This window comes from Lutjanus erythropterus, chromosome 14 (assembly GCF_056507025.1).
Source record: "Lutjanus erythropterus isolate fLutEry1 chromosome 14, fLutEry1.hap2, whole genome shotgun sequence".
Classification (NCBI taxonomy): Eukaryota; Metazoa; Chordata; class Actinopteri; order Lutjaniformes; family Lutjanidae; genus Lutjanus; species Lutjanus erythropterus.
The window spans coordinates 29,747,502-29,811,601 of record NC_139330.1 but is presented as its reverse complement, the minus strand read 5'-3'; the positions used below and the strand labels follow the sequence as shown (position 1 = coordinate 29,811,601).

General features: G+C 36.2%; 3 protein-coding genes across 3 annotated transcripts; 1 reads left to right on the top strand and 2 right to left on the bottom strand.

Moving 5' to 3' along the window:
• Positions 1-1,633: 1,633 nt before the first annotated feature.
• LOC146315722 (gap junction alpha-5 protein-like) lies at positions 1,634-20,336 on the bottom strand. Its single transcript, XM_084735491.1, has 7 exons — positions 19,901-20,336; positions 13,749-13,893; positions 10,522-10,686; positions 9,272-9,565; positions 6,985-7,050; positions 6,745-6,893; positions 1,634-2,178 (listed from the first exon to the last, which is right to left on the bottom strand). The coding sequence occupies exons 2-7, from the start codon at positions 13,815-13,817 to the stop codon at positions 1,692-1,694; spliced, it is 1,230 nt and encodes a 409-aa protein (XP_084591617.1). The 5' UTR covers positions 13,818-13,893; positions 19,901-20,336; the 3' UTR covers positions 1,634-1,691.
• Positions 20,337-32,686: 12,350 nt separating this feature from the next.
• On the top strand, positions 32,687-42,740 carry LOC146315721 (follistatin-related protein 1-like). Its single transcript, XM_084735728.1, has 11 exons — positions 32,687-33,043; positions 33,234-33,308; positions 38,899-38,988; positions 40,315-40,444; positions 40,578-40,607; positions 40,761-40,891; positions 40,977-41,095; positions 41,497-41,609; positions 41,816-41,926; positions 42,049-42,186; positions 42,442-42,740. The coding sequence occupies exons 1-10, from the start codon at positions 33,041-33,043 to the stop codon at positions 42,165-42,167; spliced, it is 921 nt and encodes a 306-aa protein (XP_084591854.1). The 5' UTR covers positions 32,687-33,040; the 3' UTR covers positions 42,168-42,186; positions 42,442-42,740.
• Positions 42,741-43,348: 608 nt separating this feature from the next.
• Positions 43,349-45,943, bottom strand: runx2a (RUNX family transcription factor 2a; the record flags this gene model as incomplete). The annotated part of the gene is made up of 5 exons (XM_084736563.1): positions 43,349-43,916; positions 44,852-44,917; positions 45,005-45,109; positions 45,422-45,581; positions 45,743-45,943. Coding segments are annotated over 5 exons (879 nt in total), but the record flags the coding sequence as incomplete, so codon positions are not given.
• Between the last annotated feature and the right edge of the window lie 18,157 nt (positions 45,944-64,100).

Here is a 64,100-nt window from a genome sequence, read left to right as displayed (position 1 = left end):
ACCTGTGAAGTTCCTGTTTCTTCAGTGAAGAATTCAGCACAGTCTGACAATAGTCACTTTCAGCCAGTAAACAAATCAGTTATATTAGGCTCAATCCAAAGGTAAAACTGTAAAATCCCAGTGTTACAACTTCCACAGATTCGAGGCTCAGTCTTCAGTGTCCTGGGTGGATTCAAGGGCTGTAAATCAGTCAGATCTGAGGAGTGTCTGTGGTACAAACAGAATATGAACAGTTACGTTTATCCCATCAGGTTCCCTAAAAAGCCCCCAGAAGAAGAAACTTTTGTCATAAATCATCCTTTGAAGAGAAATTTGCGTTAAGTTGCAGCAACAGTCCTTCAGGGTGATCAGCAACCACTGTCCCCAGCTGTCAGTTAACAGATCATAGTGCAGCCAGTCCAGGTTTACCATCAGACTGAGTGGAACATCCAACCGTAGCACTGAAAGGTTGAGTGCATTGTGATTGAGCACAGTTTTCATCTTTACCTCAGGCTTGTAGATCAGACTGCAGCAACAAATGGATGGAAGATTTCTGTTCCTCCAAGGTTCAAAACGCTGCAAACTGGATGGTTTAATAAAATCACTATACTAGCTGTTTTAAAGGATTGACTCCACAAAGATGATAATATTCATGTGAATGCACATTGACTCTTTATGTACTGTTGTGTATTTTGATATGAAAACACACTTTATCTGCAATCTGAACACCTCATTTATTGTCAGTCAAGAATTTAGTGCAGTCTTCCATCTGAGAGCAAAAGAAGCGGAAGTCATTGACCGAAATGCAATATTGGAACTGACTGGCTAGTATGTAATGATTTAGCTTTTTATTAGCTTTTTAAAAATGTATCAACATTCATCATTCATCATCATCATCATCATCGTCATCTCAGTTTTGCTAATCAGACTGTAACCAATAATGGTGCACAGAAGAGAAGTGTTGGCCTAGATATTTGTTATCTACATAGCCGCTGGCTACACCATTCCAGGTCCCAAAATATTAGCAGTTTTTTAATTGTGGTCAGATGATAGCCGATAGGTTCCAAGATTGCACTTAAAGCAATAGTTCACGAAAAAATGAATTTCACTCAATATCAACTCATCCCTATGAGGATGGGTGAAGATCTCCAGTTCACAAAACACTCCCAGAGCTTCAGCAGAAAACAGTGTTGAAAATTCATTTTTGGGTGAACTATCACTTTAATAAAAAACAGAAACAGATAACAAAAACAGAGTTTAAAAAAAATAATTCCTCTGGAGAGTTTCCGCTGTCGTGTCAGTTGTATTGATGTACTGAGTGCTTTCTTTAACAATTTAGTTTAATGATTGGAGAGGCTGCCTTTAGTAAGTAACGTAGGAACGTTTCCATGTGCACAGTAATGTCACAGCATTAAATTTATTAAATACACCTTTGTGCCTTGCACCTTTCTTTGCACCCAGACTATACGCCATTTAAGTAGCGAAGTGGAGTTGGACACACCCTAATTGTGCTTGCATGCTGCACTTTAGATCATGCACTATAGATTGTCTAAAGAGGACCCTTAGTGTTCATGCTAAATAGGTCAGCTTTGATTCCTCCAGTTGTCTTAGGTGCTAGGCCATGTGCATTATATGAATGTGTTCAGAGAATCAAATATGTCTTGTTTATTTAGAAGGTGTGCAAGTGAATCCGCCTGTTTTCTACTTTCTTTCTAAACAGAGAGGTCGTCTGCTCTCGTTCGACTGCTTGTTCCGCTGGTTTTGCTGAATCGTCGTTTGTCTTTCTGACAGAGCCCTTCATTTGGGCATAGCAACAGCCCATCTGGGCCATCGGTTTGGATCTGAGGGCAGCTGATCTCCCTCTTCCCAGGGCTGTAGCAGTTAGTGTCGGTCCTCAAGTATCCGCCATCTTGGATCTGACTGTTACTAGTCTCCTGCCATCTGGTTGAGTAGCAGCTCATCTGGAGGAGGTTTGCCTCCCCCACGGCGGTGGCCATTTTGTGTTTCTCTGTGACCATGTTCTCCGAGTTTTGTTGGTTAGCCAGCCGGTGGTTGGAAAAAGGGAGGGGCAGGAAATGCGAGGAGCCAATCACACACTGGTTGAAGTCAGGAGGTGGGGTTGACGGTGGTGGAGGAGACAGAGAGAGCTGCCGTGCCAGTGAGGCATTGGCAGGAGGAGCATCCTTGAAGAAAAACCGCCTGCAACAGATTTTTAGCCAGTTAACACATGTGATACAATCTCACCATGAAGAATTAGATTAGTATACATATTATTTGACTGTACTATGACCTCCACTCAGAGGTTGTGACACAATGGCATGACTGATACTGGTATGACTTATAAACTACTTAATGTAGGCTACTTGAAGTTGGCTAATCATTCCCAGAGGGAGTGGGCTGCCACATTTCAGGCCTCCAGGGTTTTTCTCATACAGTTTGTGCTTTATGTTTCATTCCAAGAAGTGAAAGTTGAATCACCGGTGACTCAAAATAACTGCAGGACTGTTGATGTGGGAAATTTACTTCAAATGCTGGTTTTCTCACATCCAATTCTAACAGACTAAATAAATAAATAGATTTCTATCCACATATACCACACTGCATACACACACATTTCTATTTTTCAATCCATATGAATTAGAGTCCACATGGCATTTTTTTCTGAGCACCTGTATCTTTTTTCAATTGTTCTCAATTAGGAGAGAGTGTCTGAATCTCTGAACTTGTCACTGTCATATTCTTCACGCAACCAATCATATATTAAATGGGTACTTGTCACCCTGGTAACCACATAAATGAAAGAGTTTGCCTTTCTAGTATTTTTTTCTGATATGTACTGCAAAGCCAAGACTCAACTCCTGTCTGTGCAGGAAAGCAGAGACAAAGAGGTTTCTGTGAGTTCAGCTCTCAGTACTTTTGTAGCTTCTAACTGAATCTCTGGTTTGAAATTTAGTTTCTCTCCTGCATCACTGCTTGTACTTATGTGTATCTGCTTTATTTTACTGTTCACATTTGCTTCCAGCTGGATAGGAATTGTTAAGTTACTGATGAAAACACAACTTCCTGGTTTTGCTGCTTCATAATAAAAGCTTTTAGATGCCAAACTATCACTAGACTTTGATTGTAAAGAATTTATGGTAAATGAAATATAGTTAACCAGTGTTTTACAGTTTCTCCACTCAAAAGAAGCACCAATCAAGCCAGACCTTGAAGCGGGTAGCTCAGATGCAAATTCCTGCCATGCTGAGCTGATGAACTGAGTCAAACCAAGCAAGTACATGGTTGATATATCTATATCAAAAATTCATTACTCCCAAATAATGGTATCCACCCCCGAAATTAATCAGCCTCTTATATGAATACCTTTCACCATTGATGAATAACCCAAAGCCACAATATCACAACATAACAAGTTGCAAGCGACGAACAAACAAGTCAGAATTGCCTCTTCATGAAAATGCCCTCATGCAATGGTGCAGATTTGGGTAGGGAAAGTAAGGACATGTCCTTACCACGAGCCAGGGATTATGGAATTATCCCTTGCAATCATTTTGGTCAAAAAATTAAAATATAACCCCTCAGTGTCTGATCAGTGTTAGTTAATGAGAATCATTCCATTGCCTACCTATTTATAGTCTTTACTGACATTTTTTTCAATATATTAATTTAAGCAACTAGCAATAAATCTATCTATCTATCAACCTTCAGGCCTCCTCTGGCAACAGCACAGTTTCTCTGTCTCCCCTTGAAATGTGCACTGGAGGCTGATAGCTTTTTACCATGCTTATGGGGACACACTGTGTCTCTAGCACTCTAAACCTTTGTGACAACGGGCAAGGACATGTTTATTTTCCCCACCAGTCGTGGAATGAAATATCTGCCCTTGTCTGCAGGCTAGGATTACATGAGCAGCATTTCATCTTTTAGCCTGTTAAAATGATCCAACAATTTTGTTCATTAAGTTGAGAGACCCACAATACGTGTTACCAGTGCAAATATGGTTAGAACTGATGCAGCTGATACTGAGACAACCTGAAGTCCACTCCCTTGTATGGTTCATACTGCAAAACTTCTGCGTCCTCCATGAATGCAACTAACTGTATGTTTTCATTCGCCTGGTAAATGGCCCATGTCTTTCCAACCCTGAGTGCCACATGCTTTCTGTTGGTCTCCAGACCAGAATCCAAGACGACCCTGATAACATCGTCAGATTTATTTTCTCAGTTTTTACAAAGCTCCACCACTACCACAAAAATTATACAACTGTTTTCCCAAGAAAAGTCCCTCTCATAAGTAAACTGACATTTATGGCATGTTCATTAAGATAAGAAAAGATGTACTTTATTGATCCCACAGTGGGGAAATTCACACATTACAGCAGCTCAAACAGTATGGGTACAAAAGATCAAGTAAAAAAATGCACTAAAAATATAAAGAATAAAAATATAAAAATATAGATTCTATATTTGAGAATAAACTATACACACAGGCTATATACACTATATATAACTCACACCTACACAAGGGATAATTGCACAGGGACACAGAGTAACTTTCAAGATTTATTTCATCCTTTTTAGAGGCAGCTTAGGTTTTCATTTATTAGGGACAGTTCTCTACAAAATCAGAAATGCATATTTTTACATTATTTTCTTAATACAAACTAGTATAAACAATATACAGACAAGATAAAAACAAGTAATCTCTGTAATTAAATCCTCAATATAATTGATCTTCATGTCCTCAAGATCCAGGGTGGGTGGGAGGGGAGGGATTTGGAAGTGGGTGGGGAAGTGGGTTTTTATTTTTGTTTGTTTTGTTTTTTGTTGTTCTTTCTTTTCTTGCAGTTGCTTGTCAGTTTCGTACTGATTAATTTGTGGACATTTGTGATTATATTATTTTACTTCAGTGGTGAGCTATCATCTTGTAACCCCACCCTAAATAATTACATTTAAATACCGATAAAGACAGGAAGTCACATGGATTGCGTGGCCCTAAACAACAGAAGCATCCAGCTCTGAATAAATCTGTTAAGTTTAAATATTTAGATAAAGTCTTTTGAATCTGTAATTATTCTGTAAACCTGTAATTATTTGTCCCCTAATAGACTTGTGATGCTCTGCTCCCTTCCCATACCACCCTGTTCTTCAATCTTTCTCTCACTATTACTAACTGATCAGTACAACCGGTAGGGACAACTGAGTGAGATTAAAGTTTTCATTCTATATAGTGCATTACAACAAAATGTTTTAAATACATAAAAATGTTTAAATTAATAAATCTGGACATATCACCTTGTTTATTGTTTCCATATTAAAATTTATACCGTTAAATGAGCCCAAGATGCTTGGTTACACTACCATTACACTATTCTGTGCATCATAAACAAAGCTTACAAAAAAAAACTCTGCTGGTTGCATCTGGCAGTTGTGGTGGCATTGATGTTGATGCTTTACTGTATGTTCCTCGGCAGAGATTTTCACTCTCATGAGTTCTAACATACCTTCACCTGAAACCGCACCTTAGCTTGATTGGTTGGTTGGCTTTTGTTCGGTACAAAAGAAGTTCTTCATTGGGTAGCTTCATTGGTTTGGAGTATGGCAGCCTACTGTGTGTTGTTTGTTTTTTACTAACCAATGTTTGTGCTTGAATTTCTCCAGACCTAGCCCTTATTCTCTGGGGCATTTCACAATGTACAGAGTGCATTTTGATATCACCTGCGGTGATGTTGGCTATAGTCAGTTTGATTACAGAAGACCCATTGTGCTCATTCCCAGCTCGATATTCCCATTCTGGTGTTCCACTAGAGTAGCTTTGCATGATTCACAGATCAAAAACATCCTTTTTTTTATCTTATACTGGCCCTTTATGTAGTTCCTCTATTCACACTCTGTCTGAAACAAGCTGTTTTAGCTCCTGCCCCCTCCTCCCTGAAAGCCTTTCTTCCTTTCTTCTGATTGGCCAGCTTCTCAGAAGCCAGCTAAGGGGCGTGACCCCTGTGCATTTTTTTCCCCCCAGGATGGTGAAGACTCATTGTCTTCATTGGATTGGGTTAGTTTGGCATGAGGATAGTGATTGGTTAGGGTTAAGGTAAGACCATCAGGGTAAGTCAGTCAGGCAGAGTAAGACAGGTCATGTGTTTGGTATTCTGGGAAAAAAATATTACAACAAGTCAAGGAAGTCAGTTTGTTATAAAATTGTTGAGGCATACAACTATGAAGGTAGGTATTATTAGAAAGACTAAAGACAGAGGTTGAGTAAGTGATGTCATGACTTTTTGGGCAATTTTTGCCCCCAAGGTTTCTGATTAACAGACAGAATTATACATTATTAGGGGCTACTTTAGCTGCTAGCTGGCTAGTTAGCTCAGAGATTGGTCTGGATGTACAGAAGTACAGCACCCTGAGTGCTTCTGGGCACCATCTAAGTATGGAAAATAGTTGATATGACAAACCAAATGTTCTTAATTTACCGTTTTTGAGACCACATATGAGACAAGGATTAGGTTGGAAAAATGATAGAGGCAGCCAGAGCAGAGTGTTTAGATAATTTTACTCGCAGGGATTAGTTCTGCATATGTTTCTCATTATTTGACACTTGGGCCATGTTTAATATGAACATCCAACATTTTAACATTATAAATATGTCAGAAAATGAGGAAAAGCATAATAGGTCCTATTCAGAACATGCAAAACCACCATTATGCGCTTATAAATTCAAGTTTCTCTCGCAAATATGTTCAAGAATAACACACAGATTTCCTACCTGCAGCAGTGTTTCCATGCCAGGTGATGCAGTTCGAGCACACTGAGGCCCAGAGAGACAGCAGACACAGCCAACATGAACACTATGAAGACATTTTTCTCTGTTGGTCTGGAGACATAACAGTTCACTGGATGTGGACACGGCCAGGCCTGAATGAGAGAGACAGAACGTGACTGAAGGCCTGAATACTGTGATTTATTTGTAGAATGAGTACAAACTGATTCAGATTTCTGGTTTTACCTTGCAGACAAACAGAGGATTGAGGAAGATTCCATACAGGAAGTACTGGAGACACAGAAACACCACCTGTGTGGAGGTGCAATCACAGAAAAAAAATAAATATATGCTATATTCAAAAACATGTTATAAAAATGTGTAAATAATAATAAAAAAAAATAATAATGTATTTATATGATGTTTCACTGTGAATTATTGCACAAAAAAGTGTTTTTTTTTGGCTTATGTGCCAGGTGAGCAACTCTCATTGTACTGAATGGGCAACAACTTTGCATTCACTATCTGGTTCCGTGGAATATTTTCCATCATTATATTTTTAGTGTTCGTTTATGTCTAAAGACGGTGGCTCAACACACTAACAGCAGGCTGACCAAAGTTAACAGCTAACCTATAGTAGCAAAAAAATAGTATATCCAGTCAAATGTATGTTTTCTGGAGTCTTCCCTAATCACTAATGTAATACGCAGTAAGTAGCCGTTAGCTCCGGTCGGCATGTTGTCGTGTCTAACCTGCCGAAAACAGGCCCAGCAGATCCAAAAGTAATGCAAAACTGCAGATTGGTTGTTGGTCAGTTGTTCACCTTTAGTAAAATCACAGCATCGGTAAAGTTAGATGATGCTCACTGGCTGCTGTGACTGTTGACTCAACTGACAGTTCAAGAGGTTTGGTTTAAGAGGCAGATGAATGTCATTTACAAACACACAAACACACATACAGAGACATAAACCTTTAAAAGAGCATTAAAACTAAAAGTGAATGAAAGAGCGTTATCAAGCAACAACAGTCAAGCAACAACCAGCCTCAAGGGATTTGTAAGGGTCATGGTGTGACGAATCAGGGAATGACACCTCATGACTGATAAGCCCCTATCAGGAAGGCCAGAGTTTTAATGCTGAAATGAGGTCAGCAGTGTTTCCAAACAACGTGCCTGGAAATAAGCTGTTGTGGGAGTGTGCCCTGTGAGCGGTGATGCTCTTTGGCATGTGGCGTCGGTCTGTGAGGAAGCTCTGTGCTCTCCTCCTGCAGCGTTGTGTGTACAGCACACCCGTGGAGGGGAGGTCAGAGCTGCTGAATGTCTCTGCAGTTTTTAATGAAGAGATTTCCTGTCAGCCTCGGTGGTGTTTTCAAACCACACAGTGATGCTGCTGCTGAGGATGCTCTCAGTGAGTTCTGTGTAGGCCTGTGTGAGGGGCTAACAGCTGAGCTGGAAAGCTGAAGGAAAGCTGGACTTGCTTGGGTTCTTGAAGATGTTTCGCCTCTTATCTCAAGGACCATCCCACAAGCCATATACAATGCAGTCCTAAAATCACTCCCCAGGCAGATTAATACCTTTCTACACTCGTGTGATGCTCACAACTCACATGATGGCAGGGTAAGTCAATGACTCACAAATGACACCCACTCACACCTCTACTCAGGTGACCCTGACGGTTCACTTGATGGAGTAGTGGGTCTATGAGTCACATACCTCTCAAAGTGTCAAAGACCCCATGAGGTTAAACTCCCCACTAGTCTGTTAGAGGTGAAGAAGCCTCTTGTGGCCCTTTTCATACACAGAGCTGGTCTGATACACCACCCGCTTGAGGGTGCGTCTTTTAACTGAAGATGAGCTCAAGGAGGCTCGAGCTAAGCAGCTGTTAAACGGTGGACAAACCTTTCATACACATCTCTGGGATAAACACTGTTTCCTTAAATTCTTCACAATAAAAGTCCCCCGTTGTTTCCATATTTAAATGCAGATCGAGCATTCATATATTAGTTTTTGGATTGGAGAACCAGCTTTTCATGGCACTACATGACAACTGGCATAAGTGCCACTGGCCTGAAGTCATTCATTGCGGATGTATTTGTTTTTTTAGGAACCAGTACTATGACAGAAGACTCGAGGGACCGTGGGACTGCTTCCCCTGTGAGAGATAAGTTAAAAATGCTGTGCTTAGATGTCTCTGCTCAGTTTGTCTAAGCTGGCATAGAAACTGATGAGGTTGTCCGGTTGGGTGGCGCCTCAGGTCTTGGTCCTGTTCCTGTTTCTTCTGTAGTTAGTGACAGATTGGATTTCTTGCGACATGCTATATGTGTTGTTACATTTTTGCAGCTCAATCAGCCCCCTTTTCAACAGCTAGTTGTCTGGTGTTTGGTGTTGGTGTACCAGAGCTACTTCACTGAAAGCAGCTTCTGTAGCTGGAAGCAGGTTCTGACACTGAATCATAGGGTTAATGCCACAAAAACCAAAACAATTTGCTGAAAGAGGCTTAAAAGAGCTAAGAATAGCAGTAATAGTAGTATGTACCTCCATGATGCTTCGTATCAGTATACTCAGTACGTAGGTCTGTAGCAGAGCTCCCCTCAGACGGACTCGACCCGCTGATAGACCTTTTTCCTTTCCGTCATCCTTCTCTCCTCTCCTCCCCTGTTTCTCTTCTTGTCCTCCTCTGCCTTCACCTCCTCCTGGGTCCTCCTCTCTCCCTCCCCCCTCCCCTTCCTCTTCTTCCCTGCTCCTGTTCTTCTCCTCTCTGCGGACAGTGTGCATGGCATGGCCCATGTAGATCAGACTGGGAGTCGACACAAACACGATCTGGAGCACCTGGTGGAAATTTAGATTTAAAAACAGTTAAATTAAAGGTTAGTGACACTTAAAATTGAACGACTAAACCAATAATTTTGCATGGTGTAGGGATGTGACTACAAATTTAAACTACTTTACATATCTGCTAACCATTTCTAAAAACACACCATAAATATTTAGATTTGTATACTTACTGCACTAAGATTCAGCTATCACATTTGTTTTGTTTTATGTAAGGTAACAAAAATCAGAGGTCCTATTCAAATTTTAGATCATTTTAGAATACATAGATACCATAACAAACAATTTAATGCAGTTCATAGGATATAAAATATTTGGTTTATTTTATTTGAACAAATATAGTAGCATACAACATAATGTAATATGTATAACCATACAATATTTCCTGCAGGTGTCAATGGATTTTGGTCTTCTTACATTCTCTCCAACCTTGACACTGCCCCTGTTTTGGGGTATGCAACTGCAGTGGTTGCGTCTGCTGCTATTTGTTATTTCTGTCATTTTTGTGTATTTTTTATTGTGCAAAAAATTAAACAAAAAAACTTGGAAACATTGCAACTTGTAATTAGTAAGGGTACTTTTTGTGTCAGTATGTCACTGAATTGTTGTGTTAGAGCTCTCAAATATTGACAAAAAGTGTTCCAGTTGTCCCTGGTCTCCTCTACTTTATGTTCCTCAAATTCTTCAGTATTCTATTGATTAGAATAATTTAGCTGAATAAGCTAATTTAGGTAAATTAGTGGAACTTGCATGCAAAGTTTTCTTGAAAGTGACAGTAATAGTTGCTAAGCAATCATGATAAATTTCTGACCTCACAAAAAAGTAACAATATATCCTCTGTGATGTCTATGCTTATGACCAAAATGGGTAAAAATGATCACATCTTCTTTTGTGCAATTTATATCAAATATATTCCCCATATTTCTCAGGTGATTTAAGGATGTGTATATTACCCAGTATCGTATATGTGCTATAGGGAAGGCTCGATCATAACAGACGTTCTCACAGCCCGGCTGTGCAGTGTCACAGTCAAAATCTTCCTGTTCGTCTCCCCACGATGACTCAGCGGCCGTCCCGAGCACCAGGATACGGAAGATAAACAGGATGGTCAGCCACACCTGTGGAGCCAAAACAAGATGTATCAGACCCTCAAAAACAATAACATGAAACTATAGAAATTTCTATATGGAAATAATGACATCATGAGGAGTTTTGTAAAACAGCATCTGTTACAAATTTGAAAAGTCCATAAAATGTGTGTAGATGTGCAGGAAAACTGTCTACTTGTTTGAGTGATTGTTTATTGCACAAGGGTTTTAATTTATTCATGTCTCACTGATTTCATATTTTAATTTTTTTGTCTCACCTGCAGATGTTGCTCTTGTATTTTGTTTCAATAGTTGGGGATTATAACTTTGAAATCAATGGCTTATTATTATATTTTTAATGGTCTTAAAAATCTAATAATACATGAGGACAAATAATTTAAGGGACAATTACTTCTTGAATCTACCCTTGTAAAAATATGAATTTAAGATAACATGAATGGAACTTTAGTCTAGAAGGGGGTTCTTGGACCTATGCCAATCACACTTTTGATAATAGTATTTTTGTACACAGTCTTGTAGTAGTAGTTGTAGTTGCTGATGTTGTAGTCCACACAAATGTTCAAAACTGTCAAAATAACATAAAAACTTTATCTACCCTTTATGCAAACACTCATCTCTAGTAAGAGATGGCAATATTTTAAAAAAAAAGTATTTAAAATACATATTAAATTACTTTTAGGTGTTTTGTAATTCGCTGTAAGCTTACCAAATGACTTTAAAAGCCTCCCGCCTTCAAAGCATCCTGATTGGTCAATTAAAATCTATGATGTGGGAAATTATCGGCCTATCTTTTCAGTGTCGGGTGAGCCCCAGGAAGAGTGCTGAGCCTTAAAGCCGGTTCGACATAGTGGCCAGACCGTGTAATGACAACATCATGTGATCCAGTGTGGCCCAAAAAGACTTTTTTGCATAGACCTACATTGTGAAAGAAGTGGCTGTAAAACCATGTATGAATATTTTTTTAGCATCACAACCTCCGTGAAATGACCCATTCCACCATCAACATTTGTTCCATTTAGTCCGATAACATTTGGAAAGCCTAGAAGAGCCATGTGATTAAATCTTTTTATCCCCATACCGCCATTCAAGATAGTGGCAGGCTAACATGGAAGTTAACTGGTCAGCCAGCGGCAGTCTGCAGCTTCAGCCAATAGTGAATGCGCAGTACATATTCATCTGGGTACTTAACAGTGAGAAGTGGCTTTTTTGGACTCAGGCACAGTGGTGGAAAGAGTACTGAAAAATAATACTCAAGTCCAAGTACTGTTATATTACTAAAATATTGCTCAGTTACAAGTAAAAGTAGTGGTGTTAGACCAATACTTAAGTGAAAGTAGTAAGTTTTAACTCTTGGTGTTTAATGCATTTCAATAGCAGTTATTCTTTTTGCCCAAATTTTCACTTTAACTTTGTTCCAATCATCACTTCTCCAAACTAGGGTTGTAAATTTTGTGCATTTTCCTTAACAAGTAGTTAAAAAAGATAACAATCAATTACTCATTTATAATTTAAAAAATACATTATGTATACGTTATTTTTTTTCTCATTTTCATTTTTTTTCCTGTTTCGTTTTTTTTTTTTTTTTTTTTTCTCATTTAAAGTTTAAGTTAATGGCTACCAGACAAAATGAGATGCCATCTCTAGACTATTGATTAAATACCCAGGTTTTTAATTGATCAAGTACTCAACGGCAATTAATCAATTAGTGATTAATCATTAACATCCTTACTCCAAACTTGTGCTGCTGCAGTATTTAGTTCTTCATCAACGTGTCATTGTTTTCCTTGGCCTGTTTGTGATCAGATCACCTTACTGGATACACAAAAGATGAAAGGTCTGGATGTTAATTCAACTTGGGCTCAGAACTAAATTGATGATTTCAAAAGTAGCTAAGTAGATTCCATAGTATAATGCATACTTAAGTAGGAGTAAAAGTACAGAGCTGAAAATCTACACATAAAAGTACAGGTATCCAGGTACAGAAACTTGAGTATTTTTAACTTCCACCACTGCTCGGGTGCCACCGAGCAACTTTCATAGGAATAAACTGAGTCCCACTGCCACCATAAAGTGTTGGAGATGTAGCTCCATCATTGTATCCAGTTTTTATTATACATAAATGATGTTGGGGTTAAAGTCAGACCTTTATTGAGACTATTAAATGCCTAAAATGTAATAATATTAGCTTGTATAGAATACTTTTTTCATATTTTCAAATTATAAATTACTTATATTTTACTTAAAGGGGACCATTATGCTCATTTACAGATCTATATTTTATACCATGGTTCCACTAGAGTGCCTTGGCATGATTCACAGTTCAAAAATATCCTCTGTTCACGCTCTGTCTGAAACCAGCCCTTTTGGCTCCCGTCTTTTTAAGGCCCCCCATCCCTAAAGGCACAGCAGAGCCGAGTGTTGGCTGCCAGCACTGCAGATTATTGCACTAAACACAACTTCATTCACTGATCCTAGAGAAAGTGGATTTTATTTCATGGAGGAAATATTTTCTGGTCTTCCCTGTGATGTCCTCCGGCACAGCTTTATAACTTTAGTCACCGATTTTGGTGGAACTAGATTAGATTTTATGGGGAGAATATTTTATGGTTTTCTCTCTGATGTCCCCCAGCTGCTCTGCCTCAACTTTCCATGAGTTTCATGATGGACAAAATTTTACTTATTATTAGTGCTTAGCTACTTTAGTGGCTAACTGCTAGTTAACAAGCATCAGATACAGCTGCCAAAGAGTCCCTTGTCCCAAGAGCTGCTAACTAATGGTCGGTATGTGACAAATTGGGATGAGAACAGGTTGTTTCTTCAAAGATTGCACAATATACACAAACAGACTATACAGACTGAAACTTTCTGCTTATTATTCGAGGAAACCATAGGTCTGGATGCACAAAATAAACAGGATGATTTGGAAATGTATTAATGTTTTATTTTGAGTGTGTTTATGTCTGTTTACGTTTTTCAAGCATGTGAAAAGGAAGTCGGACTGGTGCCAAGCTGGCTGGCATGCAATGTGTGCAGTGTGTGTGTGTGTGTTTGAGTATGTGTTTGTGTCATACCTTGCCAACAGAGGTAGAATGCTCCTGTACTTCCTCCAGGAAGTTTCCCAGTAGGCTCCAGTCTGCCATGACGGATTATAGACTCGGCACAGAGTTGTCAAGTCGCTCAGTGGTTATCGCTCAGCTCTGCAGGTACAGGAATCACCTGAGGAGCAGAGAACACACACGTTTCATGTCTGCAGCAGCAGAGTTAAGTGTCATTCTTTGCGTTTAGGCTTTTCATAATCTCATTCATGGTTTATTTTAACAAAAGACAAAGTGGCATGTATGAGGTGGTAATGACCATGAATGTTTGTGATTTGTCCAAGTCTTGGCCCTAAAATCTTGTTCAGGGCCTCCAAAATCCGAGGACAGGCCCTGTCACGAATCATTAAATATTCAATAGGGGATGGAAATGCACAAACAATAAAATAAAATAAATATGCATTAAATTTGGACAAAACAGTTTGCACTGATGTTACTGTAACCTGACTGGTATGTGATTGTGGTTAGTAAGTGTGTGTATGTGCATTATCTTGACCCGGTGAGCCTCTCTCCACCCCAGCCCTGACCCCATTAATAAAAATGTCTGTGCCCATGTCTTAGTTTAGCTTCACTGTCGGTTCCCACACTCCCCTCCGTCTGTCTCTGGGGAAGGAAAACTAGAAATCTACTGTAAACACACAGTCTGTCCCATCCCGCTCTGTCACTGTGGACATGTTATGGGTACAACTGTTTTTTTCTAAAACATGAACAAGACTAGAAGTCCAGCAATATGAAAGTTTTGATCAGAAAATAAATGACTCTTTTTAGATTATTGGAACCAAGAGTTAAATAGGCTAATGCTCAGTAAATGGTAATCTGAGTAATCTGATAGTGATCTAAATCACTGTGCAGCATCTATCCTTAACGGCAAAATAGTCAGCTATGTAATATTGACACATACTGGCCAATTAGCTGTCTTATTATCTCAAGTGCACACTTTTGTGAGCCACAATGGATTGTTTTGTAACTTCACAAGCAAGAGACTCTGGGTGTTTTCACACTAGGTATAACGCTATAATGCTTTGTACTGTTCCCGAGTAGATTTGCCCAACCTCTCCACTCCCCGCTGGGCAGTTTTAACATTAGTAACATTGTTCTGTATCTGAATAGGTTTGCATCATTATCATAACATTTGTTGCTATGGTGTAGATAAATGTGCCAATCACAAGATCCTAATCGCAGTCAACTTTTTTGTTTTGGCACAGTTAAATTACATGGAAAATGCGGAACGTACTCGAGCCTGGGGCACGGATCAATGAGTGTCCAAGTATGGTACGCAGTGTTCACACAAATCAAACTAAGTGGACTCTGGGGTCGAGTGGACTTGGATTTAGAACCGGGTACCTTCCACCTTCACCTCAGCAGCAAAAGCGCAGAGGGTGAGGGTATTAACATTAGCCATTCTGCGGACATAGCTACAGGTAAGTGCAAATTAGAGAGGACCTGAAATTACTCGCTGCAATGTAAATTATGTAGTAGGGGTCCATGGCCTGAAAAATGTTGGAAGACTCCTATATTTACCGAATTTGTTTGACTAAAAGTTTAATTGTATTGAGATAAGATGCAGGGTATGTCTTGTAGCTGCATTGCATTCTGTTATCTATTATATATCTATTATATATTGTGTGCTACTGAATCAACCAGAGATGTTATAGCCTAAGGGGTAGAATGACATGGTCCCAACATTGTCCCACACAAATATACTTTGTCCCACATTTGGTTTGTTGGGATCTGGTCACTTTATCGACAGTTAGCAGTGATTTGTGTAGCCTAGTTTAATAACAAGTAAATACAGGCTGGCCTTTTAACATTTATTAACATCTTCATGAGAAGTCTAAATGGTACCGCTGTTGTTGAAAAAGCATTTTTATTCTAAGTGTAATAACACTTAGTTATGTCTTTATAACAACTCCAAAGTGTATCACACTAGTTTAGATCGAGGGAAATATTCATGACACAATTATAATGGTCTAATGATGGTCAGTGTCAAAACCAACCACCTATGACAGTTTAATGTAATGTTAAAACAAAAAGCTAAAACGTTTCTTTAAGTTTAATGTCAAATTGTCATAACAAAGACACCTCAAACAATGTCAGCTTGACATTAAAAGTGACAATGGACTGAATGACGCTTAATAACAACAGTCGCAAACGTTCATAAAGACGCCTTCATGTCCATGATAGGTGTCATGACATAGCTAGCTGCACAGCTAACTAAGCTAACTAGCAGGAGCTATTAGCAGTTAGCCTACTTGAACAACAAGTAAATCTAGCTCAGGAAACTCTGTAAATCGCATTGGTTCTGTATTCTAGTGTCAGACTGTGCTTATAACATTTAATGATAACTTTCTGACAAGTCTAATTGGTACTACTATAGTTGAGGTCAACAGAATTATTCATGACACCATTATAAAAGCATTTGACAGTGTAATAAGACTTAATTACCTCTTTACGACAAAATATATCACTGTAGTTGAGATCAAGGAAAGCTTAATACTTTAAGTTTGATAATTAGGCATGCTATGGCATGTTTAAGACAGTTTAGCTTGTCAAACAAAGACATCTCAAACAATGTCAACAACTGACCAAATGACACTTAATGACAGCAGTCATAAACATTCATAAGGACTACCTCATGTTCACGACAGTTGTGTTGTCATGATTATGAAGGTGTCATGTCAGTCTTATGCACACTCGACCTGGAAAAGTTTTTAAAGTAGGTGTAATCCCTGTTTATGTTTTAGACAGGTAATTATAATTATTTAATATCTTCAATCTGATTAACCTTTATCAAAACAGGAAGTCTGTTGAGATACGTTATCTCTTTGGGAAGAGATGGCAGTGTAAATGTTTTTAGTGGAGGGAGCAAGTATAATGACACACTGTATATTTCTATAGATTATAGATATCTTTTCCATTTGCATGTCACTTATTAATAGCTTTAATTTGTACTTGTACTTGTGCTGTACTTACTACAGCATTTAGTGTTTAAAGTCTGTTTCAGAAGAGACATTGTCCAGAAATTGTCTTCCTGCGGGGAAAAGACTAAACTACATCTTGAGAGAATTGATGAGATTAAAATCAGATGTGAGATTTTTTTTTTGATAAGTCTCTTATTAATGTCCCTTAAATTCCCCTCCCTTCCTGTTTTTTTCTGAAACCCGAAGACTTTGAACAAACCGTGTGTGTATTTATGTCTTTCACAAGTGCTCTCAGCATCATTAATAACAATATTACTTCCTTGTATAGACTTTCGCCTGACCTTTGCGTGCATGTGTATGTGTGTGTGCCCATTATCCAGCACCCAGCATTGTTCTGCATCCTGTCTTGATAACGGGCACGCACACACACACACGCACACACACACACACACAGAGACACACACACACACACACACACACAGACAGAAAGGACCTCTGTCTCTTTCCTCTGCTGGATTATAATAATAGATGATGAACCGCTGATATCACTCAGACCTGAGGATGTTTTTATTCCGATAATTAATGTTATATATAACCTATAAATAAAGTTTCTATTCTTATTTAGAACTGCTGAACAGCACAGTTGAAGGTATTAATAGGTCAAAATGATAAAAATATGATCCATGAATCAAAACCATGGGTGTTTCTTTATAGAAGCCAAACATTATAATTTGATAATGGGATTTTTTTTTGTTTGAAGCTATGGAAACTGAAAGTGATGATTCATTTTAGAGAATAATTTGAACAGTTTGAAGATGATTAGACATCATTTGCCAAAGCTGAGCTTTGTTAAACTTATTGGATCTTGTGAGAATCTGTCTACCTGCCTTTCACAGTCCTGAGGAAAAAATATTTTTAAAAACATGAGATATTAGATGTGTGCTTTCTTTATGACAGTGGCTTCCTCTTAACCAAAGATGCCTGTCTAACCTGGGATGGTTCTCTGTCTTGGAGTACAAAACCATTTTTTGCAGTTAAAACTGAGTTTTATTGGAAGGTTTGCTGTTTCCCGTGGTTGAAAAAGCCTTCAGATCCCTTACTTAAAGTGACAGTTCACTACAAAAAATCGAAAAGCCCCTCCCCCCTGGCCTGCAGTACTAGCTATCCATCTACAGTCTTTTTTTTTTTTATGTGAGTTACAGAGTTTTGGAGATACTTGCCGTTCATCAATGAATAAAAACAAGATGAAAATGTTAAAGAGGGGCGAGCAGAATCCAATATGACTCTGGGAGGGTTCTGACTCTGCCCAATCTCACTCCCAACTTGTTAGATACAGGAAAAATGTCACCACCCCTCAACAACTCACAGTCGTGCACAGATGTGCCGCTGAATGCTACAGGCTTTTCAACTGACTTCCACGTAAACCCACTGGCTGTAAAAAATGGCTGAAACAAACACCTGACCTTTCACCCAAGAGACCAGGATTCATTCTCCGTGTGAAACCAAAACGTTATCAAAAATTGTAAGGAGAATAACGTGTCACGACTTTTGTGTCACGAGTCACTTCAGTGACATGTGACGAAAGCCTCGTGACTTTTGCAGTCATTGTGAAACATCAGACCAAACATGGTCTTATCCTAAACTCAACCAAGCCGCAAAGCATTAATTATGTATTTAAAGGCTGTTTCACTGTTTTAATCATGTGTTAAAAACAGCTTTCTGACCACGTGAGATACAGCAGCCTAAAGGTACCTTCTGTGTCAGTATCAGACGCAGTCAGATGGTGACAGGGTTGTGACATTTCATTGGTCTATGATGAGCTGGGATGAGAACACGTTGCTCCTCCAGAATTACCCATAGCTCGGCAGCTGACTGCAGCTGTGGCTCTGTCCCTTCGCTCCATTCCAGTCCTCCAGACCTTTCGCAGAATATTTTCAACTTGTGCCTTCAACATGCGCTCAATACAGTGTCACCAGCAACATTGTATTAAGCTAAATTTACTTTGTGGGCAGCTTAACAACAACAACTAGCACTACCTACATTTTACTGATGAAGTAAAGTGTAGTGTCGTGTCTGTTGGTAAAATCATGGTTTGTAGTTTTGGAACTATTCACATGGCCATTGTGCAGAGTGGGTCTATAATACATAACATACTAACATGTGACACAATAAATATAACCACAGATTAGCATTTCACCTCATCTGTATTAGACAAATATGTAAAAACTACATTATACATTGTTGACTACATCAACACTATAACAGGTTGAGACAACTCAAAACTTACTGAAATAGATTTTAGTTTTGAGACCAACTCAAACTCTTAAGTTTTGCTGACCAATAATCTTTCATGGAGATAATTTAACTCTCTTCTTTAGATAAATATGAATATTTGAGTTTTAGAAAAAAAAAAGGTATTTCAAAAATTGTTCACAGTCAGCCGTGAACTGTATTTGTCATTATTTGGCTGCCTGAATATTACATTTTTTAAGTTGAAAATATTGACTTTTTCAAAACTTAAAGGAACAGTTCACCCCAAAATTTCAGTGAGTGAGTTTTGGACATGTTTGCCTGTAGAGATGTTTGTCTTCTCTCCCATTTAATGGGACAAAATGGCACTCGGCTTGTGGTGCTCATGTTGGAACTACTTTTTTTCTGCGGTAGAACCTACCAGAAATACCTCTGAATCTGCCAGAACTACTCCCCCCCCCCCTTCTAGAAAGAATCAACAACAAGGTCTGTGCATTATGTTGGTTTCTGGAAAGAGACACTGGTTTTGATTTTTCTTTTTGTACTTTCAGCATAACACAGCAGAGTGCAATTAGGTCCCATTAAATTAAAGAGAAGACAGCCGATATCTCCAAAACTCTGCAACTGACACCACAAAAATCTAAATGAATACATAGCTCTACAGGCCAGAGAAAAATATCTATTTCTGATTTTGGGGTGAGCAGCCCCTCAACTCAAAAATTTAATGCAGGAAGTTACCTTGATATTGTGATTTTTTTGCTTTTACAGTTAATGTAGATTCAGTCACTAAAACTTTATATTTGATCAACTAAAACTCTGACTAAAACAATTCTGATGACTAAAACATGACTAAAGCTAAATGGTATTTTAGTGGAAAGACTACGGCTTAATCAAATTTAAAACAGAGGTAGTAAAACTGTTTAAGAAGCCACCTGATGGATGCATTTCCACACCTACCTGATTTAGGATGCAGAGGCAGGAAATTGCAGTCCTGAGAAATTCTTGATGGAGCCGATCAGGTGGCCACTCTCCACTTCCTCAGCAGCTATTGTTGAGGTGCCTTTGAGCGCGGCACGTCTCCGCCTTCCACCGATCCTCAGCAGCCAGCAGCAGCAGCAGATGTCCAGATGACTTCTAGTTATTTAAAGTGTGTTACTGTTTTCCTCAGTTTCCTTTTCCTTATGTTTGCGTGTCGTTGTCCGACTTAAGTTTTGTGAATCTGTACCTGAGACAGCTTCGGGACCTCAGATGGCCACACAGCCAGACAGGCAGATAAACAAATCTACAAAGGAATGCTGATGTGCGTTAAGCAGTTGAGTAGTCAGTGAGACAGTCGGTCCAGCAGCTGATGGATGAGAACAGCTTGAGTCCAGTGGTCTGAACTGAACGTGTGTGAGACTGAAGTTTGTACCAGCCTCCTTCTCTCCCACCCACCCACCCTTCCTCCATCGTCCACATCTACCGCAGAGGAAGTGGGCCTGGGGCCTCGCTGCCTGCTATTCAACTCTTGTATGTGCATGTGTGTGTTTGTGGTGTCTGGCATCTAAAGGAAGTCAGATATTGTATTAGGACACAATAGCTGCAGCTCCCAGTCCCACATCCATTCTTATCTATATGTATGTCTTTGTCTCTGTTTTGTCACTTTCTTGGTGTGGCTGAGAACAAAGTTAACTTTTAAATCCACAAACAACAGTTTAAATTCCTTCCGTCCACAGTGTGTGGCTTGAAGTTTCCATGCACATTTCAACAACGTTTTCAGCAAATTTTCAAAAGTTCAGTAAAAACATCATCACATAATGTTGTTTCCATCAGCTTAAATACAGATATTAATACTAAATATAGCCACAAGCAGCAATGATGGGGTCTAAACAGATTCCAAGCATTTGGATGCTTGTTTATCATTAAAACATGCACTGCCACTTTGAGGTCACTCTCATATTAAAACACTAACAAAAGATTTAGTTTGAAGACCGCTGAAGTAGCGTGGGATCATGGGAGCTGTTTTCTTCACTGTTAAACAGCCTCCATTTTAGATGAAAATCCGTATGACAAGATGCAGGCGGAAATCATGTTCATGGACGAGGTAATGTTTTAACTTAGTCACATGTGCCGACTAGGGTTGGCATCCGCCATGACAGTCATTGCCGAAAGGCAGGAGATGTTGTTCTGTTTTTGACATGTGAGAAAGAACATAAAAACAAGCTGTTGCTGCCAAGACCCAAGACATTCAGTTACAATGGTGGCAGCGATGCTTCCTCTCTTTGGGCCGCTGTTAGTGTGTTTCCAACAGAGCTGCACGATTTGATTTGGAAAAAAAAGTCACATTGTGATTATTTTGACTGAAATTGCAATATGATCAGTGAACTTGATCAGTTTTGCATTACAATTTTTTCACTGAAAAAAAACAACCTAAAATCATGATGATGTGATATTTCACTGTTTTCTTACACATTTTTCCTTTTTCAAAAAATTGCAATTTGCCACTGCAATTTGGATGCTGCACTTGGCCGTATTGTGATTTTATTGCGATTGTGATCAGTTGTGCAGCCTTAGTTTGCAACAACAACAATATCATTGTCTATCGTGATGTTTTGCTGTGGATATTGTCATATACCAATCAGATGGAAATCACCCAACCTTAATGCCTAATTCTTTCCTCCATCTCTGACAGATCCAATGCAGACTATCATGTTTTCATGGAAATTCTAGAAACTAGCAGCTTGAAAGGAAACACATCATTGCCTTGAAGAAATTACAGATTTTTCTAGGTTTGATGATTTACATTATGCAAGATGTAAAAAATACCCATCTTGCATAATGTCAATGCACAACGCAACAAAAACATATAACATATTTATAGCATTTTAAAAGGGGACAGTTCACCCCCAAATCAAAACACATATTTTTCTACTGGCCTGTAGAGCTTTTTACCCATTTATTTAATTTTATTTTATTGGTGTGAAAAATCATGACCCAGTTCCTCAAACTAATCCACAGAGTCACAACAAGGTCTGTGGATTATTTTGAGTAACTGGGTCATGATTTCTGCAAAGAGACACTGTGTTTCATATTTTCTTTTCTTTTCTTTTATTTTGGGGAGGGGTGTCTGCAACTAAATAGATAAGCATCTGCAGGCCAGAGGAAAAATGTGTTTTTTTGATTTGGTGCGGTGACACTAAGTGTTAAATTATCAGTTGATCTCACCTCACTGCCCAGCAGGCAACTTTACTGTCTGAGCAAGCTGACTGCTGCATGCTAGTCACAGTAACACAACATCTTTTTCACATGAAGTTATATCATTACCAGTGGATGTCAAGTGTAGAAACAAATATTATATTTTATCCCCATATTGTATTTTCTTTGTCTTTCAAAATGATTTTATTTGGAAATGTTGGTGAGCACAGGATACAGTAACCATGTACTTAGACTAATATTTCCTTTTTTTATACAGATCACACATATCAACCCACCCACCTAGAACATGGAGGACATTCCCTTAGTTTCTTGATTAAATCCATGCTTTCTCTGATAACATTAAGCTCTATGCTGGGACAAACGGCACTGACTAACAGGTCCCTGTGTGATCTACTCTGAAGTGATTAGTCACTGATTGAATCATTGTATTGTTTGTTCTTAGCCTTTCCTGCTTGTTGTCACTCAGTTCTCTAGATTAGCCCAACCCACAGACCATTATTTTAGGCTAGCCTTGATGTAATGCTATAAAACCTTGCTCTGACTGTTGACCCACAGACAGAATTCTCCACTGCCACAAAATGGGACCTGAATAAATATTTTTCTTAAACACAAGCATATCAAATAAATGTACAGCAGCTACACAAGTACACACCAGCGACAAGGATCACAGAGCAGACCCAGCCAGCTTCCGTACAACAAAAAAGCTAACGCAGTTGTGCTGCAGTATAAACTTCCACAAAAAGCAACCTGGAAAAAAACAGTCACCAGCATCAACCTACCACTCTCGTTATTTGCTCGGCTGGAAATGAGGCTAAACATTCACACATTTTCTCTCGACTGTCCCTCAATATTACAACATTTGTCAACACTGGCCACACAGCATGCTAATACAAAATTCAACAGGGTAAACTACAAAGCAAACACTACAACAGTATAAAACATGGCAAACTTTAGAGTTCCCAAGTTTGAGGTTCGGTCACAAACAGTCGGTATCGATTCATTCTTAGCTTGAACCTTTACTGGCCTTCGTATTGATTTTTGAAGCATTGATTCATTCAACATGCACTGAAGCATTAAACAAGAAAGGACAAAAAAGAAAACGCACAAACATATGACTTGTTGCAACTGCTTGCAATCCCCTGTGGTTGGCTTGTCTAAATTTTGGTTATTGTGACAACCCTAGACATGCATGAATTGCCACATTATTTGCAAATAGGACTTGGACCTTTATATTCCCAGAGAAGGTGACTTACTGATTGCATCACTGGGGCATTCTACACACCTCTCACAAATTTAGGCAATGACATCAGATGTGCAAATGTGAGGTATTTTTCTATTTAAACATAAAATGTGTATGTTCTGCCGCTAGGGATCGCTCTCACGTCAAAACAATAACAAAGGATGTAGTTTGATGACGTGAAGAGTCGTGGGATCCTGTGTTGTTATCTTGACATTTCAGCAACCACCATAGCTGATGAAAAGCTATCTGACATGACTGAGGTAGAAATCATGTTCATGAAGGAGGTAATATTAAAGTTTTATTCAAATTACCTGTAGTCACGTACACATGACGTTTTTGACGTGTTATTTTTTCCTCCTGTTTGAATTGTGCCATGAGTTACACCTATGATGGCTGTCAATAAAGTTGCAGTTTGCCATAGTTTAGTTTAGTGTGAAACCACACAGTGAACTACATATCTCGTCTTGCATGACATACATCATCAGCACCAACGTTGCTGTCCCTTGTAACGCCAGGAAGCACAAACAAACACACAGGCATCGTAGTTTCAGTAGCTATCGTTAACGTGTGGAAAAGTCATGACATAACTTGCACAACTTTTGGGTGTACTGTCTCTCAAATTATGTGTCTTAGCAGTCTTATACTTCAAGAGTTATAACAACAAATGGTGACTTTCTCGAGTGATAAAAATATACTTTGAATTGACAAACATAATATGTGTAATTCATGGCACAATTCAAACGGGATCAAATCTCTCACCATTGATAATACAGACATTTTTTCTTCCAGTGTCTGGTCCCATGGTGGTGTAAGCGGAGGGACCTTGTGTTTCTAATAGTGACAGTTAGAAACAGCTAGCAAAAAATGCACAACATTTGACCATTGTTGGAAACATTTGGGGTCATGTAAGCACACAACTCAACAAAATATATGATGTATTTTTAGCATTTATTGGTGATAAAATTCTGGAAAGAAATATTCATCACTCTGCTGGTTTTGGGTACACTGTAAAAAAAAAATGGTGACATTCAATCTAACACTGAGCAAAAAAGATAATGCTGTGCATACAGTACAAATTACAACAAGATACTGAATATCACTGCAGACTCACTTTCCAACCGATCAGAATGCAATTCAAAACATGTAATATCTGGTACCCACAAAATGTCTGTGCTGATTTTGGTAACATTTATATACTGTATATGTTAATTGATGTTAAATTATAAATTAAATATTTTAAAAAAATATGGAGTGACAGACTTCTGAATTGATCATAGGCTGCAGTGAGGCAAACATTTGTCTTCATAAGCTGTGTCCCCTGTAATTAATCATTAACAGATTTCATGCACTGGCTGAGTCATGAGCCTATATTATTCAAAGCTAATTTTGTATGAATCCGTGCAAATTGAAAATTTAGAACAGACATTCAGAATAAGCAGCATTGGTTCTGGCCTTTCTAACAAACACGGTTGTCAGTTGTGATGTAGGAGGTTGGTGGGGGATCATGTCCTGTAGGGTTGATCAGGGCCCCTGCAGAGGAAACAATTATAATGTTATTTAGGTATCACCTTCCTTTTTTTTTTTTTTGCTTCAGTTCATTTCAGCGTAGCCTAATGCATGTTCAATTCAATTTCAGGTCACTTATTCAAAATAAAGAAACACATTTGCCAAAGTAAACTGAGGTGTGATGCTCAAAACAACATTTTCACTCAATAGAAAAATAAAGAAACATTTGTCATTTATGTCACAGCTGTAGTGCAGTAGAATGGCAATAGTTCATGACTGCCGAATGACTGAGGGGTTAAATATTATGACAGACTTTTGCCCGAGGCGTCCTCATCAGCATGGAAAATTTTTAGTGGCTATGACTTTCTTCCAGAGAACTTGTGACAGCCTCAAATGTTTCCCGCGGCCTTTTATCAGTGTGTGTGTTGCAGAGAAGAACAAAGTTCTTCTCCGTTTTTCTGAGACAGTGGTTACACCATGTGTGTCACATGGTTTTGAACAATACATAACCAGAAGCTCTCTAGTTTCTTTCTTATTTCTTAATGTTTTCAAGTTCAAAGTATTAAAATTGTACTTCTTTTTTTGTCAAAACTCTTGTTTAGAATTAGAATTTAGAATTGATTTCAGTCTGCAAAAAGACCATTATGTATTAATCTACAAATTCACGTAAATAAATGCATAGCGTCTTACAGAAAATGACACTGCAGGTAGTGCAGTGCACTGTTACGACTCCAAGAAATTGAATTTCCGATACTCTTTCAGTTTCAACTTCATTTATCATGAGTTTGCTGTTCGAGTTGACTTAAAAAAAAAAAAAAAGGAGAGCGGTACTTTTTAAAAAATTGTTGGCGTCCACCGCCTGTCACTTTTTAAATTTCAGATGTTTTTGTGGATAAATGTTTCCAAATACTACGATGGACACAAGGAAACAGAGACCTGTAAGGGTACGTGAGACCCTCAGAAAGAGGAGGAATCACGGGGCAGCTTGCAGCTTGTCCAGGGAGACGCTGAAAGTGAGATAAAGTTCACTTAACATCTTAAATGGCTTAACTAAGAAGACAAAGTCTGACAAAATCCCAAATCAAAAACTCACCAGGTGTAGCCAGTAAAAAAAAGACATTCATCTTTGAACTGTTATTTTATGCTACAAATTAATATTTATGTAATGTATTTAAATAATATAAATTCCCCTCTTATAAAATATTTTCGTTCATCTATTTTCCAACTCCTCATATTACTTCAACCTGCTTCAACATACCATTTAAATCCAGCTATGCAGTTTAGAATCAGAATCAGAAATACTTTATTAATCCCTTTGGAGAGCTTTTTAACAAACCTTAAAATGCTCCACATCTTTCATATGTTATTGATACTATTCAACTTTCAACATTCACACTGCAGTTTCATTATATATTGTCTTCTTTTTATTGTTTTATTGATTTTTTTCTGCTCTGTAACTCCTGTATTACTATGTTCTATCATTTTCTAAACTGCAAGTAAAAGAAGAAGAAGAAGAAGCTCTTTAGTTTCTACCAAATGTATGACCAAATGAATTTATTGCTTCATGTTGAATTGTTTAAATTGTGATGAAGTTGTATTATAAATAATTTGTGACGACTTGAGTGTTTATAACACTGACTTGACACTGCTGCGGGTGGTTTGAAAAAAGGAAGTGATGCCATTCAGTGCAACTAAACTCAAGTTAATGAAGTAATTTGATCATTTCAACACTGTGCCACATTTAATTACAATGAAGATATTGACTCTCCTCAGGGTAAAACAAGGGCAATAAGACATTGGAGAGCAGAAAATTCACTACAGATGGCTGCTTGGGTAATTCTCTTCTTGCAACTCATGACTTATTTTCAAAGCTGAACCTTGAAACAACAATGCATGCTTTTCACAAGTCTGCAGCATCTACAGCATCGCAAACCAAGGCCTTATCTTCCAGATGGCGTTAGGTGAGTATTTTGTTTCAACCATCACCATCTTGAGGTCATCCTGGAAAACTTTAATTAACAGAAGATGTTAGCTTAAATTTGTCTTGTTTGTCATACACTGAGACGGTTGAACATGCAGATTCCTTTTTCACCCCCCTCCTCCATGGAGACAGCAGAGACAGGCAGGCTGCAGGAGCTCTGCAGGAGTGCAGGATGCACGCAACCTTGTAAATTGACAGTAACAAGTGACGACAACTCCACTGTAAATTGATTAACTGTTTCTAACTATCAATTGTCTGTTAGTTATCCAACTTAACATATTTCCTTGATCTCTGATGATACACCATGGTCATTTCATTGTTTATTACAGTAAAGATATTTCAGATTTCTCCTTTAAAATAAACATTCTTAGGATTATTGACCTATGGCGCTGAGTGGCTCGGCAGTGTTGTGATATCAGAGGCACCACAACACTGAACCTTGAATAGATTATAAATCATAAAAATATACTTTAGGTTGCAGAGGATGAATTGAGGAGTCTCACAGCCTCAGGAAAGATGCTGCCTTGTAAGTCTGGTGCTATGGTAGTGGATACTTCTGTATCTCTTGCCAGGCAGCAGCAGGGTGAACAGACTGTGGCTGGGGTGGGTATCGTTGCATAGTATATCTGTCTTTACTTTAAAATGCATTTTGTAATTGCCATCCTGCTAAATAATCCCCATTTTTACTAAATGTATCTGTAATCTGATTATGTCTTTTTATCTAACTGTAATGGAATACAGTTACCTGTTTTTTGGATATAGGTTACATAAACCTATGACATCTTACTATTGAACAGACCACATCACACATAATACAAAAAAGATGAAGAAAGCGTTGTGCTGGATAAACAAAAACAAAAACAAGCATTATTTGATACTGGGGAATTTTAAATCAAACTACATACATTTATACAGAAAATTAATTCATTCAGTCAGCCATTATCTGAGGTAACTGTCATTTATTTTGACAAATTTGTTTGCTAAAACTCAAATTTTACACTTTTGTCTTGTGAATTGAAGTCTGTCATTAATTAGTTGAGAGACAGTTGACACTGGAGTGGATTAGATTTTTTTTTTTCTTTTTTGGACATTTAAGTGATTTATCAATAGAATAATTCTAAATTTGACTCAGTCAAACTTGAGGGACAAGAAGATGTGCTGCTTTTTTGTAAAATTAACCCCTTAAGCAATTTGAAGATGTCAGCCTGGGTGCTGGGAACTTTTGATTTTTATTTTTCAAAATTTAGTTGACATTAATTGATAATGAAAATGTTATGTTTCCTCAGGTTTTATACATGATTTTTACAAGATTTTTACAAACACACAGCAGTACTTTGTATGTGTCTGTGTTTACAGGCTTGCTTTTTATTGTAGAGCCGGTGGAATAAAAATGAATCATCTGTTCTGTTGTTGTTGGTCTCTTCTGAAAGAACCAGAGAGATTTAATGATGTCGAGATATGACGAGCGTGTGAGCAGACTATTACTTGTTGTCATCATCTCCTCTCCTGAACCTCACACCTCATGTAAGTGTGTGTGCATATAAATGTGTCTTTGCATTTGTCACACCTCTGTTATCATCTTGCATGAACTTCCAGAGAGGAATAATAACATACCTTACCTTAAAAGAGCACGCACACACACACACACGCAAATAATGTGCACACACTCTGGCTGACCTCTCTGTTATATTTTTAGGAAGCGCTCCATTGGTGTTGGAGCTCACACCAGGAGGGTGGGTTTATCTGAACCTCAGCACCTCCTCTGGCACACAGCTGACAGTCACACCAGAGGCAGAGACACAAAGTGGACAAAAAATACAGATGGATACACCTTTGTGTTCCCTCCAGGGCTGCAACTAACAATTATTTTCATTATCAATTAATCTGTTGTTATTGTCCCGATTAGCTGATCAGTTGTTTGATCTATAAAATGTCAGAAGGTGAAAAAAGTTAATCAGTGTTTCCCAAAGCCCAAGGAGACGTCCACAACCCAAAGATATTTAGTTTACTGTCATGGAAAAGTAAAGAAACCAGAAAATATTTACATTTGAGAAGCTTTTTTAAATGTCTCAAAATGATTCATGGATTATCAAAATAGTTGGTGATTAATTTAATAGTAGATTTATGATCAATTAATTCTGGCAGCTCTACTTGTGTTTATAGACAAAACAAAGAGATCCTCTCTGCAGGTTATTGATAAGATTCTATCTGTAAAATATGGATTGCAGTCCTGTTAATCATCTGTACTTTGGCACATTTCCAGTTAAAGTGGGCTCCAGATCTATGGCAGGGATGTCAAACATGCGGCCTGCAGACCAGAAACAGTTTGCCAGAGGGTTCAATCCGGCCACACTGCATGACTTTGCAAAGAGTGAAAATTGCATAGAAGACTTAAATTCTATTTTTTCAATAACATGCACTGCTATTACTGATTTATAATGTTGTTATTGCACTTATTTTACTTAAGACACCTCAGGCTGTTCATAAACCTTAACAGTGTGTTGTCAGTATGTTTTTTTTATGTTTTTACATGGGGTAACGGGGTAAAAAAAATGGAGGTATTTGTAGATTATTATGCAAAGGTCCTGTCCTGCTCATTTGAGATCAAGATGTTTGACACCCTTCATCTAAAGGATCCCCAAAACTTAGAATTCACTGTGTGTTAACTGGTTTTGGTAGTTTAGTTTAGTTTAGCTTATTAGAAATGTTAGTCCACCACAATGGCTGCCTGCATTATGACCTCATCCTGTGTCAATCCTGTGTCATTCATTTCCAGACAGAGAACCTGGGTCAGGCAGCAAATTGCATGTATGCATGCAACATGGTGACTCTGTCCTCTGCTGGTCACAGTGTGGCACTACAACAGAGCATCAGATGTGCTGTTGGTTTAAATCAGATTTATACTGAGAAATAGATCTTGTTCATTGCAGCATTTTGTCATGAAATCAAGGTCAAGGTTATCTTTATTGTTAGCAGCAGGTTTGTTGGTACAGCATCTTGGCTGATTTTATATCTAAAATATGAAGCAATTTGAGTTCTCCAAACTTAAAGGTGGCTATGAGTCAGCAAGAATTGGCTTTCTTTTTGGCTTTCTTGGTGGCTCTGACTTAATGCTCATGGACGAGATTGTTTAGATGTGTTCCTGCAATTTTGCTGCACATTCTGGGAAAGTCTTTCCAACCTGTTCTTGCCTTTCAAGAAAAGTGACCCAAACCAGCAAATAAAAGACTTAAATAAAACAGATTTAATGAATCAAAAATAAAACATTTTCATAAACAAGAAAATTTCTTAACTTCCAATAAAGGTGCATACACTGTTGTTTGCACAAACATCAGTATTTGGGTCAAAGAACATTAGCAATGTTGAATGTTCTATTCAAATTTCCCAGCATAGCAGCTAAAATAATTCAGCCATTATTTCATTATTTTCACCTGTGCTTTCTCTACTATGACATGCTGGAATATCCTCTGTGGAAAACACCTAATGCAACCTGAATACAGCAATCAGTTATGGATAAATTTTTTGCGTGTATGGTGCAACTGGATATAAGAGCATTTCTTGAAAATTCAATATTTTGATATTTTTCTCCTGTTAATCTATGCAGAGCTGCAACACATCAGTAACACAGGAACATCTGTCTTCTACAGCTTTTTGATGAAGTGGGATTTTTCAACATTATGTCAGTCTACTTTGACCAAACTGCACTATGATTGTCATACTTATAACTCCCACTCCATTTTACATACCCATTCATACTTATACTACTGTCCATACTGCATATGTCTAACTTATAGTATACCATTCTCTTGTACTTTACCTGTACTATATTTTGCTAAAACAGTTGTGTGTGCTCCTACTCTATTTATCATAGCACATTTTTCATATTGTTTGTTATTCATAGTTATCTGCTATTAATATCTATTAAACGTGTGGGGAAAATAAAATAAACTAGAAGAGGCCACTCAAAGTAATGCAGGTCTCTCCAGGTAAACAATATTTACATTTAATCCTTTTGTAATCGCCAACATTTAGATTAGTAACTGTAATTATTTTTTCTGAAATTTTTATTTATTTATTTATTTTTTTTTATTTATTACATTTATTTTTCAGTTTAATTACAGGTGGCTTTTAAAGTCAGACAGAAAGAAATCTGTTATTTAACAGACTTGGAGAACTCCTCACAGTTATCTTCAATCTAATTTTATCATGTGATTTTAATACAGTTACATCAGAAATTGACAGTAACTGTCCTTTTTGGTTTTGATTGTATTTCTATGATAATTCTTTTATAGGTGTTTCTATAGACTTTGTGTAGCAGAGTGGTTCTACAAGCAAGTCAGTGCATCATTAGATGGTTTCAGAGAGTTACAAGGTTCTGTAAATGCATCATGAAAACAATACAGCGTGTATTGATAGAAAATGTACTTTGTAATTTGTACTTTTGAATACTTAAGTATTTTTAAAAACATGTACTTTTGAATACTTAAGTATTTTTAGAGCCAAGTACTGTCATGTCCAAGAAGTCAGGATAAGTTATGTTTAGTTTTTGTCTTGTGTCTATGTTGTCTCGTGGCTTCCTGTTTTATTTTGACACCTAACTCTCCTCTCGTTTCAGGTAACTTGCTCCTTCCCCCTTGTGTGATCCCACTGGTCTGATTGTCTGCCCTGCCCTGATTGTCTCCATCTGTTTCCCATTACCTCATGTGTGTGGGTATATAGTCTGTGTTTCCCTTTGTCCTGTGCCAGTTCGTCTTGTCTTGTGTGCCAGAGAACTCACGTCTGTTTGCTCCACAACCTTTGTCAAGTCAGGTTTCGTATTCTTTGATACTTTGTTTTGCCTTAGATTTGCCTTATGTTATTTTGATACTTTGCCTTGTTATTTTCCTCGAAAGAGTGATTTTGATTTCTTCTGTGTTTATAGTATTTTTCCTCATCAGAGTGTTTTTTGTTAGTTTGAGATCTTCCTCGATTGAGTGATTTTCCTTTGATACTTTGTTATTAAAAGATTGTATATTTGACCTCGTCTCCAGAGTCGTGCATTTGGGTTCAGTCCTAGTTCGGTTGTGACAAGTACTCTAGTACTTTAACTCAAGTAAAATTTTGACTGAGCAACTTTCACTTGTAGTTGAGTAATATTTGACCAGGAGTATCTATACTTTGACTCAAGTACTGGGGTGAGTACTTTGTCCACCACTGGTAAATTTACACTGTTATACAAGCTGTACACTGACTACTTTACATTGTATCAAAGTGTAATTTCTTCAGTGTTGTCCCATGAAAAGATATAATTAAATATTTGCAGAAATGTGAGGGGTGTACTCACTTTTGTGAGATACTGAACATACACAAACAATCCCATGATCGCCGTCAGACATACTGGCAAGATAAAAATAAAACTTATTTCTTTGATCTGTTAAATTCTACTCTATTGGAGTTGTTTTATGCCAAGTATAATTATTAGTTTTTGCTTTGTTGTTAGGAAGAGTTGTGTTTATTTTTTGTATATGGGCCACTTGAGAATTTGAATATTTACTTACAGAAAAAAATAACTTTCTTTCTGTCTACTTTGACAGCAGTTTTAGATCACTCAGGCTCTAACAGCACACGTAGAAGAACATCAAGAGGTTTTGTAGAGACGGCCAAATGATTTCTTTTCGTTGTGCATATGTCTGTCAGAGGACTATTAACTTCACCTCCTCTCTCCCCTCGACTGTGTAACGTTGTCTGAACATGTCAGTCGGTCGCGTGCCTTTAACTTATCATTCTTCAGGAGGACAGCTCATGTGTGTGTTTCAGAGGCTGCAAGGAAGAGGAGGAGGAGGAGGAGGAGGAGGAGGGGGAAGCTGTGTGACTCTGGACAGCTGGTCTCCTTTCTCTCCCAGCATCCCTCCTCCTCTCCTCCTGTGTCCTTTTGTAAGTCAGATGTGTTTGACTACAGAGCAAAGCAGACGGATCACTGATCACTGGCTGGATGTAAACTCCTCATGATGGATATATACTGAAAATCTGGATATGAACTGATCACGTGACTGACTGACTGGTTTTGTGATTACTTTTTTATTGCTGATCAGGAGTAACTGAATCTAAGGATACAGACTGGTTCTTACAGGCTGTTTTAATGCTGACCAGTTGATTAGAGAGCAACATCTTCTGGACAAAGTGCGTTTAGACTGGGATGGTATGGCTGCTTTAATATCACTGTCATTATTATCATTAGTAGTAATGGTAGTATGAGTACAATGAGTAGTTTACTATAGTTGAAATGGTAAACATTTGCCTTACATTGAGCTAATTTAATTGTTGTTATTATTTAAGTAAACACATCTAATCTACAGTCTAATAATTTCATATTTTCCTCTCCTCTCCAGATGTTGACCATCTCTATTCTCCTGCTGCCGTTGCTCCTCTCCTCTCCTCCTGTCTCCCCCTCTCCTCTGGCCAAGGTAAACTCACAGTGTGATTTTTTTTTTTTTTTTTAATTACAACACAGCTGAAAGTAAAGCTATTACCTGACAAGCTGAAGTTGGGACAACTGTGATATGAAAGTCATACAATATTATAATAATACATGTGATGATGAAATTTACTTTTAGGATTTTTCTCAATCCATAAAGACACATTTTGTCCCTCACTTTATTAGAAACATTCAAATTGAAAATCACCAAAGTTGAAGATACATGGGAAACTTGTAATCTGAAAAGTTGCAAAAAGAGCCAAAATACAGGTACAACCCCAATTCCAAAAATGCTGGTAAAATAAATAAAAACAGAATGCAGTGATTTCCAAAAACTTTTCAAACTATATTCAGTTGAATACAGTACAAAGACAAGATATTTAATGTTCAAACTCATTAACTTTACTTTTTTTTATTTATAAGGAAACACTCATTCTGAATTTGATGCCTGCAACATGTTTGAGTTTAGGAACTGTTCTGAAAGTGAAATTCTTTCTCGTTCTTGCTTGATGTACAACCTCAGGTGCTCAACAGTCCAGGATCTCTGTTGTGGTATTTTGCGCTTCATTATGCCTCACACATTTTCAGTGGGAGACAAGTCTGGACTGCAGGCAGGTCAGTCTAGTACCTGCAGTCTTTTACTATACACTGTTGTAATTAGACTTGCACCGATTTCAACTTTCTTGGCCGATTTTTGAGGGGTCTGACCTACCGATTCCGATTTTGGCCGGTTCCGATTTTCAGTCTTTCTAAGAACTGTAATTGACAGCATTCACGAACATTTTTGCAACTTTTCTTGTAAATGTGTTCATAATAAGACACTGACTATTAAATATTCATTTAATACTTTCTCCAAAATCATCCAGATTACAACCAGGCCTTATTATTATAACTTTATATTAAGATTATGAATTGGGTGAACGTGATCTCGCGAGATCATCTCGCGGGATTTCGCGGGACGCGATTTCACGTGATCTTTTGTGGAAGCGGATGTAAACAAACCGGAGACTAACGCGGTGCAACAGTTTGAAGTAAAACTTTGCCGTGAGAAAAACAGACACAGAAGTTAAAGGAGTCTGGATGAGAAAATGTTTGAGAAGACACATCAACACAGGTTGTTTATTCTTCAGTCAGAACAGGAGGTAAGATTTTAACTGTCCCTTTGTGAACAGCAGTCTGCTGCTAGCTTGCTAGCATTAGCCTGAAGTGCGAGAGAGTTTACGGCTGTTTTGCGACATTGTCAGCTGCTCTGTCTCGTTGTAGACTGTCTGTCTTCTCTTTATCCTGTTCTTGGAATCTGTCTCTGACACCAGCTTCAAGCAGACGTGTGTCTGAGTGTGTAGCTGTTATCAGCGCTGTGTTGACGTCACGGTCAGTTTGTCTGCTGCGCGCATGACGTGACCATCGTGCAGAACATGTGTGTGACAATGACGGGCACAGAACCGGATTTGTGACGCTGACCGGCCGGTCACCGGTCAAGGCCAGTCACGTGAAAACCGGCCCGATTCCGAGCATTGCCGATTAATCGGTGCAAGTCTAGTTGTAATACATGCAGAATGTGTCTTGGCATTGTCTTGCTGATATAAGCAGGGACATCTCTGAAAAAGACGTCACCTGAATGGCAGCAAATGTTGCTCCAAAACCTTTTAGCATTAATGGGGCCTTCACAGATGAAAGAGTTTGCTATGATGCCATCGGCACTAACACACCCGTATACCATCACCGATAATGACTATTGAAGTCAGAGCTGGTAACAATCTGGATGATCCTTTTCCTCTATGACCTGGAGGACACAACACATGATTTCCTAAAACATTTTGAAATGTGGTCTCATCAGAGTACAGTATACTTCGCATCAGTTCATCTCAGATGAGCTCCAGAGTAATCAGCAACATTGCTGGATGTGTTGTTCTTAAAAATGTTGTATTATTTTCCCACACAGGTTTTCGCAAAGTGGTGAACCTCACCCTATCCTTGCATGTGAACAACTGAGTCTTTTAAGGATGCCTCATTCATACCTAATCATGAAACTATCACACATTTACCTGTAGAATGTTCCAAACAGGTGTTTTTAAAGCAATCCACTTTCACAGTCTCTTGTTTCGCCTGTCCCAAGTTTTTTTTGAAACGTGTTGCAGTCATCAAATTCAGAATTAGTTTATATTTACCAAAAAAATTAAAGTCATTAGTTTGAACATTAAATATATTGTCTTTGTACTGTAATCAAGTGAATACAAGTTTAAAAAAGTATTTGCAAACCATTGCATTCTGTTTTAATTTATGTTTTTACAGAAAGTCACAATTTTTTTGGAATTAGGGATATACTTCTGATTCTGTAAAATACTGAGTAAAGCCACCACTGCTGTTACATCCTTTTATAAAAAAAAAAAAAAAAGAGTGCTGAATGTAAACTAAGATTAGTCATAGATAATGACTTTTGGGGGAAAAAAAACAGGAAGACTGGCTGAAAACACAGTGTGTGCAGGTCCACCATGACTTCAGGGTTAAAATATTTCCAGTTGAGTGTTTTTGATTTTTTCCCACTGTTCCTTCATTACAAGTCTGATGTAAATCCTTCACAAGCAGACACTCAGAGAAGACTGATGTTGACCTCTGACTGCAGGAAAAAAGCTAAATATGGAGGTCAAGGTTTACACGGTTTAGGAAGGTGTTGGCATGTGAAGGTGAAAGGAGAAACGTGTTTTTCCCTGAAAGTGGTCAGTTTTGTTTTGCAAATGTTTTTGATGGAGCATAGACACACACACACACACACACACACACACGCACAGACAGTGAGCAGGTCCTCAGGTATGCATGTGATTAGAGCTGTCGGCAGCTGATCTCTAATCTCACCCCTCCAGCTGGAATTCTAGTTTAAACACACTCTGCTGTGTGTTGGTTTGTTTCCTCTGCAGCTGTTTTATCACCTTTCAGTCTAAAATGCAAATCAAAGGAGAAACTCTGCCTTAAAATTTCCTTTGCATTAAACTTTTCAAACCAGACATCAAGACAGTTTGTCCTAATGACATAAATGATCCTTGACTTCACCATGAGGCAGACATTTGTAGTTTTGAGTGAAGTATCTCTACAAATGTTTGATGGATAGCCATGAAATTTGGTGCCATCACTCACACTCACCTCAGCATAAATTATAATAGGTTGTATTTTGTACTAATTGTGCACATGTTAGCATGTTAGCATGCTCTGTAAAGATGGTCGTTTAACTTGCTTCACATCAGCATGTTAGCGTTGTCATTGTGAGCTGGTTAGCTTGCTCATGTTAGCATTTAGATCAAAGCACTAATGTGCCCAAGTGCAGCCTTGATATAACTTTAGAAAACCTGCTGTAAATTACTTTACACGAAGAGAAAAACCTGACATTGCAGCAGCACAATGAAATACAAATGTTAAGTATAGAATAGTGACCATATGAGGTATTGTCAATACATCTTAAGACAATATATGTTAGACAAAAACAGCAAAAAACAGTAAAAAGGCAACAGAAGGATTAGATGAGGAAGTGAAACTTAAGAGATAAGAAACAGAAGGAAGCAGAAATGGAGAGAATAATGAGGATGAATGGAGGAGGAAAAGATGAATGAAAAGAGAGAGTGAAGGAAGAGGAGAGGAGAGAGACTGAGAGGATTCAAAACCTTTACAACCAAGACAAGGTCAGACATGACCTTAAAATTAGACCAACGCCTCACTGCAGTCAGTGCGTTCATGTCTGTGTGTTTTTGTCTGCAGTCAGCTGGTTGCTAACAGCAGGTTTGCGGTGCAGCAGATGTCAGCTGGAGGCGACAGATGTATCTATTGTGTGTGTGTGTGTGTGTGTGTGTGTGTGTGTGTGTGTGTGTGTGTGTGTGTGTGTGTGTGTGCTTTTGTACATCTTTGTGTGCAAAAATGTGAGTTTTAATCCTTGAGAGTGAAGACATTTCCAAAAAAGAGAACATTTTTGGAAAGTGATGTCTTGTCCAGTCATGTTGTCTTCTTGTTGTTTAGTTGTAGGAGTTATTGTTAGGTTAATATAAGGGTCAGGGTGGGTCAGGCATGTAGTTGTGATGATTTAAGGTGGGGTAAGCGGCTGTAATGCACCATGTTGCTGAGGGTCCTCGTGAGTATTAACCTGTGCACGTGTGTTGGCTTTGGTGACCTGTAAGTACTGAGGAATGTGTGGCATTTGAATGTAAACATCTGTTCAAGAGAATCTGTGTTTCTAATCTTGTGTTCAAGCATGTATGTACAGTAGGTGCATTATGTGCATGTTTGGGTTCATCTTCAACAGAATTGTGTGTCATTAAGAAATTAAGTAATGTCTAAAATCAAAAATCTTTTAAAGAAAGAGTCCCAGAGAGTCACACCATAAGAGATTCTTCAAGCAACATTTGTGCGTTTTTATGTGTTAAATGGTTTTTGAATACAGATAACTTTGACCAATTTTAAGTCTAATTTGGCAGTGTTTGCATTAGTCGGATGCCTGGTTCTTCAGTGAGACACACTGCAGGTCTATGTGGAATATGTGTTAAGCCTTCTTAGGGTGGAGATGTGTGATGTCCATGACAGGTTCTCTGTAGTAAAACTGTTCATCTGCTCCACCTCAGCTCCACTCCACAAAGATGCACAACCCTGTGTGCATCTTTGCCTCTTTTTTTCATAAAATGAAAACCAAAAAAGTACATTAGATTAGCTACTGGCTACATAATTTGTCATTTATTGTAGTTGTGTGTGCACACAGTCTTTCACTGTAATGGATAATTGTGACATGATTGTGTTTTTATGTGAACATTTAATTTATTTCAAAATAGAGCTGCAATGATTAATTTACGAATCAGTTATTAATTGATTATTAAATTAATCACCAACTGTTTTCATAATTGATTAATCAGTTTGAGTAATTTCAAGTTCTTTGATTCCAGCTAATTTAAATGTGAGTATTTTGTGGTTTCTTTATTCCTTTATGACAGTAAACTGAACGTCTTTGGGTTGTGGACAAAACCAGACATTTGAGGACGTCACCCTGCATGTTGGGAAACACTGATCAACATTTTTTCACAATTTTCTGATATTTTATGGACCAACTATTAATCAACAATCGACCAATTAATTGACTATGAAAATAACTGTTAGTTGCTGGCCTGTTTCAAAATAAGTATTAAATGGAAATTGGGTATAAAACCTGATCATTTCAACACTTATGGTGTCCAAATGCACCCTGCCGATGTCACCGTGTCCCCAGATCTTATAATGCAGTCAATGAGTTACACTTTTGTCATAACCGACTGGAATGATGGCCAAAGCACAAAAATGGCAGCTTTTCAATTCAACATGAGCTGTTCCACTGCCCAGCTGCCTCAGTAATAAAAAGTGTGCGTGTGCGTGTGTGTGTGTGTGTGCGTGTGGAGAGAGCCATTGTCATTCAAAGCGGCATGTGTCTCTCCCAGTGGGAGGTTAAAGGTCACCATCTGGAGTCTGAAGCACACACATACTCTCTCTCACACACACACACTTCTCATTTTTTTCATTGTTTACATATAAAACAGAAATACCATGAAAATGTCATGTCTCTCTGTGTGTTTCAGGATCAGTCGGTGTGTGACAGGACTTCCTGCGGTGCAGGTAGAGAGTGTGTATCAAATGACAGAGGAGAACCAGTCTGTCGCTGTTTAGAGGTAAAGTTACTGAACAGCTCACTTTTGCACTTAATTATTAAACTGACCAGCATTAGCCTTTAGCTTGAAGCACCACTGTGCTGATGTGCAGCTTCACTGAACTGCTGGCTGTGGACGTAGTCTTGTTACCAATATATGTAAGTGGATTCATGTAAATAACATTGTTCAACCCCATTTTTATTTTTGTAGTACACAACAGCCAATTAGATTTTATATCCTAGACAAAAAAAAGACATCAGTGCTATCAACAATAGTAAAACTACACCTAAATATAAAATAAAACTAAATATTTTTGAAGATTTCTGAAGTGATAGTGGACAAAATACTTTATGACTATATACCATTTCCATATAAAAATTTCTAAAAATGACTAGATCTGTGATAAATGTTTTGTTGAAATCCATTATTTATTCAAGATAATGGTATGTTTCCTGCTAGCTGTTGCTGGCCAGTTGCTAGTCACTATAACTTCCAGGGACACTCGTAACACACCAGAGAGTGAGGAAGGAAGGCGGTAAATGTGACTGAAAATAATATAAATAAAATCTTCATTACCTCATTCTGCTATAGTTATATCAGATAGATTTTGATGATGGTCATTTAAAAGTGGAGAAAACAACTCGCATGATCCCACGCTACTTCACAGTGACATCAAACTGTCTTTCGATATTGTTTTAATGTGAGAGAGAGACACCTAGCAGCAGAACTAACATACTGTGCTTTTATAGGTCTGATTTCCTCTTAGATAACTACAGAAGAGTGATAAGGCCAGGCATAAGGGGAAATAAATGAGAGGAAGATGAAGTTTTATATTCCACAATTTGAGAATGAAGGCAAAGTGTCAAGAAAAAAGTCAAACTTTGTGCCAGACATAAGAAAAAATCAATCAGAGGAGAAAGATTTTTTCTTTTGCATAGAATAAAGCTGAAATACCCTTTCATTTAACCTTTTATTCCCTTAATTTTTTTTATTCCTGGCACAAAGTTTAACTTAATTCTTGACATTTTGACTTCATTCTCAAAATTCAAAATAAAAAAGAAAATAAATAAAACTCTTATTTTTTGGTATTAACAGTCTTCCATAGAAAAATCTTTTTGAAACTCTTAATTTTTCTGCATCTTTCTCTCTCTTAAATTCAAATGAAATTTCCTTTATTTGCATCAAAGTGTATTAGTATTTGTTTCAAAGCCATGTAAACTATAACCTAAAAAAACAACCTGATGACAAAACACAGAAAATATCACTAACTGGGCCCTGCAGTGCCGTCATAAATCTACTGCAGGCCATATTTGTGAACCTCATGTTGACCCTCCTCTGTCTCTGCAGCGGTGTGATGTGACGGAGCACTGGGCGTGTGGCAGCAACGGCAGATCCTACAGAAATCACTGTGAGCTGCACAGAGACGCCTGCATCACCCACACCAAGATACATGTGGAGCACAGCGGACACTGTCTGGGTCAGTACACACACACACACACACACACACACGCTTTACTAAACACACTCATGCACACAGCAGACAGCACAGACAGTTAAAGCTGTGTACGGTACGTGACTTGTGACAGTGGTCTGTGTCTTTCTATTTGCAGAGAAACCAAAAAAGACAGACGTGAGCCCCAGTAAGTCTTACAGAATTATAAAAAAATCATGTTAATTTGAATAATCAGATTATGATTTCGTTCATAGTTAACTTTCATTTTCTGAGTTTAAGGTCTGTAACCTTTAGAGACCTTGTGGTTTTGGTGTGCTCCTGGCTGTGTTTGTATGTGTAGTGGTGTGTTTCCTGTCTGATCGTGATTGGCTGAGAGAGAGAGTGATCCAGTGGATTCAGGAGGAGATCGAATCTGACAACGTGACCTCAAACGTGTCCTCAGCCAATGACCTCCTGCAAACGTATTTCAAGGTCAAACTGCATTACAGTTATATGACAATAACTGAATAAGATATTTAAAATCCAGTATATTTAACGTGTTGATTGTGTGTTACAGATGTATGACAACGGAGATTCAGAGCTCGATTCCAAAGAGTTCCTGAACTTCCTGAAACATAATGAGACAGCCCTCAACCTGACGTTCTCCAATACTCTGGAGACTAGCATGCTACTGAGGTACACACACACACACACTATGCAATAAGCCAACAGCTTTACAAAGCTACTGGATGAATAAATCAGTTCTCATCCTGTTTGTTTTGTACCTGATAGTTTCCTCTGCGCACATGAACCATTTCAGCCGAATGTGCAAAATATTGGCTTAGTTCTTAGAATTGTGTAAAATCTATATTTTCTCTTTTTATAGCAGTTCTACTGGTTCTGTCCAAAATGTCTCATTTGCTGAAACTCTGGCCCATCTTTTTAACTACAAAAAATAACACTCACCATTATCAGCAACTGCAAGCAAAGCCTGAGCTTTCTGCACAAAGATGCACATTTTGTAATTAAATCTTTATAATCAATAGTTACATGAAGAATCTTTCACTGACGTCACTCACTCTCTGTCTGTCTCTCAGGTCTCTGTGTGTTGATGCTTTGATTGAGCTGTCGGATGAAAACGCAGACTGGAAGCTGAGTTTAACTGAGTTCATCAACTGTCTCACGCCCACCTACCATCCATATGAGCGACGTAATCACACACACACACACACACACACACACACACACACACATACACACACATACACACATTGTTGAAATTAAAATATATATGAATACAGTTTGCAACTGATAAATGCATTTTTAGAGACACACTTTGTCCAGATTATGTAGGGGAAAAGATCAGCACAAAAGACAAGAACAGTGTTTATGTGTGTTTTATGTGTGTGCGTGCAGAGTGCGCTCTGGAGGATGAGGTGTTTGAGGACGGAGCTGAAACTCACATGGAGTGCAACAAGTGTGTGTGTGCCTGTGGAAACTGGGTCTGCACCGCTCTGACCTGCACCGGTGAGGATATTGTGTATCATAATAATGGCCTGGTTGGCAGTTTCCCCTATATTGGAGCTCATAGGCTTTTTATTTTGCAGCTGCTGGTTTTTATCTTGGTAACGTGATCATGTTTATTTCAGGAGAGCATCAGGCGGTGGAGGATGTCAATGAAGGAGAGGAAGATGAAGAAATGACAGAGGAGGAGTGGAGCAGGAGAGTGGCTGAACTCAACGCTCTACCGGTGGACAGTCAACACTGAACTGCTGTGATGAGAAAATGTAATCCATTATTCATTATTCTCCTGAAATTTTTTGTGATGGAGTTCTCTGTAAGTTAATTTTCCTATCACTCAAAAATGACTCAAATGTGTCTGCATGGAGAGGACTCATCTTAAAATATTTGGTCTGGATTAAAAGTGGTCAGTAATATAAATGGTACGTGATTCACAGTTAGTCGTTTGAAACATACAGAACTAGCAGTGTGGTCATTTAGAGTGAAAGTACACATGAAGTACCTTTTACTTGTTGTTCTAGCAAGAGACCTTTGCCATGGAGACCTGAGGCCACACCCACTGCACCTGCACCAGCCAATCAGCAGGCCAGTTTTCTTGATTTACGGATAAGAGGAACATCTCAGCTCCAGTTGTATATTGTCAAAAAACCACACAGTTTTAAGTATTAAGCTAATTTAAACTGGTATATGCATACGAACACCTGTTTCTCTCCCAAACAACCAGTTGTTTATATTTCCATATATCTGTATGGACTGTAGTTTGTTTTTTTACATATTCAAAAATGAGATTGTTTGGCAGGTCACTATTTTCTAAGTACAGTATACTCTTTAACTCTGGAAGTTTTTATGTAGTTCAACTTTTTTCATTATTTAAAACAAAAAATAATTTCATTTATTTTATTTATTAGGACAACACGCATTAAACAACATTTCTGTAAATATGTCAGTGTTAGCCAACTGGCTAATTTTCAATTTCTATAAATCAGCAAAGAACTTTCCAAATATTGATTATGACTGAGTTTGTAAAAATTGTTTTAAGAGGCTGGTGAAACACACAGGAGGGTTGTTTGTTTCATTGTTAATGTGATGTTATATTTTGTGTATTCAGGTTTAGAAAATGCAGATTTTTTTATACACTTGTTAATAAACACTTTATTGTAAGAAACAAATTGTTGAATCCTGAACGAGTTTAATAGAACACATGAATTTAATTAGACTCAGTTATTCATTTATTATCTCACCCAAAGTATGAATAAAAATATAAAATAATGGGTAGTAATAGTTGGTGGGGTGTGCTTGTTCATAGGCTGGGTCCTGGGCAGCAGTTGTGGGGTTGATATCTTCCCCCAAACTCTCTCCCCCATTTCCTGTCTTATTTTGAGCAGTCCTGTCAAATAAAGGTTAACACAAGCAAAAGCAACAATTTAAAAAAATAATTATTAAATAATGATAAAATGTCTAAAAAATACACACCTATTTTTATAACAATATAATAAATAAGTGCAGCCTAACAGTACACAGAAGTTACAGCTGCTGACAAACACCAAAAACCCTCAGTTTAAAGATTTCTTTTTACAGGTGGATGGGAGGATGAAAATAAAACTGGCTGAATAGTTTAAGATGATGTTAAACACAACAAATCAAAATCATCAATAAGGCCTCCAAACAGGCTCCTCCCCTCTCATAGAAAGACACGCCCCTTCAATATAATTGGTTAGTGCTGTGACAACATTGCGGTCCTCCCCCGTGGTTTGGAATGGTTGGTTCGGTCCGTAGTAGAAGCTGCCTGGCTGGAACGGACCACTGTGGCTCAGCGGAGGTGGGGGAGGAGGAGGAGAAGACAGGTAGGAGCTGTAGGGTGTGTGCTGGGTGGAATAGGGGAGGGCAGGCAGGTGGTGCATTCTGGGACCTGGAGTGAAGGAGGAGGTCAGAGAGGTCACCTGGCCCAGGAACGACGGCTCATTGGTCCACAGAGAGGAGGAAAAAGGCCTGCAGTCTGGAGAGAGACAACATCAACAGCTTGTCAACACAACATATAATACTCAACAACAAAGTCCATTCTTGAGCTTGGACACCATTACCAGTATCAGAAATGCCTCTGATATGCCTTAAAACGTTGGGCGGGTATCAGTAACTACACAAGTCTATACACCAAACTGATATAATTTATTTATTATTTATTATAGGTTTATTACCTATAATGCAGCCAGCCACCAGGGAGTAAGATGTCCAGATGTTTTGGTTTCACTTTCAGGGAGCTGTCAGGTTCTTTATCTATATATATGTCAATGGTTTTAATCCACTGCAACCAGTAGACAAAATGACCAAAACGCATCCCCCTTGTTAACCTGCCAGCCCCCCCCCCTCTCCACACCCTAGTTGCAGAGAGAGTGCATGGCAGAGGGGTTGTTTAGCTGAATACGTTAGTCTAGTCTGCCTGACTCAGTGATCTGACTCGGTGGCCCCGACCATGGCTCTGAAATATCAGTAGCCTATCTGAGCTGTGTATTGATAAGTCTATGGGATTGTCTGTGGTCTTGAAGTAGCAGATGGATCTGTAATTTTATAAAGTCCTTTGTGAGTCGGTTCTCTAGTTGCAAGTGAATGAAATGAACTGGGTTCATGCCACTGCCCAAAATTAACAAACTGCCAACTTACTACAATTATAACTATTAATCACTTTGCAGAGATTTTATATTAATGCTATTTATGCTAAAACAAAAAATACACCCATTCAACACAACATAAAGGTTGAAATATGATTTTGTGGAGACACAGTACACATATGCACAATGTTGCACATTTGCAGTCCTGTATGTAAAAGTTAACATATTCATTGTTGTGGTTGGGCAAACTATATAGTTTTATATATTTTCACATTTACCTGATGAAAAAAAAAACAGGATTTAAACATGATTCCTCCTCTTATACCTGATGATGCAGTGCTGCTGCTGGATGTCCTGAACGCTCCTGACTTCACCTCCTTCTGCCTCTGTCCTGAGTGAGACAGAGAAGAAGAAGAAAGTCATCCTGACCGACAACGTGGATGAAACCCTCATATCATTTTATCTGATGTGTACTAACGTCTTGGCAGCCGCTGTCCATCCACAGTAACCTTGATGGCTCTGTGTAAGGTGGCAATCTGAGGGGGCGACGTCAGCACGTTGATAGAAATTGTGAAAGTCTTGCCTGAAAAAGAAAGTAACACACACACATGCAGGTAAACTACAGGGATTTTTAATGTAATTTACAACAAACCATATTTTTGTTTAGTTACAGATAACCAATCATGCTAATTCAAGCTTTACAGGCTGCTTAAAGTATCCCTGTCCTCTTCCTGTTTATTCTTCCAATGTTAAGATTATTGTCTAAGTTATAAGGTAACACCCACAATACTTACTAACTTCTGTTGAGCCACTTGTAAACATCCCATCACAGGCCTCTATTAGTTCATGTTTGTGTTTATTAATTATGTATCATATAGACTATCTGTGTCTCTACCTCTCCCACTGCGACCTATGAAGCGGAGGTCATTGAAGTGGGCGTAGCCTTGCTTCATGGTTGCTGTGGCGTTGCGCAGCTCAGCGCTGCAGTTGTCTTCATTGCCAGCCATCACTGTGACAACCACGCCGTCTGGCACGTCATTGCCCAGGGCAACCACCTGGAGGATGGAGAAAGGTTAGGACTGGTCCTTTACCCTTGTACAAGGCATTTGCACAGAGTCTAAGAAATGGTCATCCCAGAAGGCTAAACACAAGTCAAAATGTCCCACTGATTTTTATGACCAGTGAAACAGACAAAGACAGACAGATGAATCCTCACAGTGAAGGCTCTCGGCAGGGTCTTGTTGCACCTCCAGTGCTGCGGCAGGCTGCTGCAGAGGAAGTTGGGGCTGTCAGTCTGTACCAGGCCTCTGGGTGGCGCTGTGCTGCGCTGATGGAGGGACCTCACCTCCTCCTGGTCGTCCAGTTGACGGGTGGTGGGTGATGGCACTGGCCGACGCTTCACCACAGGATCTGAGAGAGAACAACAGAGAAACAGAAAGACGTTTCAACCTTTCTTTCCATTGTCTCTCTTTGTTGTTCATTCCTTTGAAATGTCTGCCATAACTTTAACGTTTTTTAAATAAATATGCATGTGGGAGACAAAGATTGGACAAAGAGTTATAATACAAATTAATTTTAAAAATGTGCATTCACTGTGTTCTTTGTTGACTTAGTAGGGATAGATTAATGGCTACAGTAGACTTTTATGGTAGCCATATTGATATGAAATAATATAGTAAAGACAGGTGTTTTCAGTGTTAATTACAGCACTGTGACTGTGTTTGAACTGAATGGAATGGGACCTTAATTAGTCTCACTGGTAGCACCCGAGTTTACCCTACTATTTCATGCCACAATAGCTGCTGTGAAAGAGGTCTAATCAGCAATGAAAAAAAAGCATTGGCATATTTTATAGCATTCTATATCTAACTTTTATAAGTCAGACACAGACTTCTTACAGTTTGTGATGGTTTATAAATGACGCTCTTTAACTTAAACCTTTTGTTAAACATTTAATTAAGATGTCAGTCACTATGGCCTCTATAATACAAAATGCATCCCAGACAAAGCCTGAGCAAATATATTTGTTGTGTGAACCATCAGCCATATTGGGTCCCAATCTTGAGTCAAACAAACCAAGTTTAAATCAGCTCAAGCCTTCACAGAATTGTAAAATTCTGTTACAAGTGACTTGAATTGCACTTGTTTTTTGGTAATTAACAAAAACACAGTCTGAAACCATAGCTGCAAGCAGTGTTTTGATTATTTAAAGCTGGTTGAAATATTTAATTGATCTAATTAAAATTGATATGGTAATTCAGCTAGCATTAGTCTTGCTAATTTGGAAACAAATTAGCTGTAACAAAGTATTACTAAACTAAAAGTATTTAACCCTCTATGGTACCATGTTGCCCTCAGGCAACAAACCCATTTTTGCCCTGTCACATCTCCACAATGCATCCCTTTAAATGATGCGATACTTTAAAAAAGAGGTAAAACCATAGGGAACCATTAACAATGCTTTAAGTTGTCACATGACCTCCAGGAAGCGATTTTGAAACCCTTCTTGGCGGGCTTTTTCTAAGGAGACAGCTCTGCTATCTTGCTGCAAAAAAAAAAGACTCTCAAAAAGTTATTTTTTGTCCCTTTTCCACCTGGAAAAAAATGTCTTCACACTAATAGGTGAGTAAACTTTAAGTTTTGATAGTTTCATGCAACTTATTTACTAATTTAATAGTGGATACTTGTTAAAATGCAGTTGTTGCCCTGAGGCAACAACGTGCCATCATGGAAAGTTGCAATGTTGCCTGCAACAGTGAACCATTATGGAATCACTATAGCAAACACAACACTGACCACTGGCCTATTTGGGTGGAGAAAAAGGGCAGATGCAGATACCCTGGATGTAAGGGTATAGTGAAATCACAGTGCACAAAATATGTCACCTGCCTGTGCTTCACTCCTGAAAAAAACTGCTTCATGGAGTTCCATAAGCACTGAGCAGCAACACCACAAGTGATGGCAACACATGTCTGGAAAGACACAGGGGACTGACAGAAAACATGCACTGAAATGAAGCAGTGATGATCAAACACTGGAATTTGTTGTTTTTGTTTTTCAAATGGTTATGGTACTGGTTATCTTTGTTGATTGAAGTAGTTTAAAGTTTTATACTTTACACATTTATTTCAATGGGTTGTTCCTAAATAGTACAATGTTGCCTACAGGCAACATTTAGCCAAGAAACTTTTTAAATTCTTTTTTAAATTCTTTTTAATTTAAAATTTAAAATGAATTGTGACTTCTTGATGTTATTGAATATTTTTGCATATGTTTATGAAATAAACAATGTCCAAATTGGAAAAGGAACGTTCTTTTTCACTTATGCACCATTATGGTACAATGTTGCCTACAGGCAACGAACCCCAAAAACTTCCAAAAATAAAAATAAAAATAAAAATAAAATTTCTTCAGATTATGTTTATTTAGTCTATTTTGAGACATAAAAACACATTTCCCTCACTGGCATCATAATGTGTACCATAGAGGGATATGACCATACATACATACATACATACATACATACATACATACATACATACATACATATAACCGTACATACATACATACACATACATACGTACATACATACATACATACATACATATGAGCATACATACATACATACATATGACCATACATGCATACATACATACATACATATGACCGTACATACATACATACACATACATACATATGAGCATACATACATACATACATACATATGACCATACATGCATACATACATACATACATACATACATACATATGAGCATACATACATACATATGAGCATACATACATACATACATATGAGCATACATTCATACATATGGCCAAACATATGACCATGCATACATACATACATACATATGAGCATACATACATACATACATACATATGACCATACATTCATATGACCATGCATACACACATACATATGACCATACATACATACATACATACATACATACATACATACATACTTATGACCATACATGCATACATATGACCATACATACATACATACATACATACATACATATGACCATGCATACATTCATATGACCATACATACATACACACATACATATATACATACATATGGTCATACATATGACCATGCATACATACATACATACATACATACATACATACATACATACATATGAGCATACATGCATACATACATACATACATATGACCATGCATACATACATACATGTGAACATACATACATACATACATATGAGCATATATACATACATACATATGACCATACATACATACATACATACATACATACATACATATATATGACCATACATACATACATACATATATACATATATATATAAATTCTTTTTATAATTCTTTTTAATTTAAAATTTAAAATGAATTGTGACTTCTTGATGTTATTGAATATTTTTTGCATATGTTTATGAAATAAACAATGTTCAAATTGGAAAAGGAACGTTCTTTTTCACTTATGCACCATTATGGTACAATGTTGCCTACAGGCAACGAACCTCAAAAACTTCCAAAAATAAAAATAAAAATGAAATTTCTTCAGATTATGTTTATTTATTTTGAGACATAAAAACACATTTCCCTCACTGACATCATAATATGTACCATAGAGGGATATGACCATACATACATACATACATACATACATATGACCGTACATACATACATACATACATACATACATACATACATACATACATTTGAGCATACATACATACATGCATATGACCATACATGCATACATACATACATACATACATACATATGAGCATACATGCATACATACATATGAGCATAAATAAATACATACATACATATGAGCATAGATACATACATACATACATATGAGCATACATACCTATGAGCATACATTCATGCATATGGCCAAACATATGACCATGCATACAAACATACATACATAAGACCATACATACATACATACATACATATGACCATACATACATACTTACATACATACATATATATATAAATTCTTTTTATAATTCTTTTTAATTTAAACTTTAAAATGAATTGTGACTTCTTGATGTTATTGAATATTTTTGCATATGTTTATGAAATAAACAATGTTCAAATTGGAAAAGGAATATTCTTTTTCACTTATGCACCATTATGGTACAATGTTGCCTACAGGCAACGAACCCCAAAAACTTCCAAAAATAAAAATAAAAATTCTTCAGATTATGTTTATTTAGTCTATTTTGAGACATAAAAACACATTTCCCTCACTGGCATCATAATGTGTACCATAGAGGGATATGACCATACATACATACATACATACATACATATGACCATACATGCATACATACATACATACATGTGACCATGCATACAAACATACATATGAGCATAAATACATACATACATACATATGAGCATACATACATACATACATACATATGAGCATACATACATACACATGAACATACATACATACATACATACATACATACATACATACTTATGAACATACATGCATACATATAACCATACATACATACATACATACATACATACATACATATGACCATACATACATATGACCATGCATACATTCATATGACCATACATACATATACACATACATACATACATATGGTCATACATATGACCATGCATACATACATACATAAATACATATGAGCATACATGCATACATACATACATATTACCATACATACATACATACATACATACATATGAGCATACATACATACATACATACATACATATGAGAATGCATACTTACATATGAGCATACATACATACATACATACATACATACATACATACATACATACACATGACCATACATAAAAATGACCATGCATACATACATATGACCATACATACATACATACATACATACATACATACATACATACTTATGACCATACATGCATACATATGACCATACATACATACATATGGTCATACATATGACCATGCATACATACATACATACATACATACATATGAGCATGCATACATTCATACATGTGACCATACATAAATATGAGCATATATACATACATACATATGACCATACATACATACATACATACACATGAGAATACATACATACATATGACCATGCATACATACATATGAGCATACATACATACATATGACCATACATACATACATACATATGACCATACATACATACATACATACATATGACCATACATACATACTTATGACCATACATGCATACATATGACCATACATACACATGACCATGCATACATATGACCATGCTTACATTCATATGACCATACATACATTTACAAATACATACATACATATGGTCATACATATGACCATGCATACATACATACATACATACATACATACATACATACATATGAGCATACATGCATACATACATACATACATATGACCATACATACATACATACATACATACATACATACATACATATGAGCATACATACATACATACATACATACATATGAGAATACATACATACATATGAGCATACATACATACATACATACATACATAAACATGACCATACATACATATGAGCATACATACATACATACATACATACATACACATGACCATACATACAAATGACCATGCATACATACATATGAGCATACATACATACATACATACATACATACATACATACATACAAACTTATGACCATACATGCATACATATGACCATACATACATACATACATATGACCATGCATACATTCATATGACCATACATACATACATACACACATACATACATATATTTGGTCATACATATGACCATGCATACATACATACATACATACATACATACATACATACATATGAGCATGCATACATTCAGACATGTGGCCATACATACATACATATGACAATACATACATATGAGCATATATACATACATACATATGACCATACATACATACATACATACACATGAGAATACATACATACATATGACCATGCATACATACATATGAGCATACATACATACATATGACCATACATACGTACATACATACATACATTTGACCATACATACATACATACATACATACATACATACATACATACATACATACATACATATGACCATACATACATATGACCATGCATACATTCATATGACCATACATACATATACACATACATACATACATATGGTCATACATATGACCATGCATACATACATACATACATACATATGAGCATACATGCATACATACATACATACATATGACCATACATACATACATACATACATACATATGAGCATACATACATACATACATAAACATGACCATACATACATATGAGCATACATACATACATACATACATACATACATACACATGACCATACATACAAATGACCATGCATACATACATATGAGCATACATACATACATACATACATACATACATACATACAAACTTATGACCATACATGCATACATATGACCATACATACATACATACATATGACCATGCATACATTCATATGACCATACATACATACATACACACATACATACATACATATGGTCATACATATGACCATGCATACATACATACATACATACATACATACATACATTTGAGCATGCATACATTCAGACATGTGGCCATACATACATACATATGACCATACATACATATGAGCATATATACATACATACATATGACCATACATACATACATACATACACATGAGAATACATACATACATATGACCATGCATACATACATATGAGCATACATACATACATATGACCATACATACGTACATACATAGATACATTTGACCATACATACATACAAACATACATACATACATACATACATATATATGACCATACATACATACATACATATGAGCGTACATACATACATACACATACATACATACTTACATACATACATACATACATACATACATACATATGAGCATACATATATACATGCATATGACCATACATGAATACATACATACATACATACATACATACATACATACATGCATACATACATATGAACATACATACATACATACATATGAGCATAAATACATACATACATACGTATGAGCATACATACATACATACATATGAGCATAAATACATACATACATACATATGAGCATACATACATACATACATATGAGCATAATTACATACATACATACATATGAGCATACATACATACATACATATGAGAATACATACCTATAAGCATACCTTCATACATATGGCCAAACATATGACCATGCATACAAACATACATACATATGACCATACATACATATATAAATATGACCATACATACATACTTATGACCATACATGCATACATATGACCATACATACATACATACATACATACATACATACATATGACCATAGATACATATGACCATGCATACATTCATATGACCTTACATACATATACACATACATACATACATATGGTCATACATATGACCATGCATACATACATATATACATACATACATACATATAAGCATACATGCATACATACATACATATGACCATACATACATACATACATACATAAATACATATGAGCATACATACATACATACATACATACATACATATGAGCATACATATATACATGCATATGACCATACATGAATACATACATACATACATACATACATACATACATATGAGAATACATACATAAATATGAGCATACATACATACATATGACCATGCATACATACATATGAGCATACATACATACATATGACCATACATACATACATATGACCATACATACATACATACATACATACATGTATATGACCATACATACATACATACATACATACATATATAAATTCTTTTTATAATTCTTTTAAATTTAAAATTTAAAATGAATTGTGATTTCTTGATCTTATTGAATATTTTTGCATATGTTTATGAAATAAACAATGTTCAAATTGGAAAAGGAACATTCTTTTTCACTTATGCACCATTATGGTACAATGTTGCCTACAGGCAACGAACCCCAAAGACTTCCAAAAACAAAAATACAATTTCTTCAGATTATGTTTATTTAGTCTATTTTGAGACATAAAAACACAATTCCCTCAGTGGCATCATAATGTGTACCATAGAGGGATATGACTATACATACATACATACATACATACATACATATGACCATACATGCATACATACATACATACATGTGACCATGCATACATACATACATATGAGCATAAATACATACATACATACATATGAGCATACATACATACATATATACATACATACATACATACATACATACATACATACTTATGACCATACATGCATACATATGACCATACATACATACATACATACATACATACATACATATGACAATACATACATATGACCATACATACATTCATATGACCATACATACATACACACATACATACATACATATGGTCATACGTATGACCATGCATGCATACATACATACATACATACATACATACATACATATGAGCATGCATACATTGATACATGTGGCCATACATACATACATATGAGCATACATACATATGAGCATATATACATACATACATATGACCATACATACATACATACATACACATGAGAATACATACATAAATATGTCCATGCATACATACATATGAGCATACATACATACATACATACATATGACCATACATACATACATACATACATACATACATACATATATATATAAATTCTTTTTAGAATTCTTTTTAATTTAAAATTTAAAATGAATTGTGACTTCTTGATGTTATTGAATATTTTTGCATATGTTTATGAAATAAACACTGTTCAAATTGGAAAAGGAATATTCTTTTTCACTTATGCACCATTATGGTACAGTGTTGCCTACAGGCAACGAACCCCAAAAACTTCCAAAAATAAAAGTAAATTTCTTCAGATTATGTTTATTTAGTCTATTTTGAGACATAAAAACACATTTCCCTCACTGGCATCATAATGTGTACCATAGAGGGATATGACCATACATACATACATACATACATACATACATACATATGACCATACATGCATACATACATACATACATACATGTGACCATGCATACATACATACATATGAGCATAAATACATACATACATACATATGAGCATACATACATACATATATACATACATACATACATACATACATACATACATATGAGAATACATACATTCATACATACATACATACATACATACACATGACCATACATACATACATACATACTTATGAACATAAATGCATACATATAACCATACATACATACATACATACATACATATGACCATACATACATATGACCATGCATACATTCATATGACCATACATACATATACACATACATACATATATATGGTCATACATATGACCATGCATACATACATACATACATATGAGCATACATATATACATACATACATATTACCATACATACATACATACATACATACATACATACATACATATGAGCTTACATACATACATACATACATACATATGAGAATACATACTTACATATGAGCATACATACATACATACATACATACATTCTTATGACCATACATGCATACATATGACCATACATACATACATATGGTCATACATATGACCATGCATACATACATACATACATACATATGAGCATGCATACATTCATACATATGACCATACATACATACATACATATGAGAATACATACATATGAGCATATATACATACATACATATGACCATACATACATACATACATACATACATACACATGAGAATACATACATACATATGACCATGCATACATACATATGACCATACATACATACATATGACCATACATACATACATACATATGACCATACATACATACATACATACATACATATGACCATACATACATACTTATGACCATACATGCATACATTTGACCATACATACATACATACATACATACATACATACATACATACATACATATGACCATACATACATATGACCATACGTACATATGACCATGCATACATTCATATGACCATACCTACATATACACATACATACATACATATGATCATACATATGACCATGCATACATACATACATACATACATACATATGACCATACATACATACATACATACATACATATGAGCATAAATACATACATATGAGCATACATACATACATACATACATACATATGAGAATACATACTTACATATGGGCATACATACATACATACATACATACACATGACCATATATACAAATGACCATGCATACATACATATGACCATACATACATACATACATACATACATACATACTTATGACCATACATGCATACATATGACCATACATACATACATATGGTCATACATATGACCATGCATACATACATACATACATACATATGAGCATGCATACATTCATACATATGACCATACATACATACATACATACATATGAGAATACATACATATGAGCATATATACATACATACATATGACCATACATACATACATACATACACATGAGAATACATACATACATATGACCATGCATACATACATATGACCATACATACATACATATGACCATACATACATACATACATACATACATACATATGACCATACATACATACTTATGACCATACATGCATACATTTGACCGACCATACATACATACATACATACATACATACATACATACATATGACCATACGTACATATGACCATGCATACATTCATATGACCATACATACATATACACATACATACATACATATGGTCATACATATGACCATGCATACATACATACATACATACATACATACATATGAGCATACATACATACATATGAGCATACATACATACATACATACATACATACATACATACATACATACATATGACCATACATACATACATACATACTTATGACCATACATGCATACATATGACCATACATACATACATACATACATATGACCATGCATACATTCATATGACCATACATACATACACACATACATACATACATATGGTCATACATATGACCATGCATACATACATACATACATACATACATATGGTCATACATATGACCATGCATACATACATACATACATACATATGAGCATACATGCATACATACATACATACATATGACCATACATACATACATACATACATACATACATACATACATACATATGACCATACATACATATGAGCATGCATACATTCATATGACCATACATACATATACACATACATACATACTTATGACCATGCATGCATACATATGACCATACATACATACATACATACATATGACCATGCATACATTCATATGACCATACATACATACACACATACATACATACATATGGTCATACATATGACCATGCATACATACATACATACATACATACATACATACATATGAGCATGCATACATTCATACATGTGGCCATACATACATACATATGAGCATACATACATATGAGCATATATACATACATACATATGACCATACATACATACATACATACACATGAGAATACATACATAAATATGTCCATGCATACATACATATGAGCATACATACATACATATGACCATACATACATACATACATACATACATACATATATATAGAAATTCTTTTTATAATTCTTTTTAATTTAAAATTTAAAATGAATTGTGACTTCTTGATGTTATTGAATATTTTTGCATATGTTTATGAAATAAACACTGTTCAAATTGGAAAAGGAATATTCTTTTTCACTTATGCACCATTATGGTACAATGTTGCCTACAGGCAACGAACCCCAAAAACTTCCAAAAATAAAAGTAAATTTCTTCAGATTATGTTTATTTAGTCTATTTTGAGACATAAAAACACATTTCCCTCACTGGCATCATAATGTGTACCATAGAGGGATATGACCATACATACATACATACATACATACATATGACCATACATGCATACATACATACATACATGTGACCATGCATACAAACATACATATGAGCATGAATACATACATACATACATATGAGCATACATACATACATACATACATACATACATACATATGAGCTTACATACATACATACATACATACATACATATGAGAATACATACTTACATATGAGCATACATACATACATACATACATACTTATGACCATACATGCATACATATGACCATACATACATACATATGGTCATACATATGACCATGCATACATACATACATACATACATATGAGCATGCATACATTCATACATATGACCATACATACATACATACATATGAGAATACATACATATGAGCATATATACATACATACATATGACCATACATACATACATACATACACATGAGAATACATACATACATATGACCATGCATACATACATATGACCATACATACATACATACATATGACCATACATACATACATACATACATACATACATACATATGACCATACATACATACTTGTGACCATACATACATACATACATACATACATACATACATACATACATACATATGACCATACGTACATATGACCATGCATATATTCATATGACCATACATACATATACACATACATACATACATATGGTCATACATATGACCATGCATACATACATACATACATACATACACATGACCATACATACATACATACATACATAGATACATACATATGAGCATACATACATACATATGAGCATACATACATACATACATACATACATACATACATACATACATACATACATATGACCATACATACATACATACATACTTATGACCATACATGCATACATATGACCATACATACATACATACATACATATGACCATGCATACATTCATATGACCATACATACATACACACATACATACATACATATGGTCATACATATGACCATGCATACATACATACATACATACGTATGAGCATGCATACATTCATACATGTGACCATACATACATACATACATATGAGCATACATACATATGAGCATATATTCATACATACATATGACCATACATACATACATACATACACATGAGAATACATACATACATATGACCATTCATACATACATATGAGCATACATACATACATATGACCATACATACATACATATGACCATACATACATACATACATATGACCATACATACATACATACATACATACATACATACATATGACCATACATTCATACTTATGACCATACATGCATACATATGACCATACATACATACATACATACATACATATGACCATACATACATATGACCATGCATACATTCATATGACCATACATACATACATACATACATACATACATACATACATATGACCATACATACATATGACCATGCATACATTCATATGACCATACATACATATACACATGAAGCTCAGCGTAAGTTCAATCAGGAAGACCTTCTATTACACTGCCTTCATTCATAAATTTCCTTTACTCCAGCTCTCCCCTTCTATTCCCTCTAATCAGCTGTTTGTGGGCGTTCACCTTCGTCTTTACTATCCAATCAGATTTTGCCACGGTCGCGATAGCCAGTCAATTTGCTGCTGCCAAACTTTAAATCGCCTCTGTTTTTGCTCCATCAGTTGTCATTCAGTCAGTAGCGCGACCCTCCTCCACCCCTCTCTCCTCCAGTCATTGGACCCAGGTAGCCACAAGATGTTCACCTCGATCCTCCCTGAAGCCCTCTCCTCCAGTCTTCAGGTCCAGGAAGCAGGAGTCTACAGCCACACGGTGTTCACCTCGATCCTCCCCGACGCCCTCTCCTCCAATCTTCAAGTCCAGGCAGCAGGAGTCCAGAGCCACTTCACCTCACCAGTCTCTGCTTCGCACCTCTTCACCACCACCACCAGTGTCTAGACCCCGGGGGGTTCTCTTCTCTACAGCTTCATCACCCCCATTCATATATATTTATAGTATATACATATTGTTTCACCTCAATGGGGTCTAACCGCCAAAGACTGTTCATGTTTCATATATGTCATGCATGTGCCAATAAACCATTTCCCTTTTACTCTTAGTCTCTCCTGATTGAAATACATACATACTTATGACCATGCATGCATACATATGACCATACATACATACATACATACATATGACCATGCATACATTCATATGACCATACATACATACACACATACATACATACATATGGTCATACATATGACCATGCATACATACATACATACATACATACATACATACATACATACATATGAGCATGTATACATTCATACATGTGGCCATACATACATACATATGAGCATACATACATATGAGCATATATACATACATACATATGAGCATACATACATACATACATACACATGAGAATACATACATAAATATGTCCATGCATACATACATATGAGCATACATACATACATATGACCATACATACATACATACATACATACATACATATATATATAAATTCTTTTTATAATTCTTTTTAATTTAAAATTTAAAATGAATTGTGACTTCTTGATGTTATTGAATATTTTTGCATATGTTTATGAAATAAACACTGTTCAAATTGGAAAAGGAATATTCTTTTTCACTTATGCACCATTATGGTACAATGTTGCCTACAGGCAACGAACCCCAAAAACTTCCAAAAATAAAAGTAAATTTCTTCAGATTATGTTTATTTAGTCTATTTTGAGACATAAAAACACATTTCCCTCACTGGCATCATAATGTGTACCATAGAGGGATATGACCATACATACATACATACGTACATACATACATACATATGACCATACATGCATACATACATACATACATGTGACCATGCATACATACATACATATGAGCATAAATACATACATACATACATATGAGCATACATACATACATATATACATACATACATACATACATACATACATACATACATATGAGAATACATACATTCATACATACATACATACATACATACACATGACCATACATACATACATACATACTTATGAACATAAATGCATACATATAACCATACATACATACATACATACATACATATGACCATACATACATATGACCATGCATACATTCATATGACCATACATACATATACACATACATACATATATATGGTCATACATATGACCATGCATACATACATACATACATACATACATATGAGCATACATACATACATACATACATATTACCATACATACATACATACATACATACATACATACATACATATGAGCTTACATACATACATACATACATACATATGAGAATACATACTTACATATGAGCATACATACATACATACATACATACTTATGACCATACATGCATACATATGACCACACATACATACTTATGACCATACATGCATACATTTGACCATACATACATACATACATACATACATACATACATACATATGACCATACGTACATATGACCATGCATACATTCATATGACCATACCTACATATACACATACATACATACATATGATCATACATATGACCATGCATACATACATACATACATACATACATATGACCATACATACATACATACATACATACATATGAGCATACATACATACATACATACATACATATGAGAATACATACTTACATATGGGCATACATACATACATACATACATACATACATACATACACATGACCATATATACAAATGACCATGCATACATACATATGACCATACATACATACATACATACATACATACATACATACTTATGACCATACATGCATACATATGTCCATACATACATATGGTCATACATATGACCATGCATACATACATACATACATACATACATATGAGCATGCATACATTCATACATGTGACCATACATACATACATACATATGAGAATACATACATATGAGCATATATACATACATACATATGACCATACATACATACATACATACATACACATGAGAATACATACATACATATGACCATGCATACATACATATGACCATACATACATACATACATACATACATACATACATATGACCATACATACATACTTATGACCATAAATGCATACATTTGACCGACCATACATATATACATACATACATACATACATACATATGACCATACGTACATATGACCATGCATACATTCATATGACCATACATAAATATACACATACATACATACATATGGTCATACATATGACCATGCATACATACATACATACATACATACATACATATGAGCATACATACATACATATGAGCATACATACATACATACATACATACATACATACATATGACCATACAGACATACATACATACATACTTATGACCATACATGCATACATATGACCATACATACATACATACATATGACCATGCATACATTCATATGACCATACATACATACACACATACATACATACATATGGTCATACATATGACCATGCATACATACATACATACATACATACATATGGTCATACATATGACCATGCATACATACATACATACATACATATGAGCATACATGCATACATACATACATACATATGACCATACATACATACATACATACATACATACATATGAGAATACATACATACATATGACCATACATACATACGTACATACATAAACATGACCATACATACATATGACCATACATACATACATACATACATACATACATACATACATATGACAATACATACATATGACCATACATACATTCATATGACCATACATACATATACACATACATACATACATATGGTCATACATATGACCATGCATACATACATACATACATACATATGAGCATACATACATACATACATACATACATATGAGAATACATACTTACATATGGGCATACATACATACATACATACATACATACACATGACCATATATACAAATGACCATGCAGACATACATATGACCATACATACATACATACATACATACATACATACATATATACTTATGACCATACATGCATACATATGGTCATACATATGACCATGCATACATACATACATACATACATATGAGCATGCATACATTCATACATATGACCATACATACATACATACATATGAGAATACATACACATGAGCATATATACATACATACATATGACCATACATACATACATACATACACATGAGAATACATACATACATATGACCATGCATACATACATATGACCATACATACATACATATGACCATACATACATACATACATATGACCATACATACATACATACATACATACATACATATGACCATACGTACATATGACCATGCATACATTCATATGACCATACATACATATACACATACATACATACATATGGTCATACATATGACCATGCATACATACATACATACATACATACATATGACCATACATACATACATACATACATACATACATATGAGCATACATACATACATATGAGCATACATACATACATACATACATACATACATACATACATACATACATATGACCATACATACATACATACATACATATGACCATGCATACATTCATATGACCATACATATATACACACATACATACATACATATGGTCATACATATGACCATGCATACATACATACATACATACATATGAGCATGCATACATTCATACATGTGACCATACATACATACATACATACATACATATGAGCATACATACATATGAGCATATATTCATACATACATATGACCATACATACATACATACATACATACACATGAGAATACATACATACATATGACCATTCATACATACATATGAGCATACATACATACATATGACCATACATACATACATATGACCATACATACATACATACATATGACCATACATACATACATACATACATACATATGACCATACATACATACTTATGACCATACATGCATACATATGACCATACATACATACATACATACATACATACATACATATGACCATACATACATATGACCATGCATACATTCATATGACCATACATACATATACACATACATACATACTTATGACCATGCATGCATACATATGACCATACATACATACATACATACATACATATGACCATGCATACATTCATATGACCATACATACATACACACATACATACATACATATGGTCATACATATGACCATGCATACATACATACATACATACATACATACATACATATGAGCATGCATACATTCATACATGTGGCCATACATACATACATATGAGCATATATACATACATACATATGACCATACATACATACATACATACACATGAGAATACATACATACATATGAACATGAATACATACATATGACCATACATACATACATACATA

What these genes read in the sequence shown, in the direction of transcription:
- LOC146315722 (XM_084735491.1), bottom strand. Translation starts at nt 13,817, where the DNA reads ATGGCAGACTGGAGCCTACTGGGAAACTTCCTGGAGGAAGTACAGGAG. An exon ending in ATCCTCTGTTTGTCTGCAAG is followed by an intron (nt 6,894 to 6,984) that starts GTAAAACCAGAA and finishes TCTCTCATTCAG; the next exon opens with GCCTGGCCGTGTCCACATCC. An exon ending in GCATGGAAACACTGCTGCAG is followed by an intron (nt 2,179 to 6,744) that starts GTAGGAAATCTG and finishes AATCTGTTGCAG; the next exon opens with GCGGTTTTTCTTCAAGGATG.
- LOC146315721 (XM_084735728.1), top strand. An exon ending in CAGTCTGTCGCTGTTTAGAG is followed by an intron (nt 38,989 to 40,314) that starts GTAAAGTTACTG and finishes CTGTCTCTGCAG; the next exon opens with CGGTGTGATGTGACGGAGCA. An exon ending in CACCGCTCTGACCTGCACCG is followed by an intron (nt 41,927 to 42,048) that starts GTGAGGATATTG and finishes TGTTTATTTCAG; the next exon opens with GAGAGCATCAGGCGGTGGAG.